The 72089-nt window shown below is 40.9% G+C and overlaps 2 protein-coding genes across 4 annotated transcripts in view; one reads left to right on the forward strand and one right to left on the reverse strand.

Moving 5' to 3' along the window:
- Positions 1-2407, forward strand: part of zmat5 (zinc finger, matrin-type 5) — a 4858-nt gene extending 2451 nt beyond the window's left edge. For 2 of the 3 annotated variants that reach the window (XM_014128412.3, XM_045719459.2), the window contains exons 3-6: positions 691-753; positions 844-924; positions 1242-1350; positions 1509-2261. In XM_014128412.3, the coding sequence (XP_013983887.1) occupies positions 691-753; positions 844-924; positions 1242-1350; positions 1509-1659 (404 nt within the window). In that variant the 3' untranslated portion in view covers positions 1660-2261. 3 annotated transcript variants of the gene reach the window in all.
- A 10571-nt stretch (positions 2408-12978) lies between these two features.
- cabp7b (calcium binding protein 7b) lies at positions 12979-43777 on the reverse strand. The gene is made up of 5 exons (XM_014130334.3): positions 42676-43777; positions 19439-19582; positions 19191-19303; positions 18337-18484; positions 12979-15452 (listed from the first exon to the last, which is right to left on the reverse strand). The coding sequence occupies exons 1-5, from the start codon at positions 42788-42790 to the stop codon at positions 15328-15330; spliced, it is 645 nt and encodes a 214-aa protein (XP_013985809.1). The 5' UTR covers positions 42791-43777; the 3' UTR covers positions 12979-15327.
- Between the last annotated feature and the right edge of the window lie 28312 nt (positions 43778-72089).

Raw genomic sequence — 72089 nt, forward strand, 5'->3', positions numbered from 1 at the left:
CTTGTGCTCTTAAAGAACGAATGCAGGCACGTCTTGATTTAAAAAGGCTTTATTTATTTGGAATTTCAATAGACATATTTAAAAATAGCAGGGCCAACATGTTTTGACTTCAGATCATCAGATCGGGGCTTAAAGGTTTGACACAGTAACCAATTAGAAGACATGTAACGTAATTAAACAAAATAACAGCATAAAGAGATGGTTGGGGTTCAATTCAGAATGATGTGATCAAATACATTTCAGTTCGAGTCCTTTTCTAAATGAAACTGCAGTCCATTGTTGTTATGACAGTTGCCAGAAGATACCAATCCTAGCCTTACGCTTGTTTACACTGAGCTGCACTGTGGTCAGAAAGCATACCTCAGTACAGGGATGGGGATATGCCACTGTACTCCAAATGTTTTACCGTTATCCACACTGCTCCATCGAGAAGATTGAAAAACTTACTGCCAGTTTTCCTGGAAAACTGCCCTTATCGTCTTCATGCTAGCTAGCAGTAGCCACAGCAGCCATTATTGAATGGCACATCACGTTGAACAACAATGGAGATAATTGGCTGACACTGCCATTCCAAAGTGGTTGCTGTGGCTACTGTATGTTTTCCGTTAGGGTTGGTATCTTCTGGCAACATCTGACAGATACTTGTCGTAACAGGCTGTAGACAATATGACACCTCTTTTCTCATCACAGATGCAGCAGCCATCCTGTATGATGAACAAACTAAGAAACCCTGCAGGAAATTTCTTCAGACAGGTAAAGACAACAAAGATATAATGAACATTTTAATGAAAGACCCTTACAACTATCGGTGTGTAATGCTTCTTTTTTTGTCCTTTGCATCAGGCCAGTGTGTGTTTGGCAACAACTGTAGGTTCTCTCACATGTCAGAGAGGGACATGGAGAACTTAAGAATGCAGATTGAAGGTAAGTTGTTTCCACAAGATGGCACTGTCTGCCATGGACATGGTCCTCATATTGAGAGTGTTAATTTATGAGCAATGCTGTCATTGTTGTCGCACCTTGCATGATGCTAACATTTTTAAGAAGTACAATTTTCCATCATTGTGGTGGCAAGTTACTCGGGTATTTCAATTATGAACACACAATGCCACTCTGTTAATTTAGGTGGTTCAATGAAATCTCTAACAGTAATCATCTTCACTAATTTCACTCAGAATTCAATGTTCCCATGGTGATTGTGTTAATGAAATCCATATTAAGAGGTGTAGTCTAATGTCTAGATGAAAGACGGAGCAGAGAGGACCCGGAGCACAGATCGTCCCCTGAGCGGAGCATAGAGGAGTGGCTCACCAGGAGAGAGAAGAAGAGAGCCGCCCTCAGCAGTGGAAGGTACAGTATGAATCAATGGTCAAAGGCTACAGTGCATGTACATGCAGTGCATGTTAGTGCTAAAATATGTTATTTACGCTTGCATGGAGTCAGATTTGATACAGTTAGTGTGAAAATATACTTTTCCCCTTTTTCTTAAAGTATTATACTCTCTACAGTGTTCTGAAAGAGGAAGATGAGGAGGATGAAGATAATCAACCAGAGAATGACATACCTCCACATTTCCTCACCATTCCTGACCTTCCTCCCTCCCTTCTGCCCCCTCCCCCTGGAGGATGGAAAGTCAAAGTCAGAACTGAATGGGGTTGAAGGGGCAGTGCAGTTAATGGCAGTCCCACACTGAGGTCAAAATAACATCCTGAAATTTGTTACATAAAAGGGGCATTATCACAATTGTAAGAGCTGTTTGGGGAAAAAAAAAAAAATAGAATTTCAACCTAAGGTGGATTTTTTTTGGCAAACTGATCTGATTATTCTGACCAATGACCAGTTATCTTTTATTTGCATATGTATCCTACTTTGAAGGGGTGAGCAGGGTAGGCTCAGTCTAGATGATCCTATCTGCCAATCAGGGTTGTGTATATTAATATATTTAAGTGTGTATCAACACGATCAGACTGAGCATTTCAATGGCAAAAGGAGCCCCAGGGAAATAAATATTTTCATGAAATAAAGACACAGTGATTTATTAGACATACAGTGATTTAAAAATGATTAAGACTGCATGGGAACTTTAAAGCTGGTTCATCATTTCTTGCTCAAAGTTTGATGTGGTGATGCAAGAACGGATCATTAATTGCTATTAGGGCTCAAGCTTTTACTTGATAGAAGTGAGTGAATTTGTAATCTTCACATTTTAATTGATTTTCTCCATCACAGACTACATTAAAATTGAGTTGCGTGCATGCAGAGATTTTGTTGAGTAGGTCCTTGTATTAAAGAAAATGTATTCTGAATTGGAAATGTACAGAATGTGAGGTTCTAATGCTTTTTAAATGATGGCCTCAGGAAAGCAGCAGAACAGGAGTGGCTACCGTGATATAAACTCAGCAAAAAAAAGAAACGTCCTCTCATTGTCAACTGCGTTTATTTTCAGCAAACTTAACGTGTAAATATTTGTATGACCATAAGATTCAACAACTGAGACATAAACAGAACAAGTACCACAGACGTGATTAACAGAAATGGAATAATGTGTCCCTGAACAAAGGAGTCAAAATCAAAAGTAACAGTCAGTATCTGGTGTGGCCACCAGCTGCAATAAGTACTGCAGTGCATCTCCTCCTCATGGACTGCACCAGATTTGCCCGTTCTTGCTGTGAGATGTTACCCCACTCTTCCACCAAGGCACCTGCAAGTTCCCGGACATTTCTGGGGGGGAATGGACCTAGCCCTCACCCTCCGATCCAACAGGTCCCAGACGTGCTCAATGGGATTGAAATCCGGGTTCTTCGCTGGCCATGGCAGAACACTGACATTCCTGTCTTGCAGGAAATCATGCACAGAATGAGCAGTATGGCTGGTGGCATTGTCAGGATGAGCCTGCAGGAAGGGTACCACATGAGTGAGGAGGATGTCTTCCCTGTAACGCAGTGTTGAGATTGCCTGCAATGACAACAAGCTCAATCCATTAATGCTGTGACACACTTCCCCAGACCATGATGGACCCTCCACCTCCAAATCGATCCCGCTCCAGTGTACAGGCCTCGGTGTAACGCTCATTCCTTCAACGATAAATGTGAATCCGGCCATCACCCCTGGTGAGACAAAACCGCAACTCGTCAGTGAAGAGCACTTTTTGCCAGTCCTGTCTGGTCCAGCGACGGTGGGTTTGTGCCCATGATGTCTGGTGAGGACCTGCCTTACAACAGGCCTACAAGCCCTCAGTTCAGCCTTTTGCGGACAGTCTGAGCACTGATGGAGGGATTGTGCGTTCCTGGTGTTACTCGGGCAGTTGTTGCCATCCTCTCCTGCAGGTGTGATGTTCGGATGTACCGATCCTGTGCAGGTATTGTTACACGTGGTCTGCCACTGCGAGGATGATCAGCTGTCCGTCCTCTCTCCCTGTAGCTCTGTCTTAGGCGTCTCACAGTACAGACATCGCAATTTATTGCCCTGGCCACATCTGCAGTCCTCATGCCTCGCAGCATGCCTAAGGCACGTTCACGCAGATGAGCAGAGACCCTGGGCATCTTTCTTTTGGTGTTTTTCAGAGTCAGTAGAAAGAACTCTTTAGTGTCCTAAGTTTTCATAACTGTGACCTTAATTGCCTACTGTCTGTAAGCTGCTAGTGTCTTAAAGACCGTTCCACCGGTGCATGTTCCATAATTGTTTATTGTTCATTGAACAAGCATGGGTAACAGTGTTTAAACCCTTTACAATGAAGATCTCTGAAGTTATTTGGATTTTGACAAATTCTCTTTGAAAGACCGGGTCCTGAAAAAGGGGCGTTTCTTTTTTTACTGAGTTTATTTAAAAAAAATACTTTTTGTATTTTGTGTTTTGGTTCCCTCCACATATTCTATGTGATGGGAAAGTGGTTTGTCCATGTTGGGATGATTTATTTCTAATGGATGGCATACTGTTTTACCACCGATTTAAGTTCAGGGACCGTATTAAGAGAACGAGGATCGGAACCGGAACAAAGAGCTCCACCCTCTCTCTGAGTTACAGGCAAGTCTATTGGCCGAATGTCCACTTCCCTTATGTTTTTCGAAAGAAGAGAAAATCGTGATTTGTCCAAAGCATCGGAACTAATGCTGCTCGTTATTAAACCTTCCCGTGTCATGACAGATCTACAATACCATTTATGTTTATGTAGTTTGTCCACGAGTGATTACCTCGCCAATGATGTTGGCCAAGGATGGCTGGCCACTTTTGTAACAAAATGGTTTTAAATTTCCTATCTTCTGGTAATAAAATAGTGTTTTAACTGGACGTATTGTTATTTCCCCTGTTTCACTTGCAAGAACAACTAGGGGATAACAGAAGAAGTGGTGTTCAGGACATTACTTCAGTGTGTTAATGGAGGACTGTCCGTATGTGCCACACAGCTGCGGTCCAGACCAGATCTTGGTAGGATGTCCCATCACCCTGTGACAGGGACCCTTTGCTGGCAGCATCTGCCTTTCCTGTGACAGTAACACAGATTGAAACCGAAACCGCTACACCCTAAAAGAACATTTTCAATTTGTTTCAGATAGTCTCCCTGAGGGAGATAACAGGACAGTTGGATCCTTCCCTGGTTGGTTGGCCGGCAGTGTGAATAATATTCTGATGAATATTATGACCATGCTGGCTGTCTCGCATCTCTGGGTTCTGTGATAAAAACTTGCAGGGCCAATATTGGAGCAGGACTACAGTTAATGACTTGTCTCAAAGCCTTAGTGTCTGCGTAACTGCCACCGAGAGCTTTGATATGTTTCACTGGCCATGAGATTCCCAGGCATACAATAACTTCACATAATTAAGTTGATAATTACCAAAAAGTTATTACATTTTACTGTGGATAACTTGCATGTACTCAAAACTATTCACCAACATGTACCCAAACACAATTCCAAGTACAAAAGTTTTTAGTCAATGTCATTAATATGCAGCTTGCATTGATTGCTTAATTGTCAGTTCACTCTGTGCCCTGCTCTCCTTTACCATCATAACTGCTCTTTAAGACCTTAACCTCCACAAATGAGAAGTTGCAGTACTGAATACTGAGTCAATTCCCTGCTGAAATGTGACACATCAACAAGCTCTCTCTCAACTCAGCAAGAGAGACTTACAAGCCGAGTCCCAATGGAGCTCTGTTGTACATAGAGGCTGTCTTCCTTGAATCCATGATGAAACAAGTTGCCTGTGTCTTGGAAATATCGCAGTAGGCTATTTTATAACAGGTTGATGTTGAGCGTTCTTGCGAGAGTGATTGCGTTTGACATAGGTGTTACTAAAAGCAGCTTGTGTTGTTTTGTTATTCTTCAGAAGTCCCTACAGATGTTCCGTTATTGACTTGTGCTCTAGGCACCAGGCAGTAGCAGAGGTCCGTTCGCTGTGACTGTGAGTCGATTTGTTTTTCACAATCCAGTCATTCAAGCATCGAATCTGAATATTATGGGCTTAAGGTTAAATGCAGAGTAAACACCAAATCAACACTAGCATTTTTTACTTTTGATTTGCAACACACAGTTGTAAAAGATGGCTCCCTAGCAGCAAGTCTTCAGCTTCTCTGTTGAAAGCATATGCACCAGGAACAGATGTGGATGTTGACTCAGTTGTTTGAGGAGCAGCACGTGCCAGCCAGGTCAAACCTCATTTCACAGATTGGTCATTAATCATTCATGTAATCTTTTTATCTTATATATCCCCCTAGTAGATAGCTTGGAATTAGGGTCAACACGTGGAATTATCATGGTAAGAATGTAGATCATTATGCAGTTCTAGAAAACGACAACATAAAACAATTGGAAATTAATATTTGGCTGATAAGTATCTAATAAACATTTCACTGCTTTGTTTGGAATCCAAAGGTTGATTGAAAATGAATGGAAAATAAAGTTTGATTAATGCATTCTGCCGCAATAATAGTTGGTAAAGACGAATTGGGATAATTGATCATATATTCATTACATTACATTACATTTAAGTCATTTAGCAGACGCTCTTATCCAGAGCGACTTACAAATTGGTGCATTCACCTTATGATATCCAGTGGAACAACCACTTTACAATAGTGCATCTAAATCTTTTAAGGGGGGGGGTTAGAAGGGTTACTTTATCCTATCCTAGGTATTCCTTAAAGAGGTGGGGTTTCAGGTGTCTCCGGAAGGTGGTGATTGACTCCGCTGTCCTGGCGTCGTGAGGGAGCTTGTTCCACCATTGGGGTGCCTGAGCAGCGAACAGTTTTGACTGGACTGAGCGGGAACTGTGCTTCCTCAGAGGTAGGGGGGCCAGCAGGCCAGAGGTGGATGAACGCAGTGCCCTTGTTTGGGTGTAGGGCCTGATCAGAGCCTGAAGGTATGGAGGTGCCGTTCCCTTCACAGCTCCGTAGGCAATCACCATGGTCTTGTAGCGGATGCGAGCTTCAACTGGAAGCCAGTGGAGAGAGCGGAGGAGCGGGGTGACGTGAGAGAACTTGGGAAGGTTGAACACCAGACGGGCTGCGGCGTTCTGGATGAGTTGTAGGGGTTTAATGGCACAGGCAGGGAGCCCAGCCAACAGCGAGTTGCAGTAATCCAGACGGGAGATGACAAGTGCCTGGATTAGGACCTGCGCCGCTTCCTGTATGAGGCAGGGTCGTACTCTGCAAATTTTGTAGAGCATGAACCTACAGGATCGGGTCACCGCCTTGATGTTAGTGGAGAACGACAGGGTGTTGTCCAGGATCACGCCAAGGTTCTTAGCACTCTGGGAGGAGGACACAAGGGAGTTGTCAACCGTGATGGCGAGATCATGGAACGGGCAGTCCTTCCCCGGGAGGAAGAGCAGCTCCGTCTTGCCGAGGTTCAGCTTGAGCTGGTGATCCGTCATCCACACTGATATGTCTGACAGACATGCAGAGATGCGATTCGCCGCCTGGTTATCAGAAGGGGGAAAGGAGAAGATTAATTGTGTGTCGTCTGCATAGCAATGATAGGAGAGACCATGTGAGGATATGACAGAGCCAAGTGACTTGGTGTATAGCGAGAATAGGAGAGGGCCTAGAACAGAGCCCCGGGGGACACCAGTGGTGAGAGCGCATGGTGCGGAGACAGATTCTCGCCACGCCACCTGGTAGGAGCGACCTGTCAGGTAGGACGCAATCCAAGCGTGGGCCGCGCCGGAGATGCCCAACTCGGAGAGGGTGGAGAGGAGGATCTGATGGTTCACAGTATCAAAGGCAGCAGATAGGTCTAGAAGGATGAGAGCAGAGGAGAGAGAGTTAGCTTTAGCAGTGCGGAGAGCCTCCGTGACACAGAGAAGAGCAGTCTCAGTTGAATGCCCAGTCTTGAAACCTGACTGATTAGGATCAAGAAGGTCATTCTGAGAGAGATAGCAGGAGAGCTGGCCAAGGACGGCACGTTCAAGAGTTTTGGAGAGAAAAGAAAGAAGGGATACTGGTCTGTAGTTGTTGACATCGGAGGGATCGAGTGTAGGTTTTTTCAGAAGGGGTGCAACTCTCGCTCTCTTGAAGACGGAAGGGACATAGCCAGCGGTCAAGGATGAGTTGATGAGCGAGGTGAGGAAGGGGAGAAGGTCTCCGGAAATGGTCTGGAGAAGAGAGGAGGGGATAGGGTCAAGTGGGCAGGTTGTTGGGCGGCCCGCCGTCACAAGACGCGAGATTTCATCTGGAGAGAGAGGGGAGAAAGAGGTCAAAGCACAGGGTAGGGCAGTGTGAGCAGGACCAGCGGTGTCGTTTGACTTAGCAAACGAGGATCGGATATCGTCAACCTTCTTTTCAAAATGGTTGACGAAGTCATCCGCAGAGAGGGAGGAGGGGGGGGGAGGGGGAGGAGGATTTAGGAGGGAGGAGAAGGTAGCAAAGAGCTTCCTAGGGTTAGAGGCAGATGCTTGGAATTTAGAGTGGTAGAAAGTGGCTTTAGCAGCAGAGACAGAAGAGGAGAATGTAGAGAGGAGGGAGTGAAAGGATGCCAGGTCCGCAGGGAGGTGGACATATATTCATAGTGTAGGCGGCTGCTTGGTTGGACCCATCATTGGTAGGCAGTCCGAGATGCATGAATTAATCATTATTGAGGCTGGGCACATTCTCCCCTTCCCGAGACAAGCACCAAAAGTCTAAACATTTAATTAAGAGACGAGCAGCCTTCTGCATCGCTTTTTGGGGAATGAGTCCAAGGCTTACCCCCAGTTGATCTCTTGCCTCTCAGTAATTCAGTACCTGCAGGCACTATTCCAAACATAGATCCTGTTTTAAAACCGTCCCACCATTTCATCTTTCTCTTCAGTGGATGCTCCTCAGAGGAGGAATGGGAGGACTATCCTCCTCAATGAATTTCATAAAAATTGAAATAGTGAAACAGAAAAAAATATATCCTTTTTAGATAAAACTATACTAAATACAGATTCACTTAACCAAATAACTGATTGAAACACAATGTTTTACAATGAAGGTCTACAGTAGCCTCAGCAGCACTCTGTAGGGTAGCACCATGTTTAGCCGGAGGACAGCAAGCTTCTGTCCTCCTCTGGGTACATTGAGTTCAATACAAAATCTAGGAGGCTCATGGTTCTCACCCCCTTCCATAGACTTACACAGTAATTATGACAACTTCCTGAGTATGTCCTCCAACCTATCAGAGCTCTTGCAGGATGAACTGACATGTTCTCCACCCAATCAAAGGATTAGAGAATGAATCTAGTACTGAAAGCATAAGTTACAGCTAGCTAGCACTGCAGTGCATAACATGTGGTGAGTAGTTGACTCAAAGAGAGAGAAAGACAATAGTTGAACAGTTTTGAACATTCATTTCTTCCAAAATTAAGGAGACGCAACACAGAGAGAGAGAGAGATTTGGTTGTGTTTTTTTACTTTCACATTTACTTAGCTAGCAAATTCAGTTAGATAGTTTAGCCTACTCAAACACCCACCTCGAACAGAGAGGGATGATTTGTTAGCTAGCTGGCTATGGCTATTCAATACTGGAACTTCCAAGTCAAGGTAAGCTTTTGGTTTTATGAATTTATTGCCACTGGGGCCCACCGGTGTAACGGCTAAACTGCTTATGCAGCTAGCTAGTTTAGCCTACTCAAACACCCGGCTCAAACAGATAGGCATGCTATGTTAGCTAGCTAGCTATAGCTATCCAACACCGGAACTCTTCCAAGTCAAGGTAAGCTTTTGGTTTTATTAATATATTGCAACCGGGGCTGTTGGTGTGGCTGCTTAACTGTTTTCTGACTCTACACTGTACTTCATGATTGTAACGTGTTTACTAAGTTCTAATAGTTCTAGTTGACTATGAAGTGACAATGATGTAGGCTGTGTGTAGCGGTTAGTGGTCATAATATGAAGGTTTGGCCTGGAAAGGTTTTTCCGCCTGGTCACAGACAGCTGACGTGTTGTGCACTGAAGTCCACAAGCAAAGGAAAAAGGAGAGAGGAGGCGAGCACATATATAGTTGCAAGAAGGAATTATATATACAATGAGCAAAGTGATCATGCTGTTTTTATGTGGCAGCTATGAAAGTGAGCTGTTTGTGTGTGATCAGGGGTGTATTCATTCCGTCGTTTCGTAAACGGAAGCAAACGGAATGAAACGGAGATAAACATACTTGTCCAATAGAAACTCAAATTTGCAACTGTTGGACTAATGATTACACCCTAGATCAGATAGATGCAGGCAAGAGTGTGCAAGGCGGTACTGAATGTGTCACTGTCTGTCACCTTGATTACTCAAAATTTTCTACCTGTGCACCTACATTGTAAACTTTAATTAATAGGCTAGGTTGTAGCAAACTCATGATCGGCACAGGACATTTTTGAGTATTTTATAGTAGCCTAAACCTATTGGTGTTACATTGATCTGGATGAATGGAATATGAATGACAGTCATCCAATATGCTGTAATAGAAATAAGCCCGTGCTCATAAAAAAACTAATCATCCTCCCTCATCTTAAACGGCACTGACCTCCACTGTTTCTCTTCGAACAAATATAAATACTTTAAACGGCTTGGCAAATCTCAGGAGAATAACATGTTGTATGAATCTTTAAAACAGAAGTGTTGAGTCTTACTCTATCCACAAAAATATGCTAAACTTAAAATGTGTCTCAGGAATTTATTTTTTCCATTGTCTGGAAAGTTGTCTAGATGTTTTCAAAGGGATGTCGATATTATTAGATTTTGTAGTCCCCTAGAATATAATTTATTTAGACTCTTCTCTTTTCTAAGATGGTATGTGTTACAGTCTATGAAGGGCGATAAGGAAACCGGATATGCAAAAGAAAAAAGATGGAAAAGGAATAAAGGCATAGATTACCATCATTCAATTTTAATTAGTTTCTGCATATCTGCACTGCTGAAAGAAAGCCATTATAAACAGCACTGTGGTGTATGGGCACCATTTCCTCTTTTAGATCCATTACATCATCATTTCAGTTTATTGTATTCTTTGGCTATTTACCAGCATTCAAAAGAATAAGTTCCTATGATCAAGTAAACAATTAATTTCTGTTCTTCTCCCAGGGGACCAAATATACAGTTGTCAATATGATCCAAAGTCTGTCTAAAAGTCTGAATTGTCCTGCCAGTCACATCCATCCCCTTCTGTCTCATCACTTCTGGAGCTCTCCCTTAGCGCCATTAGAGTCCTTTGAGAGATCTTTGGCCAGCTAAAGCCAGCAACTAGTGTCTGCCAAAGTCCCCTTAGGGGAATGTTATAGACAGTCTGCCAGACTCGTGTTGTGAGATGGAGGGCCTCGAGGGAGAAAGGGAGTGCTTTCCCTGTGTGTGAGTCATAGCCCTGTCACTGTCAGAGGGGTAAAGAGAAGGCATGCCTTGTTTGGGACTAAACTCAGAATTCAGTGAGAGCCTCCATGTTAGAGCCTCTCGGGTCATCAGCTTGTCAAGACACGATATCATCAAGTAGGATTCTGACACGTAAACAACCAGAGATTTGGGAACCCTTTGGGCAGTAACTGGTGAAATAACAATAAACAAAGTATCTGTGAAGAATACCTTGTAGGAATTTCAATATGTTTAGCTTAGTTGCTTGGTTTCATAGAAAATCGAGCCGCGTGATCAAATGACAGATTTAATTTGCAATGGGACAGTAACTTATTACTGTCAAATATGTTTCATCTGTTTCCAACGGAACCTTGCCTTTACTGTGGTGTATTGATTTTACACTATTAATATTGATTTTACCTTCATGGTGATATAATATTAATGCTAGGTTGGCTGTCAGGTTAATATGCCACCCATCCATCCCTTGAAAATATATTTCCATACAACAGCATAGCCATATGTTTTACTGCTGATTTATCTTCAGATAATGTCACTTTATCAATCACACTTGAGTATTCACTGTCTTTATAATTTGCATCATGTTAGGAAACAGGGCAGAAAGATGTTCCATTCTGTTGTTATCAGACCCTAGAGGCTGTGGGTGGGAATTTCATACAGGTTTCCTGGTATTTTGCCATATGAATAATTGATTAATAATTATAGTCACCTAAAACAGAACTTTCAATTCACTCTCCTCTCTGGTATGACTTCCCATGTGATTTAATAATGGTAGGCTGAAAAGAAGGTGAAATGGACCAAGAACATTGACATTCCAATTACAATCTGTCTCCTACCCAGTCTGTCTCCTTTTCCATCACTGTATGGTTTACTGAACATTGGGATGTGTCTTAACAGAAGTGGGCATTTTGCTGATGTAGTTTAATTCAACAAGTAGCCTATACTAGAGAAATGTGAAGTTTGAAATGAAATAAGTTTGCTACTATGGGTGATTGTTAATGGGACCCATACAACCATCAAACCAGTAGTAGTACTTTAAAGGATCTTTTTTTTAAACGGTGGTGCACATTGTTATAAACGTATCGTTCTATTTATTGTTATTGCATCAATTCAGGCAATTTATTGCGAAATGGATTTTGTCCATATCAACCAGCGATTTCTCTTAATGATGTCTGCCACTATTCAGTATAAAACTGAAAACTGTTGTCCTGTCTACACATGCTGGGGTTTGAGTCCCAGGGACCCAGAGCTCCTTACGTATGTCTGAAGGGAGGGCCACCATCTGTCCTGTTGGGATTAAACCGTATAGATACAGCCACAACACTAATGGTGTTGTCACAGAAAGCAGCTTGAAGATTCATATTCAAACTTCATTAGAAAGCAGCTACACAATTATGTATAATTTCCTAATTTCTGTCACATTCTAGTAACTTCCCTGAGTAGATTTTGAGACCATCTTATATGAATGTGTATATCACCTATTGGCTCACAACATAACACATGGTTTCCAAACTTTGGGGAGCTCCCGCTAGGGATGGCGCGGTGTCCCCCCCACACAAAAAATTACAATAATATATATATTTTTGTTTGTTTGTTCAGGAACTCAGTCCGGCTTTAAACGTACTCTTGAAAGTTGTAATAGTAGAATGCATAAGGTGCCATTTCAAAATTGGGTTGTGCATCATCAGTCCCTCTGTCATGTCAGTCATTACATACCTTAGAAAGCCATTTATAACTTGTCAGAAATGTCCAGATCAACTAGCCCATGTCAGCTAACGTTTTTTTATTTTGTTTTTTAGCCCATAGATATTGTTGTAATTTTTTTGTCACTCAAATAACACATGAAAACCTATTAGACACGGCAAAATGTATAGAATTGCAAGCAAATCTGCCTTAAAACGGCAAAGTTTTCTTTGCACCCCATGACAAAATATGTAGAATTTCAGGAAATAAGCTTTGAACCTGCAAAATTCTCTCCACCAACAAGAGGGGTGTGAACAGTTTGTGTCATAAACAGTGCTTGTGCCCATAGAAATAGATGTGGCGTGTGAACGCTTGCGCGGCGAGGGAGACTTGTACACACTAGAGCTTGAAACATTACAATACTCATGTCTGTTCCCTTAAAAGTTACAGTATCCGTACGATAGGTATAAAAACAACATTTGACAAGGCTATTACGTTTGTGTTTGTTTATTGGACAACATGCATCCAGACATCATGTTTATAAATGTATATTTGATGTGGTGACGGGTACATATGTGCAATTACAGTGCATAGGATGAGATTACTGATGCTGAAAGAATGCCATAGAAAGTTCAACCAAAGGCAACAACAGACAGTGCGAGGACACTTGAAGGTTCACATGAGAGGTCATTTCTATACACCATGTCCATACAGTATACAGTATATTGCGTTAGTTTTTATTTGCAAGACATTTATTTCTGATAAGAAATACATTTGTTTGCAAGTTATGTTTCTATCAAGAATATTCGATCCCTAAGACATGTTATTCTGAAATGATTGATATGTGCATTTTCCCCCGCGTTTGGCACAAAGTATCAGAGCTGCACTATGTTTGACTTGATGAAAATCACAGTCACATATAGAGAACAAAACTGCTTCATATGACAACACATTGAGGGATATGAAAAAACATCAGATCACGCTCAACAAACTGTACATTAACATATTCTCCTCATTATTGCAATGTAACATTGGTCATATACAATATCATTGCTTTACTATTTTTTTTATGTATTGTCTATTACACTGGCTATTTCACATTTGCACAAATGCATATAATGTCAAATAGTTATTTCTCATATATGAACAGATAACCGAGCAACATTTTGTCAACCTCATCAAGGTAGACTTTTGCAAGCCCTGTTCTTTTTCACTATTTGATATACTATTTTCTGGTATGATACAGACTTGATTCAGCTTGTGATAAAAAGAGCAAGAGAATATATATAGCATTTCATTACAATGATAGTTAAATTCTTCATATATGATAAAGAGAAAACAGATTTCTAAAAAAGTAATATGACAAAAGGGAAAAATGTAAAATTTTAAGTACATGGCCATTAACAGATTAGTAATTGTGTTAGAATGATATTTCAGTTTCAGTAAACCTGGGAATCATACATTAGAACCCTGATTTAAACAAAAAATGTATATATTTGCATTCTTGATATCTTGATCTTTGATATAAAGTATCTCTTCTTCCATTAAGAAAATAGAACCATGTAAAAATCTAAACAATAGCTTAATGTTGTTTTGGTGGACCATGTCAAAAGCCAAACAAAACATATGTTTAAATGTCCTTTGAAACTGTCTCCACATTCACAGAATATAAATATTTACAGAAAACGTTAATGTACGATGTACTTTTTTGCAATAACAACTATCATTTGCATAATCATTTTAATAAATACATCTGACTTTGGAGGTAAACACCACAGAGGAAGTACACAAATCATATAACTTGGTATTATTTACATGTACATGTGCTGTGTGTTTAGAAGGAGAATTGGGCTGAGCCAGCAATCGGAACAGTGACTCGAGAGATAGAGATTGGCAGAGATAGAGATTGGCAGATGCATCTCAGGTTTGCTGATGATAACTATTATTATCTGTGTCTACGAAATTCCCCAAATGATATCTCCACATTTCTAAATTCATTCTCTACAATAGGTAGGATACTATCTTTAGAAACTGCCGTTGGTACTGTAGATTTATGTTGTGTATGTACTGTACATGTTCTTTAAGTGCTGTTGAATAAAAATGTATGTAGAAAAAAATGCCGTTGGCTACGTGCTTTGCAAGGGCAGGCTGTAATGCCACATGATATACACTAGTAATGTCGATATGTTTCAGACAACATAGTTACCAACAGAGCACAGACACTACGGCTTTACTCATTTATCTCATAGGAAATAGAAGGCCAATAAATTACCTTATGAATGGTATAGGGTGACATTATGGTGAGTTACATTTACGTCATTTAGCAGACGCTCTTATCCAGAGCAACTTACAGTAGTGAATGCATACATTTCATACATTTTTTACTCCGTACTGGTCCCCTGTGGGAATCGAACCCACAACCCTGGCGTTGCAAACACCATGCTCTACCAACTGAGCCACACGGGACCTAGTTCAATCAAAGAGATTGTATAATTGCTTAGTATTTGTTCTTTCTTTTTGTGTATGATACAGTGTGTTTGGTGGTAACCTTCAGAACATCTGAAACTAATGGTGAAGGGTAAACAAGACATTTTGTTCCTCAGGTTCCTGGCCTATATCCATTTGTCCAGTTGACAGTTTTGGTATCAGGGTGTTCAGTCTGTGTTTTGGCTCTAAATGGATCTCAGGACAGAATGGTCATTAAATATATGTCTCTGAAAAAAATTACATGCTCTCTCGGTTCCTTTCTATCAGTTCGATTTGTCTATGCTTAGTCACTGGGTTGAGTGTGAAAGGATAAAAAAGGAAACAATCCTTCTGGTAGTAGAGGACAGGGTTTTCTACTTCATACCTCTACGAAGCATCTGGTTAGCTGCAATAAGCATTACGCTGATGATAAATGCAAAGGCGAAGGCACAAATCAGGCTCTTCCGCACACATGTGTGCTTCTGTTGTGTTGGGCTGGCTGTGAAGATAGAGAGAACGTCAGAGAGAGTTATATACTGTATATATAGATAGAGAGAAGGTCAGAGCAAGAAAACAACAGAGACAGATATGTACAGTTGAAGTCGGAAGTTTACATACACATTAGCCAAATACATTTAAACTCAGTTTTTTACAATTGCTGACATTTATTCCTAGTAAAAATTCCCTGTCTTAGGTCAGTTAGGATCACCACTTTATTTTAAGAATGTGAAATATCAGAATAATAGTAGAGAGAATGATTAATTCCAGCTTTTATTTCTTTCATCACATTCTCAGTGGGTCAGACGTTTACATACACTCAATTAGTATTTGGTAGCATTGCCTTTAAATTGTTTATCTTGGGTCAAACGATTCCGGTAGCCTTCTACAAGCTTTCCACAATAAGTTGGGTTAATATTGGCCCATTCCTTCTGACAGAGCTGGTGTAACTGAGTCAGGTTTGTAGGCCTCCTTGCTCGCACACACTTTTTCAAATCTGCCCACATATTTTCTATAGGATTGAAGTCAGGGCTTTGTGATGACAACTCCAATACCTTGACTTTGTTGTCCTTAAGCCACTTTGTCACAACTTTGGAAGTATGCTTGGGGTCATTGTCCATTTGGAAGACCCATTTGCGACCAAGCTTTAACTTCCTGACTGATGTCTTGAGATGTTGCTTCAATATATCCACATAATTTTGCATCCTCATGATGCCATCTATTTTGTGAAGTGCACCAGACCCTCCTGCAGCAAAGCACCCCCACAGCATGATGCTGCCATTCCTGTGCTTCACGGTTGGGATGGTGTTCTTCGGCTTGCAAGCGTCCCCCTTTTTCCTCCAAACATAACAATGGTCATTATGGCCAAACAGTTCTATTTTTGTTTCATCAGACCAGAGGACATTCCTCCAAAAAGTACATTTCTCAAAAAAGTACAATCTTTGTCCCCATGTGAAGTTGCAAACCGTAGTCTGGCATTTTTATGGCATTTAAAAAATATACACTGCTCAAAAAAATAAAGGGAACACTAAAATAACACATCCTAGATCTGAATGAATGAAATAATCTTATTAAATACTTTTTTCTTTACATAGTTGAATGTGCTGACAACAAAATCACACAAAAAGAATCAATGGAAATCCAATTTATCAACCCATGGAGCTCTGGATTTGGAGTCACACTCAAAATTAAAGTGGAAAACCACACTACAGGCTGATCCAACTTTGATGTAATGTCCTTAAAACAAGTCAAAATGAGGCTCAGTAGTGTGTGTGGCCTCCACGTGCCTGTATGACCTCCCTATAACGCCTGGGCATGCTCCTGATGAGGTGACGGATGGTCTCCTGAGGGATCTCCTCCCAGACCTGGACTAAAGCATCCGCCAACTCCTGGACAGTCTGTGGTGCAACGTGGCGTTGGTGGATGGAGCGAGACATGATGTCCCAGATGTGCTCAATTGGATTCAGGTCTGGGGAACGGGCGGGCCAGTCCATAGCATCAATGCCTTCCTCTTGCAGGAACTGCTGACACACTCCAGCCACATGAGGTCTAGCATTGTCTTGCATTAGGAGGAACCCAGGGCCAACCGCACCAGCATATGGTCTCACAAGGGGTCTGATGATCTCATCTCGGTACCTAATGGCAGTCAGGCTACCTCTGGCGAGCACATGGAGGGCTGTGTGGCCCCCCCAAAGAAATGCCACCCCACACCATGACTGACCCACCGCCAAACCGGTCATGCTGGAGGATGTTGCAGGCAGCAGAACGTTCTCCACAGCGTCCCCAGACTCTGTCACGCCTGTCACATGTGCTCAGTGTGAACCTGCTTTCATCTGTGAAGACCACAGGGCGCCAGTGGCGAATTTGCCAATCTTGGTGTTCTCTGGCAAATGCCAAACATCCTGCACGGTGTTGGGCTGTAAGCACAACCCCCACCTGTGGACGTCGGGCCCTCATACCACCCTCATGGAGTCTGTTTCTGACCGTTTGAGCAGACACATGCACATTTGTGGCCTGCTGGAGGTCATTTTGCAGGGCTCTGGCAGTGCTCCTCTTGCTCCTCCTTGCACAAAGGCGGAGGTAGCGGTCCTGCTGCTGGGTTGTTGCCCTCCTACGGCCTCCTCCACGTCTCCTGATGTACTGGCCTGTCTCCTGGTAGCGCCTCCATGCTCTGAACACTACGCTGACAGACACAGCAAACCTTCTTGCCACAGCTCGCATTGATGTGCCATCCTGGATGAGCTGCACTACCTGAGCCACTTGTGTGGGTTGTAGACTCCGTCTCATGCTACCACTAGAGTGAAAGCACCGCCAGCATTCAAAAGTGACCAAAACATCAGCCAGGAAGCATAGGAACTGAGAAGTGGTCTGTGGTCACCACCTGCAGAACCACTCCTTTATTGGGGGTGTCTTGCTAATTGCCTATAATTTCCACCTGTTGTCTATTCCATTTGCACAACAGCATGTGAAATTTATTGTCAATCAATGTTGCTTCCTAAGTGGACAGTTTGATTTCACAGAAGTGTGATTGACTTGGAGTTACATTGTGTTGTTTAAGTGTTCCCTTTATTTTTTGGATTATTATTCTGACATTTTACATTCTTGAAATATAGTGGTGATCCTAACTGACCTAAAACAGGGAATTTTTACTAGGATTAAATGTCAGGAATTGTGAAAACATTTATTTGGCTAAGGTGTATGTAAACTTCTGACTTCAACTGTAAGAGCAGCACAGCATTTATTTATGGAAGTTTGTCCTGTCATTATCAGAGAATAAAAGATCAACACTAACCCTGATCGTTTGGTCAACTGTAAGCCGATTAAAAACACAACGAAGGGAAAACTTACACTGGTCACACTTATTGATAGTGGTTGAAAACTCTTACTGTCAATGTCCACTTGGCACTCTTGACTGTCCAGGTGGCTCTCTTCAGTCATGATGATGTTCTCAATGTCTTTCATGGTTAGGTGGTCACAGAAGGTGTCATACAGTAGCCTCTTCAGCTCATCCACTGTCAGCTTCGACATGTCACACTGGGGGACAGTACCAGACACAAACACTTGAGCACAGGTGTCTGTCTGCATATCAATGTTTGAGCAAGGTTACACAGAGGAGCATTTCTATGTAAGACAATTAGAGGTGGTGCAAAGGTTTTTATCCCATCACCGACACAGTTGTGGTGAATACATTTCAAATAATGGATTATGTTATATCAGATTTCACATATTTCATTTAGAGAATCATCAATTTTGATTAGCCTGAGCTTTTTTAGATGTGAATTCTTTGTACTGCTACAACGTTTAAAATCATGAACATCCTCCTGACTATTATGACATCCAATGTAATGATTCATTCATCACAGTGATGAAGAATTTAAACGATAAAGCAACTAATAAAGTGTTTGTTTTAATTGTCTGAACATGGCTCTGGAATAGACTCTCTCTCATGAATAAATTGAATAGAAATTTGAATCTCTGGGGAACGCTTGCAACGGCAATTAGGAATATAATACGTGATGTCATAACCACAGTGGAATTGCCCTCTCTTTAATGATTATTTAGCTCCTATCATGTTTTTATGGAAATTTTAATTAGACTGACTGTGGTTTATAATCACAAAAGCTTTGAAAGCCCTCAGGAAAATTATCTCACTCCAATGAGGAAATATTAAGCCATAATTAGCTCTGATAAAGAAAGAGGAGAAGGAGGTAGATGAGGGGGCTGATAGCAGATACCTTACCTTCCAAAATACAGAGTCAAAGTCCGCCCCATGGAACTTATCAGGCATCCCAGCAGCAACAAGTTTAGGTCCAAGCAGTGCAACAAATTCCTCGAAGTCAACCTGGCCATCACCTGCAGGGATAGGAGTGTGGATATTTAGTCAACATGTTGGTCAGCCAGACACTTTTACACATGTAATGGAGCAAAGGCCTTATCTTGAATGATCTCAGTGAACAGCATTTAAAATTGTGTGTGTTTGTGATTCACCATCCATGTCCAGCCTTTGGATAATAATCTCCAGCTCCACCTCATTGGGCATGTATCCCAGCGACCGCATAGCCACCCCCAACTCCTGCTTTGAGATGTATCCGTTTCCATCTCGGTCAAACACCTTGAAGGCCTCACGGATCTCTGTGGAGAAATGAAGGAACAAAACTCAGATAGGAGAATTGAGACTTGTCTGACATTCTAATGCACTGATAATGGGAAGTTCAGATTTCCCCACCACACAACATAGCTGTCCTGACCTTTCAAACTACCCACAGATAACTGTTAATAATGCTCAAACTTAGTTAGTTGCAGCTAGTTGGCTGATATTTTTATTGCTCAGCTGAATTTGTAGAGCTTTAAATCTCTGAGTGTGTATTTGAATCAAACAGCAGAGAGACTGAAGTTTTGCATATTTGATGCCAACTGTACCTTTTTCACTTCAAACAGAATACTTTAGCACATGATGAGAGGCTACAAGCCTATTAGCAGTAGCTAGGGGGTTTGGAATAGTTTCCATACCAGATCTTGGAGGAAATAAACAAAATCCTCATCAAAATTGTAAAGGGCTTTGTAAGTTTGTTTAGATCAGGTGTGAAATATCCTTGACCTGGAGTTTACCTAGATACAGTACATCACTATTGAGAAATTTGTGCATAAGAAGATCCACAAAAAAAGGCTGAGCCTGGGCAGGACAGGGAAACACAACAGATAATAAGGTGAGGGCCTTCCAGAATCAGCAAGTACAAACTGAGCAAATAATTTTTTATTTTATTTTATTTCACCTTTATTTAACCAGGTAGGCCAGTTGAGAACAAGTTTTCATTTACAACTGCAACCTGGCCAAGATAAAGCAAAGCAGTATGACAAAAACAACAACACAGAGATACACATAAAAAATCGTACGGTCAATAACACAATAGAAAAATCTATGTACAGTGTGTGCAAATGTAGAAGAGTAGGGAGGTAGGCATTAAATAGACCAAAGAGGCAAAATAATTACAATTTAGCATTAACACTGGAGTGATAGATGTGCAGATGATGATGTGCAGGTAGAGATACTGGGGTGCAAAAGAGCAAGAGGGTAAGTAATAATATGTGGATGAGGTAGTTGGGTGTGCTATTTACAGATTGGCTGTGTACAGGTAGAGTGATCGCTAAGCTGCTGTGACAGCTGATGCTTCAAGTTAGAGAGGGAGATATAAGACTCCAGCTTCAGAGATCTTTGCAATTCATTCCAGTCATTGGCAACAGAGAACTGGAAGGAAAGGCGGCCAAAGGAAGTGTTAGCTTTGGGAATGACCAGTGAAATATACCTGCTGGAGCGCGTGCTACAGGTGGGTGTTGCTATGGTGACCAGTGAGCTGAGATAAGGCGGGGCTTTACCTAGCAGAGACTTATAGATGACCTGGAGCCAGTGTGTTGGTGACGAATATGTAGTGAGGGCCAGCCAATGAGAGCATACAGGTCACAGTGGTGGGTAGTATATGGGGCTTTGGTGACAAAACAGATGGCATTTTGAGAATGACGCAAATATTAATTTCCACAAAGTTTGCTGCTTCAGTGTCTTTAGATATTTTTGTCAGATGTTACTATGTAATACTGAAGTATAATTACAAGCATTTCATAAGTGTCAAAGGCTTTTATTGACAATTACATGAAGTTGATGCAAAGAGTCAATATTTGCAGTGTTGACCCTTCTTTTTCAAGACCTATGCAATCTGCCCTGGCATGCTCTCAATTAACTTCTGGGCCACATGCTGACTGATGGCAGCCCATTCTTGCATAATCAATGCTTGGAGTTTGTCAGAATTTGTGGGTTTTTGTTTGTCCACCACCCTCTTGAGGATTGACCACAAGTTCTCAATGGGATTAAGGTCTGGGGAGTTTCCTGGCCATGGACCCAAAATATCAATGTTTTGTTCCCCGAGCCACTTAGTTATCACTTTTGCCTTATGGCAAAGTTCTCCATCATGCTGGAAAAGGCATTGTTCATCACCAAACTGTTTCTGGATGGTTGGGAGAAGTTGCTAAACGGAGGATGTGTTGGTACCATTCTTTATTCATGGCTGTGTTCTTAGGCAAAATTGTGAGTGAGTCCACTCCCTTGGCTGAGAAGCAACCCCACACATGAATGGTCTCAGGATGCTTTACTGTTGGCATGACACAGGACTGATGGTAGCGCTCACCTTGTCTTCTCCGGACAAGCTTTTTTCCGGATGCCCCAAACAATCGGAAAGGGGATTCATCAGAGAAAATTACTTTACCCCAGTCCTCAGCAGTCCAATCCCTGTACCTTTTGTAGAATATCAGTCTGTCCCTGATGTTTTTCCTGGAGAGAAGTGGCTTCTTTGCTGCCCTTCTTGACACCAGGCCATCCTCCAAAAGTCTTCGCCTCAATGTGCATGCAGATGCACTCACACATGCCTGCTGCCATTCCTGAGCAAGCTCTCAACTGGTGGTGCCCCGATCCCGCAGCTGAATGAACTTTAGGAGATGGTCCTGGCTCTTGCTGGACTTTCTTGGGCGCCCTGAAGCCTTCTTCACAACAATTGAACCACCCTCCTTGAAGTTCTTGATGATCCGATAAATGGTTGATTTAGGTTGGAGGTTATTTTGTAAAGGACATCGCCGAAGTCAAGGATGGGTAGGATAGTCAGTTTTACGAGGGTATGTTTGGCAGCATGAGTGAAGGAGGCTTTGTTGCGAAATAGGAAGCCGATTCTAGATTTAATTTTGGATTGGAGATGCTTGATGTGACTCTAGAAGAAAAGTTTACAGTCTAACCAGACACCTAGGTATTTGTAGTTGTCCACATATTCTAAGTCAGAACCGTCCAGAGAAGTGATGCTAGTCGGGCAGGAGGGTGCGGGCAGCATTCAGTTGAAGAGCATGCACTTAGTTTTGCTAGCATTTAAAAGCAGTTGGAGGCCACAGAAGGAGTGTTGTATGGCGTTACTGTCTAAATAACCTGGATTATGCACTCAGCAGGGGAATATAGGAACCAGTTCCTCGAAACACATGCTCCACTTTGCAGTTTGTCGTTTTCAAACCCGTTGAGTCTTGTTAAAATTAAGTAACTGCAATATTTAAAACCTATTTTGCACTAGAAGGCTTATTTGCTGACAAATGTGGATTTAAATTGGCACAAGTTGAGGGAAAACAGCCTACGCACATTTGCATGGACTGTGTATAGGTTTAGTATAGCATTTTGATTTCATTTGTATACCTCATTTGAGCACAGTATTGTTGAAGTTTGGTGTGCTGAAATCTGATATGAATGTATGCTTCTACACCTTGTACACCGTGCTTCTAAATCAAATCAAATCAAATCAAATGTATTTATAAAGCCCTTCTTACATCAGCTGATATCTCAAAGTGCTGGACAGAAACCCAGCCTAAAACCCCAAACAGCAAGCAATGCAGGTGTATTGCTTGGCCGTGCTGCTGCTCCAGTTTCAACTGTTCTGCCTGCGGCTATGGAACCCTGACCTGTTCACCGGACATGCTACCTGTCCCAGACCTGCTGTTTTCAACTCTCTGGAGACAGCAGGAGCGGTAGAGATACTCTCAATGATCGGCTATGAAAAGCCAACTGACATTTACTCTTGAGGTGTTGACTTGTTGCACCCTCGACAACTACTGTGATTATTATTATTTGACCATGCTGGTCATTTATGAACATTTGAACATCTTAGCCATGTTCTGTTATAATCTCCACCCGGCACAGCCAGAAGAGGACTGGCCACCCCTCATAGCCTGGTTCCTCTCTAGATTTCTTCCTAGGTTTTGGCCTTTCTAGGGAGTTTTTCCTAGCCACCGTGCTTCTACACCTGCATTACTTGCTGTTTGGGGTTTTAGGCTGGGTTTCTGTCCAGCACTTTGAGATATCAGCTGATGTAAGAAGGGCTATATAAATACATTCGTTTTGATTTGATTTAGAAGCACGGTGTACAAGGTGTAAAAGCATACATTCATATCAGATTTCAGCACACCAAACTTAAACAATACTGTGCTCAAATGAGGTATACAAATTAAATCAAAACGCTATACTAAACCTGTACACAATCCATGCAAATGTGCATAGGTTGTTTTCCCTCAACTTGTGCCAATTTAAATCCACATTTGTTGGCAAATAAGCCTTCTAGTGCAAAATAGGTTTTAAATATTGCAGTTACTTAATTTTAACAAGACTCAACGGGTTTGAAAACGACAAACTGCAAAGTGGAGCATGTGTTTCGAGGAACTGGTTCCTATATTCCTCTGCTGAGTGCATAATCCAGGTTATTTAGACAGTAACACAATTGTATGTTTACTGTGAAACAATGAGCAACTGAGTGGCCATAGGCCATTTATATTTAGTGAGCTTAGACAAAGTCCGAAGGATTTGGCTAGTGGGATCTAGCATCACATACCTCCACAGCATCCACTATAAAACATGCATGGGGTCTGAATTACAATATAGTGAAGTAATTAGACACCACAAACTCAGTTCCATTTGACAGGAGAATGGAAATAGTAATAGTAATAGCATGCAAACGAATTAGTCGAGACTCCCATTACTTTACATTTACATTTTACATTTACGTCATTTAGCAGACGCTCTTATCCAGAGCGACTTACAAATTAGTGCATTCGCCTTATGATATCCAGTGGAACAACCACTTTACAATAGTACATCTATATCTTTTTTTTTGGGGGGGGGGGGGTTAGAAGGATTACTTTATCCTATCCCAGATATTCCTTAAAGAGGTGGGGTTTCAGGTGTCTCCGGAAGATGGTGATTGACTCCGCTGTCCTGGCGTCGTGAGGGAGCTTGTTCCACCATTGCGGTGCCAGAGCAGCGAACAGTTTTGACTGGGCTGAGCGGGAACTGTGCTTCCGCAAAGGTAGGGGGGCCAGCAGGCCAGAGGTGGATGAACGCAGTGCCTTTGTTTGGGTGTAGGGACTGATCAGAGCCTGAAGGTACGGAGGTGCAGTTCCCCTCACAGCTCCGTAGGCAAGCACCATGGTCTTGTAGCAGATGCGAGCTTCAACTGGAAGCCAGTGGAGTGTGCGAAGGAGCGGGGTGACGTGAGAGAACTTGGGAAGGTTGAACACCAGACGGGTTGCGGCGTTCTGGATGAGTTGTAGGGGTTTAATGGCACAGGCAGGGAGCCCAGCCAACAGCGAGTTGCAGTAATCCAGACGGGAGATGACAAATGCCTGGATTAGGACCTGCGCCGCTTCCTGTGTAAGGCAGGGTCGTACTCTGCGAATTTAGTTGTGATGAATACTTTGGGGCACTTGCATTCATGTGTTAACCTTCTGTTAAATGTTTGCAATTGATAAAAGGCAAATCGGAAACTCTTTTGTGTACTGAGGACTGAAACTAAATGTGTCTGTGTGTCCCTAACCATAGGCAGAGCGCCAACTATTCTGCGGCCAGGGTCAGCCTGACCTTACTGCTCTGGGACACAACAGCAGGATCAAGACAAATCACACGTTACAATTACAGTAAGTGCTTTTATAGCAAACTGTTATGCTTCCCAGAAAGCACATCAAAGGAAAACTATGATTAATGATTTCTATAACAGTCAAATCAATGAGTAAGTTGTTTTGATAGCTATTGTTCAGTCTTCACATCCTATGTATGATGGAGATGAATATGACATTGCCAAGGTTATCTTTTTCCGTACACTCTTAGAAAGAAAGGTGATATCTACAACCTAAAACGGTTCTTTGATTGTCCCCATAGAAGAACCCTTTGAAGAACACTTTTTGGTTCCAGGTGTAACCGGTGTGAAATGGCTAGCTAGTTAGTGGGGTGCGCGCTAATAGCGTTTCAATCGGTGACGTCACTCACTCTGAGGCCTAGTTGTTGTTTCCCTTGCTCTCCAAGGGCTGCGGATTTTGTGGAGCGATAGGTAACAATGCTTTGAGGGTGTCAGTTGGTGATGTTTTCTTTTCTTTTTTATGTTACCTTTGTTTAACCAGGTAGGCAATTTGAGAACAAGTTCTCATTTACAACTGCGACCTGGCCAAGATAAAGCAAAGCAGTTCGACACATACAACAACACAGAGTTACACATGGAGTAAAACAAACATACAGTCAATAATACAGTACAAAAACAAGTCTATATACAATGTTAGCAAATGAGGTGAGATAAGGGAGGTAAAGGCAATAAAAAGGCCACGGTGGCGAAGTAAATACAATATAGCAATTAAAAAACACTGGAATTGTAGATTTGCAGTAGGTGAATGTGCAAAGTAGAAATACTGGGGTGCAAGGGAGCAAAATAAATAAATAAATACAGTAGGGGATGAGGTAATTGTTTGGGCTATTTATAGATGGGCTATGTACAGGTACAGTGATCTGTGAGCTGCTCTGACAACTGGTGCTTAAAGCTGGTGAGGGAGATAAGTGTTTCCAGTTTCAGAGACTTTTGTAGTTCGTTCCAGTCATTGGCAGCAGAGAACTGGAAGGAGAGGCGGCCAAAGGAGGAATTGGCCCAGGGGGTGACCAGTGAAATACACCTGCTGGAGCGCGTGCTATAGGTGGGTGCTGCTATGGTGATCAGCGAGCTGAGATAAGGCGAGACTTTTCCTAGCAGGGTCTTGTAGATGACCTGGAACCAGTGGGTTTGGCGACGAGTATGAAGCGAGGGCCAGCCAACGAGAGCGTACAGGTCACAGTGGTGGGTAGTATATGGGGCTTTGGTGACAAAACGGATGGCACTGTGATAGACTGCATCCAATTTGTTGAGTAGGGTGTTGGTGGCTATTTTGTAAATGACATCACCGAAGTCGAGGATCGGTAGGATGGTCAGTTTTACAAGGGCATGTTTGGCAGCATGAGTGAAGGATGCTTTGTTGTGAAATAGGAAGCCAATTCTAGATTTAACTTTGGATTGGAGATGTTTGATGTGAGTCTGGAAGGAGAGTTTACAGTCTAACCAGACACCTAGGTGTTTGTAGTTGTCCAGATATTCTAAGTCAGAACCGTCCAGAGTAGTGATGCTGGGCGGGCGGGCAGGTGTAAGGCAGCGATCGGTTGAAGAGCATGCATTTAGTTTTACATGAATTTAGGAGCAGTTGGAGGCTACGGAAGGAGAGTTGTATTGAAGCTAGCATTGAAGCTCTTCTGGAGGGTAGTTAACACAGTGTCCAAAGAAGGGCCAGAAGTATACAGAATGGTGTCATCTGCGTAGAGGTGGATCAGAGACTCACCAGCAGCAAGAGCGACATCATTGATGTAAACAGAGAAAAGAGTTGGCCCAAGAATTGAACCCTGTGGTACCCCTATAGAGACTGCCAGAGGCCCAGACAACAGGCCCTCCGATTTGACACACTGAACTCTATTGGAAAAGTAGTTGGTGAACCAGGCGAGGCAATCATTTGAGAAACCGAGGCTGTTGAGTCTGCTGATGAGGATGTGGTGATTGACAGAGTCGAAAGCCTTGGCCAGGTCAATGAATACGGCTGCACAGTATTGTTTCTTATCGATGGCAGTTAAGATATCGTTTAGGACCTTGAGCGTGGCTGAGGTGCACCCATGACCAGCTCTGAAACCAGATTGCATAGTGGAGAAGGTACGGTGGGTTTCGAAATGGTCAGTAATCTGTTTGTTAACTTGGCTTTCGAAGACCTTAGAAAGGCAGGGTAGGATAGATATAGGTCTGTAGCAGTTTGGGTCAAGAGTGTCCCCCCCTTTGAAGAGGGGAATGACCGCAGCTGCTTTCCAATCTTAGGGAATCTCAGACAACACGAAAGAGAGGTTGAACAAGCTAGTAATAGGGGTTGCAACAATTTCGGCAGATAATTTTAGAAAGAAAGGGGCCAGATTGCAGAGGGTTCCTGGTTCGAGCCCAGGTAGTGGCGAGGAGAGGGACGGAAGCAAACTGTCTTTTGGGTTCCATGTAAAACCCTTTCCCAGAAAATTCTTCATGAAACCGAAAAGAGTTCTACCTGGAACCAAAAAGGGTTCTACCTGGAACCAAAAAGGATTCAGGCTCAGGTGGAACTATTTTTGGTTCCAGGTAGAACTATTTTTGATTCCATGTAAAACCCTTTCCACAAAAAATTCTTAATGAAACCCAAAAGAGTTCTACCTGGAACCAAAAAGGGTTCTACCTACCTGGAACCAAAAACAGTTCCACCTGAGCGTGAACCCTTTTTGGTTCCAGGTAGAACTCCTTTGGGTTCCATGTAAAACCCTTTCCACAGGAAATTCTACATGAAACCCAAAAGGGTTCTACCTGGAACCAAAAACAGTTCCACATAGAACCAAAAAGGGTTCTAACCGGAACCAAAAAGGGTTATTCTATGTGGACAGCCGAGTGTACCAAGTAGTTTTATGGATTTCTCTTCTCTTGGCTGTATAAGGAAGGTTGATACAAATACCAGGGCCTCATTATAATTAACAGTTTGTGATAATAATGAGGTTTTCACCACATACAATGACAGAGATAGGCAGTTAAAACAATAAAAGGAGTGGCTCAATAGCTTACGTTGACAGTCCTTTGCCAATAAAATCATTGTTTAGTGTGTCTTGGAAGCAGACAGCTAGGCTGATGTTTGTTTATTCTTCATCTCCCTCCTGCGTGGCTGTGTTTGTTGGCTCTGTTTGATCTGCTGTCAGGTTATCACCTTTGTCTTTCCTTCATCATCTCACTGAAAGAGAGATCCTCCTCCTCCTCCTCCATCACAAGTCTCACATAACCCTATTTGTGATTTCAAGTCTTTGCATCAGTCAGACGAACTTCCCATGAGCTCTAACAGAGAGATGGGGTCACGTCGCCCTGGCCATCAGACATCATTCAGCCCTGCTCAATGCCTCACAACAATAATAGCAACCAATGTCCTACTTCCACCTGACCAATGGGTGTGATTGAACAATTGTCTCATAGCTCATATAGTGCCAACTCTTGTTTTCTTTTACTGTTGAGATATGATGCCATCAGACTGACAAATGCAACACCCCTTGGAGTGTTGTAGCTGTAGAGACAGTCACCAGTGACTGACTGTTATGTGGGCAGCAATAAATCACTTATTTTAGTTTATACTTCTTTACTATTTCAGCACAGCCTCACTGATATACACATATCTTGATATGTTCATTGACAAATACTGAATATAAAGGTATAATTTTGCTAGCAAGTGACCTTGGCTCTTTGTCAGATATGATTATGAATGAGTTATTAATGAGTGAGAGAGGTTGAGGGTCATAGATTCTTGACTAGGACCACCTTCTTGGAAAATGAGTTTGTCTTAGTTCTTCATTAAATGTCAAGGGTATGGCCACCGCATTGGTCCTGTTCCAAGAAGAGTTACACTTGAACGCCTTTTACGTTCCTTGGCATATCCTGATTTCATTTTTCTTTCTCTGAACTTTGAAAGTCGGTCAAAACGTAATGTTTTCCACAGTTAGCTTAAGCTGTAGAGGTATTGAGTTAAAGTCATGGTCTGTTGCTTCAATAATGTTAAACGACAAAGTCTAGCTTGCTGCCTGCGCCTGTCAATTTTCTTCAAAGTCATTGCACAGCTGCAGATCATTGACTGGAGTTGAAGTCTCATGTCAACTATCATTATTAATGCTCACAGTACAAGTCTGATCTTTGGAATTGCTGACATTCCTGAGCAGTGACAGCACTATGAATACGCACCAAACCACATTCCATTATTGTAGAATTAATTTACATTCAAAGTCAATTCCTCCATTTCCACCTGGAAGTCACTTGAAAAAGATTCCAATCTAGATATGTAGATATCTAGATATGTATTAAAATCTCCTCGATCAATCTGCTCTTTATTGAATAGAGCAGAAATAAACCATTTCTGGTGTAGCAAGCCCAGAAAGGGGATCTCGACAGGGGTCTGTCTGTACCGTTCCCCTTGAAAAGGAACCCGAGCCGAGCTCTAGGACAGTTTTTTTCTGCTCATCTGTCTCACTCGGCTTGTAGCTCTTGTATGGGCGATATAGCTGCATTCTGCACTGTCCCTAATGCTTTCCCAACCGATGACTAACGACAATGAAACCAAAATGAAAAAGAAATTGCTAGACTGTGCGGAGCCAACTGACTGATAATGGGGTTTATATGGTCGGCAAATATTTAAAAGCCTCTTTGGTTGTGCATACATCTATCAAAGATTAAATTACTTTATTCACAGCCATCTCACTGTATTTGCTGAAGCTGGTGTCAGATATATATTTTTTTGAGACCTCCCACTGGGCACAAGCTGGTTGAATCAACATTTTTCAACATCATTTGTTAATGTATTGTGACGTGTAATCTACGTGAAAAATACATAGGATTTGTAAAAAGTAATCAATTGTTGTTTTTGAGGGTGAAATTTCATCATGGCAACCACATTTCAACACAGACATACTTTATATAGAATATGTTTGTCACGCATGATCTGTTTCAGTTGTCCTTGTGCTTGTCTCCACCCCCCTCCAGGTGTCGCCCATTTTCTCCAATATCCACTGGGTACTTATACCTGTGTTCTCTGTTTGTCTGTTGCCAGTTCGTTTTGTTTCGTCAAGACTACCAGTGTTTTTCCCTCTGTTCCTGTCTATTGATTGTTCCTGGTTATCCCGGTTTTGTCCTTTTCTGTCCGCCCTGACCCTGAGCTTGCCTGACGTCCTGTACCTTTGCCCCACTACTCTGGATTATCGACCCTGCCTGCCTTGACTTGTCGTTTGCCTGCCCCTGTTGCTGTAATAAACATTGTTACTTCAACACAGTCTGCATTTGGGTCTTACCTGAAACGTGATAATGTTAAATTATTTGTACCTTTAAAATAACATCAGATCTTCAACTTTAAATCCACATTTTTTTTTTTTTTAAATAGGCTGGGTGGGCAGCACCTTCTACTGGAGAATTAATCTACAGTGCCTTGCAAAAGTATTCACCCCCTGTCACACTTGTCGTACTTATAGGACCAAGGCGCAGGGGGAATGTGTATGCTCATCTTCTTTATTTAGAAGAAAACCAAAACAAACACTTTATCAAAAACAACAACGAGAAACAGTCCTGTGAGGCACACAGCTACACATATGGAACAACTACCCACAAAAACCCATGAAAAAACACCCCTACTAAATGGGACCTTCAATTAGAGGCAACGAGGATCAGCTGCCTCCAATTGAAGGTCAAACCAATAAACTAAACATAGAAATAGAAAAACTAGAATGAACATAGAAATATACTAACATAGAACATTAACCAAAAAAACCCGAAACACATAAAACAAACACCCCCTGCCACGTCCTGACCAAACTACAATAACAAATAACATCTTTACTGGTCAGGACATGACACCCCCCCTTGATATTTTTCCTATTTTGTTGCATTACAACCTGTAATTTAAATTTAGTTTTATTTGGATTTCATGTAATGGACATACACAAAATAGTCCAAATTGGTGAAGTGACATGAAAACAAAAAATAGTTAAAAAAAAATTAAAAGTGGTGCGTGCATATGTATTCACCTAATTTGCTATGAAGCCCCTAAATAAGATCTGGTGCAACCAATTACCTTCAAAAGTCATATAATTAGTTAAATAAAGACATGATCTCTCACATGATCTCAGTATATATACACCTGTTCTGAAAGGCCCCAGAGACTGCAACACCACTAAACAAGGGGCACCACCAAACAAGCAGCACCATGAAGACCAAGGAGCTCTCCAAACAGGGCAGGGACAAAGTTGTGGAGAAGTACAGATCAGGGTTGGGTTATAAAAAAATATCAGAAACTTTGAACATCCCACAGAGCACCATTATTAAAAAGAAATTAAAATATGGCACCACAACAAACCTGCCAAGAGAAGGCCGCCCACCAAAACTCACGGACCAGGCAAGAAGGGCATTAATCAGAGAGGCAACAAAGAGAGCAAAGATAACACTGAAGGAGCTGCAAAGCTCCACAGCTGAGATTGGAGTATCTGTCCATAGGACCACTTTAAGCCGTACACTCCACAGAGCTGGGCTTTATGGAAGAGTGGCCAGAAAAATAAAAAATAAGCAAACACGTTTGGTGTTCACCAAAAGGCATGTGGGAGTCTACCCAAACATATGGAAGAAGGTACTCTGGTAAGATGAGACTAAAATTGAGCTTTTTGGCCATCAAGGAAAACGCTATGTCTAGCGCAAACCCAACACCTCTCATCACCCCGAGAACATCGTCCCCAGAGTGAAGCATGGTGGTGGCAGCATCATGCTGTGGGGGTGTTTTTCATCGGCAAGGACTGGGAAACTGGTCAGAATTGAAGGAATGATGGATGGCGCTAAATACAGGGAAATTCTTGAGGGAAACCTGTTTCAGTCTTCAAGAGATTTGAGACTGGGACAGAGGTTCACCTTCCAGCAGGACAATGACCCTAAGCATACTGCTAAAACAACACTCGAGTGGTTTAAGGGGAAATATTTAAATGTCTTGGAATGGCCTAGTCAAAGCCCAGACCTCAATCCAATTGAGAATCTGTGGTATGACTTAAAGATTGCTGTACACCAGCGGAACTCATCCAACTTGAAGGAGCTGGAGCAGTTTTGCCTTGAAGAATGGGCAAAAATCCCAGTGGCTAGAAGTGCCAAGCTTATAGAGACATACCCCAAGAGACTTGCAGCTGTAATTGCTGCAAAGGGTGGCTCTACAAAGTATTCTTTGGGGGTTGAATAGTTATGCACACTCAAGTTTTCTGTTTTTTTTTGTCTTATTTCTTGTTTGTTTCACAATTAAAAAAGATTTGCTTCTTCAAAGTGGTAGGCATGTTGCATAAATCAAATGATACAATCCCCCCAAAAATCTATTTTAATTGCAGGTTGTAAGGCAACAAAACAGGAAAAATACCAAGGGGGTAAATACTTTCGCAAGCCACTGTATCTACAGCTACCATTTAGTCTCCCATCCAGGGTTTTATCCAAGAACAGCCTTGCTTATTTGTCACTGTCTATTACCAATGTGCTATTGTGAAAATAATTGTTGAGAGTTCTCCACTCCAACTAAATAGATTCACTGTTGCTATCAAAGTCATTCCAAAGGGTAGGTTCAACATAATAAATTAAATGTGACCAGCCATACTTTCTCACTCATACAGTATATCATCAATGATGCTATTTAGGCCTATATAGCAATTTCAGTCATCCACAACTATTCAGCTAGATTCAACCCAGAATTCAACAAAAAATAGACAATACAATAGGCCTAGGGTTTCAAGCTCTGGTTTATTTCAGATTAAAATAAAAGTTAAAGAATGGGATTAAGCCAGTGTCTCAGATGGAACTATCCAAGCAGTAGATACATCTCCTTTAATTGTTGATATTTGGTTGAGTTGTCAACCAAACACAATTCAATCTTACTTTTCTAATACAGTAAATAGCCTAAAGTTAAGGCTATCTTGCAAACTAATTTAACATTCAACCTGAAAATGAGTAACACATCCATGGCCACATTTTGAGGTTACTGTAACTTAAAATGTCTTATGTAATCTTGTAAATGTGAGTAAGGGTCTTAATACAGCTGTGTGCATGTTTAACCTGTTGAGTATAGGGGGCAGTATTTTCACGGCCGGATGAAAAACGTACCCAAATTAAACTGCCTACTACTCTGGCCCAGAAACTAGAATATGCATATTATTAGTAGATTTGGATAGAAAACACTTTGAAGTTTCTAAAACTGTTTGAAGGATGTCTGTGAGTATAACAGAACTCATATGGCAGGCAAAAACCTGAGAAGAATCCAACCAGGAAGTGGGAAATCTGAGAATTGTAGTTCTTCTTTTGAATCCCTATCGAAACTACAGTGTCTGTGGGGTCACGTTGCACTTCCTAAGGCTTCCATTGGCTGTCAACAGCCTTTAGAACGTTTTTTCATCCTTCTCCTGTTACTGGGCAGAGAATAGTAGCTCAGTCAATGAGTGGACTGCCTGAGGATAAAGGGCTTGGTGATGCGCGAGCCTGCGAGCGCGCCGTTCCTTATTTTTCTCCTGGAATGAATACGCTATTGTCCGGTTGGAATATTATCGTATTTTTACGTTAAAAATACCCTAAAGATTGATTGTAAACAAGATTTGACATGTTTCTACAAATGGTAATGGAACTATTTGACTTTTCGTCTCTGGTACTGCGCTCACGCGTTATGCCTTTGGATAGTGATCTGAACGCACGAACAAAACGGAGGTATTTGGACATAAATATGGAGTATTTTGAACAAAAAGAACATTTCTTGTGGAAGTACGAGTCCTCAGAGTGCATTCTGACAAAGATCAGCAAAGGTAAGAGAATATTTATAATACTAATTCAGAGTTTTGTTGATGCCAGAACTTGGCGGGTAGCTGTATAGCTTGCTTCGATGGCTGAGCTATGTACTCAGAATATTGAATAATGTGCTTTCTACGTAAAGTTATTTTGAAATCTGACAAAGCGGTTGCGTCAAGGAGTAGTGTATCTATAATTCTTTCAATAGCTGTTGTAAATTTTATCAACGTTTATGATGAGTATTTTTGTAAATTGATGTGCACATTCACCAGAGGTTTTGGTGGGAATACATTTTCTGAACATCACGCGCCAATGTAAAATGCTGTTTTTGGATATAAATATGAACTTTATCGAGCAAAACATACATGTATTGTATAACATGAAGTCCTTTGAGTGCCATCTGATGAAGATCATCAAAGGTTAGTGAATATTTTAGCTGTACTTTTGGTTTTTGTGATGCATGTCCTTGCTTGGAAAATGGCTGTGTAGTTTTTCTTGTGAAGTTTATGTCCTAACATAATCTAAATTTATGCTTTCGCCGTAAAGCCTTTTTGAAATCGGACAATGCGGTTAGATTAACGAGAGTCTTATCTTTAAAATGGTGTAAAATAGTTGATTGTTTGAGACAATGAAATTATGTTTTGTATTGCTGTTTTGTATTTCGCGCCATGCTATTTCACTGATTGTTGAATAGTGTGTCCCGCAGGTGGGACGCTAGCGTCCCACATAGCCCTGAGAAGTTTTAAGCTAGCATGCATTGGTCATCACAGCTCTGTGGAGATTTTCACAATTGCTGTAATAATCTGCGCAAAATCTTGAACGGCATTGATCACTTGGACCATGTAAACTTTTAATGTAATCTCAACTGCAATCCATGTCATTTGGTTCTGATATTAGATTAAGCACAGTGATAACAGAATCTGTTTTATAAATAAACAAAATAGCCGACATTGTTTTCCCATTTGAACTTTACTGTGCTTTTAATTTGTTGAAAGTGCAGTGATTGACGTTTGGGTTACAACTAAACTAAAAATCAGACATTGTTTTTCCATTGGAATTTGGTTGTGCTTTTAGATGGTTGAAAACATAGTGACAACACATTGGCAATTCAACAAACTTTTGGCTGTCTTTTTGAGTGGGTGAATATAGGTTGTAATCTCATTGAATAACGTCTCAACCAAATATTATCCAATTAACAACGTTGAAATGACGTGGTGTGCCCAGTGGGATGCTCATCCATTTCATGAGATTTCTCTATCTTTCAACAGGCATTTATTTTTACGATAATACAGCTGAACTCGCACTGTGACATTGGTTCTGCATTCAGTGAGGCTGCATCTAAGACAGAGAGAGAGAGAGAGAAAGAGAGAGAGATAGATAGAGAGAGAGAGAGAGAGAGAGAGAGAGAGAAGAGCCCTCCTCTTCAAATAGCTTACTGTAAGCCTAGAGCGCGCCAACAAATTATCACAATCTCCATTCCATCTTTGTTATGACTAATCCTGGGTTATCTCTTCAGGTTTACAGATACTACAAGAGACTAAGCTTCTTCTGATGTGCCATGGGAATTGCAGTACAAGCTGTCTGCTTAGATATAGCAGAGCTGGGCTCTTCACAATGGTGGTGAGATAAGGTGAGGAAACCACCTCATAGTTCACAGTATTCTGGGACCCTGCAAATGAGAGGAAAAGCCTCACTGGTACTAATTTAAACTGCTGGTGAGTCCATTGGGATGCCACTGCTTACCATATGTCAACATTTGGCATAGGATTCCCCATTCTGGGAATTTACCCACCTACATTCAGTAAGTGATCAGGGTAACAGTGTTTGATGAGAACAGCGCTATATACTACAGTGTTATAGTTTGTTCAAACAATGCCATGCCATTTTGTTCTATAGCACTTAGAAAAGCGTGTAAATCTTGCTCAATAAAATATAATGCTGATGATTCTTTCTATTACAGATGGAAGATCTTAATTTGATCACTCTTTTGTTGCTGAGAGTTTTCCTGCAGATGAGCTTCATTATTTACATAAATTCACTAACACATGGTTATATTAACAGTTTTCCACTTTTCATGTAGCCTCATTTTGACCAGCTAATAGTTTAACCACCGATCAAGCAACATTATGGACTAAACGTTAAAATCCTGTTGCTGCAGGATTATTTTGCTGCGACAATACTGGTCAAATTAAGATCCTACACCTGTATGTATGCACTCTATTATATCCAGATTAGAGTCCAGTGTGTGTTCAACTGTGTGTTTGGTACTATGTGGGAATCAGCTGATGGGGGACTAGAGGTTTGTGGGTCTCTGTCAAATGTTAACATTGTATCAAATATAATAGTAGATTCATTGATTTGCAGATTTACAGATAGTAGAGTCAGAAGCCTCCGTCTCCTTTATATGAGGTGCTTACTGCAACCTCTTCCCATTTGTAACCATGCATGAAGATAGCTTTTGCATATAAAGTGGAAAGTGATCTGAGCCCTACTCCAATGCCTGGTGTCTGGGGGATTCTCTGACATGCTGTGATCTATAAATAACGTTTGCAGGCTCCGTCAGTTGTGCGTTGACAAACAGGAAGAGGGGTGGGGAGCGACCGAGACCTGGGACCTCACTCTAAGGAAGTCAGTGCTGTGTAGGCGAACCACCAATCTTATCTAGCTCGGCAGACATGTTCAAGTGCCACAACTGGCAGTTAAAAACACTTTCCTGACTATGCAATAGTTGTCGAGGTACACTTGAATTAACTGTGCAGTCTGATTATTTTGAGGCGTTGACTCTTGTTTGTAAGGACTAGGGATTGGGAAGAATAATATAAAGTGCCATTCTCTTTAATCCCTATTCCCGTTTGTTTTCACTGATGATGACTATAGTAGCACCTTCCCACTACATATTTAAAAACGTATTTTCAATATAATTTTTAAACGCACTATTTTGGTAAATGTTTTTTGTCATATAACAACTATAATAATTGTAATTTTGGTGAGAAAATGTAAATGTCACAATTGTCATATTAACACATTGCAGTGTTATCTTCAAGGAGCACGCAGGTTTTCATATTGGAACTTGGACAGTGCAGTATTACAGTGTAATCAGTCACAGCAGCCAGCCAGCAACCCAGCCAAAAACACAAGCCAATTATTTCAGGAAAAAAAGACAATTGGCTCCTGTGCAAATTTTATCAAGCCTTTCCCCTCATAATCAACCTGTCCTTTTTCCACCCCCCTGTCTGAATTTGGACAGCTCACTGTGCCTGTTACATTGGATGATCCTCAATGAGTAAACAGCAGTCAAATGGCTTCCTCAATAAGTTAATGATTTGCTGCAGAGCTCTGCCTGCTGCACTGTCCTTTGGCTGGCACTCCACCTGCAACATATGGCATCTTGGGCATTTTTGTTTTGATCTAATTCTATGAGTTTGGCCCCGTCATGGTTGGTCTTTTGATAAGAGTCTCAGTCCCCCAACAGCTATTTTTTTCTCCATGCCAAATAAGTTGCTCAAAGCAATGATGGAATTTTAGGGCGAGACAGCTTGGCCAGATCTGGGGCCAGGGCGACCAACTAACAGCAGAAATAGAAATGTCATTATCCGTGTGAAAGACTCAGCCATATCTGATCTGACTGTCATCTCTATTTTTCTTCTTGTTGACTTTGCTCCAAAAACACTAGCCTTTAAACAGATTTTGATTAGGGTGTTACAACAACAAAATCTCCACTCTCAACTTTCACCAAATGTATGAAAACACATTCTATTTCATGCAGGGCCTCGTTTGTGCCCGAGGCCATCTCCCTGTTTAATAGGAACATTAAGGGAGTCTGATGGACTATTCTAGAGATAATTTAGCCCTACAATTAATTAAGAACTGCGAATACCATTAACTTTTAATTTCTTAAATTGCACTATGCACCCTGAACTGATGCCTTAATAAGTGATTCTATCTATTTTTTACACTGTCAGTGTGTGTTTGTCCTGTCTGAAGCACCATGTCAGCCCGGAAGGAATTGCCCCTTGGGGATTAATAAAGTTGTGTTGTATTGTATTGTATGTGTATCTCATCATTGCTGGAACCACCCAACTGCCCTTTCAGACAGGAAGAATGCTACTATATTCAGGCAGTGTTTTGTTTTTTACCCAATGCCAGATAGAGGATCTCTTCAATGATCCCTCTGCTGAGATGCAGCTGGACACCAAAAGCCAGGGAGATTTTGTTACTATGTGAACTTTAGAATCTGACTTTTTAAAATGAAAACATCCCCTATGAATTTAACTACACAGACCATTCTTCCTGGAGTAGTAAATTAATAATAGTCTCGAGTTGTGATATTTGGTTAATCTCGTAACCCAGGACCAAATCTACTGTGGAAAACTAGGTTCTATATTACCCAAACTCATAGGTTCTCTATGGTTTGCAACCTCTATCGACAAACTAATGTCAACTAGAACAATGATGCATCAATGTCAATCAATCCCTAACTAAAGATTTGTATTATACTGTTGATTGTTTTAATTTCTATGTATTTAGTTCACAAATCTCCACCATGAACCACTTGTTTTCAGAATTCACCATGTAGCTTTTTTCATTATCATCTGGTGCTTCTAGGTAGCATTCACTCCTCCCTGCCCCATGTCATATTCTGCTGTCAATCATCAATGACCTTCAGAAAAGCAGCCAATGTCATGAATATATTCCCTTTTTATTGGCTACTGTGAGTCACATTCGTCATTAGCAGTCATCACAGATTGTGAGTTCCAATGCCATACCATGCAACACAGTGCACACATATGGACTGAAAGGCACAATGTCCTCTACTTCAGGGTCACGTCACGCTGGATTGTACTCTAATGACTGTTCTTTCCTTATAGTGTGAAAAAGTGAATAATTGCCAAATGTTTTTTTCTTCCATTTGAATTGTAAGTACTTTGTTCTCTATGATTCAGATCTGGAAAAGACAGACATACACAGGTTATAATCTGGAGTGTCGGCCCGTCTTTGCTACTTTATGTTCTCTCAGGAAATGCCGTTGGAATTATTATTTTTTTTTTATCCTGCTACACAGTTACACTTGGTGATATCATCTGTCTCCTGATTTTTACTCTATATATCCCTTCCCTGCAGCACCAATGCATTAATTATAAGTCATAACTTTAATTGAATTACCTCAGAAAGGTTATTAGAGTAGGCAGATAGATACACTCTATGGATGCTGGGTGGCCTCCAAAGGAAATACTGTAACTTGGAGTGGGAAAAAGACAGGGGCTTCAATAAATAATGTATTTATCTGATTAATGGCGTTAATTGAGTGATTGCTGTTGAAATATATAATATCTGTAACATACACATGCTTACTCACAGTCTGAATCAACAATGTTTTGCAAGATACAGAAGATTGATACATCCTGAATATTGAGTGAGAGCTATTCCATTTACTGCTAGACATAACAAAGATTTGGAAGATGTAGGTCCAACAAGTTTTCTGTGAAACAGGAGTATATGGAGTCACTATAAGTATCATTATGTGGGTGTTCTTGAATTACGGTGGCATTTGGGTCCTTTGCCTTTGCAACCATGAAGAACACTTTAAAATGACAAATAGTTACACATCATTTAGGGTTGCAAAGGGTTGGGAACTTTCCTGTTAATTTCCAGAATTTTTCCGGAATTTATTCATGGGAAGTTAAGCCCGGGAATTTTTGGAATTTTGCTTAAATTCATCAAAAAAGTTAGCTTATAACAGTGAACCTTTTTTGTGGGATACACATAAGGTAATTCTAGGTCTTGTGGCATATTTTGTTAAACTATCCCCAATTCAATGGAATTGCAACTCTCTGCATCCACAGTACATTCTTCCATCACATGTGCAGTGCACTCCTCCATCACATGTAATCAGCTGTAGGTGAGAGACATTTCACTGCAGTGGACATTTCACTACAGTGGACATTTCGATGCAGCTAATGTAGAAGGAAAACCTGTGTACATTTGCAAATATTGTGCCAAATCATATGTGAAGAATGCAACAAAGATACAGAATCATCTGGCCAAGTGCATTATGTTCCCTCAGCGCTCACAACAAGCAACCTCTGACAAAAGTCCCTCTACTTCTATATGAGGTGAAAATGATGAATCAGACAACTTATCGATATCATCAGCTCATGGTCCTCCTGGAATCAGAGTTTTTTTTGACTCAATGGAGGAACGTAGTCAGAGAAATGCTGATGAATGTCTTGCTCGAACTGTGTATGCAACTGGTTCACCACTGATGCTCACAGGCAATGTGTATTGGAAGAGATTTCGGAATGTTCTTCGTCCAGCATACACCCCCAACCAGACATGCTTTATCTACTCATTTGCTGGATGCAGAGTTCAACAGAGTTCAAGTGAAGGTCAAGCAAATCATAGAGAAAGCAGACTGTATTGCAGTCATCTCTGATGGGTGGTCGAATGTTCGTGGGCAAGGAATAATTAACTACATCATCTCCACCCCTCAACTAGTATTCTACAAGGGCACAGACACAAGGGACAACAGACACACCGGTCTCTACATTGCAGATGAGCTGAAGGTATTCATCAATGACCTTGGACCATAGAAGGTATTTGTGCTGGTTACAGACAATGCTGCGAACATGAAGGCTGCTTGGTCTAAAGTGGAGGAGTCCTACCCTCACATCACACCCATTGGCTGTGCTGCTCATGCATTGAATATGCTCCTCAAAGACATCATGGCGCTGAAAACAATGGATACACTCTACAAGAGAGCCAATGAAATGGTTAGGTATCTGAATGGTCGTCAAGTTATAGCAACAATCTACCTCACCAAGCAAAGTGAGAAGAATAAGAGCACCACATTGAAGCTGCCCAGCAACACCTGTTTTGGGTGGTGTTGTCATCATGTTTGACAGTCTCCTGGAGGGGAAGGAGTCTCTCCAAGAAATGGCCATATCACAGTCTGCCGATATGGACAGCCCCATCAAGAGGATCCTCCAGGATGATGTATTTTGGGAGAGAGTGGTAAGCAGCCTGAAACTCCTGAAACTTATAGCAGTAGCCATTGCACTGTTTGAGGGAGACAATGCCATCCTGTCTGATGTTCAGACTCTGCTTGCAGATGTAAGAGAAGAAATCCCTACTGCCCTGCCCACTTCAATGTTGCTCCAAGCAGAGAAAACTGCAGTTCTGAAATACATCAAAAAGCGTGACGACTTCTGCCTGGAGCCCATACACGCCGCAGCAGACATGTTGGACCATGTATGCTGGCAAGAGCATCCTGTCTGGTGCAGAGATCAACAAGGCCTATGGTGTCATCACTACCGTTTCTCGCCACCTTGGCCTGGATGAGGGCAAGGTTCTTGGCAGTCTGGTGAAATACACTTCCAAGCAAGGGCTTTGGGATTTTTTACATTTCTATCAGAGGGATTTAATCATTTGCAATTATGTCTACTTATGATAAGGTAAAAGGTTTATGTTTCTGTCTCCGTATGATATGGTAAATATATCCAATGCAAAAAACATCTACATTTAAATGGTATTAATATTAATTTGATTATATTTCCGTTAATTCCCATATATTCCCGTTAATTCCCACAGAAAGTTTCCACCTCTGAATATTCCCCAAAATGTGCAACCCTACACATCATACATTCTTTTTTTATATTGAACAGTTTGTCAATGATAAAACATAATACAAGTTCTTTATATTGCAAAACATTATATTTATGCATTGTTTAAGGTACTTAGGCTAAGCTAATTGGCTTCTTCCAGTTGTGACATGTTTTGGGGGTTTAGAGATATCTATTATTTTAAATGCTAGAAAGTGAACAAAAGTATGTAATATATTGTGTAGATCAATAAAAACAAAGAAGGCTATTCAAAGTTGTATGTCATTGGTGTTAATGCCTTAAAATTCACTCATTACAAAGATATACAAGGACCATTCAAGCAACATTCAAACAAATATTGTCTAGCAATATTCAAGGCATACTTTTCCAAGCCTGTAAGCCTTGGAATAAATAATAGTTCATCATAGCACTCATTCAGATTGGCATGCCTACAGGAAAAGGGTTAGAGAGGGGTATTCTAAAGGGTTCTTCGGCTGTCCCCATTGGAGAACCCTTTTTTCTTCCAGGTAGAACTCTTTTGAGTTCCATGTAGGGATCTCCAAAATGGTTCTACCTGGAACCTAAAAGGGTTTTTCAAACGGTTTCTCCGACCTATGGGGACAGCCAAAGAACCGTTTTAGGTTCTAGGTAGAACCTTTTGTTTTATAAATTGTTTTATCATTTTTATTTAACCTTTATTTAACTAGGCAAGCCAGTTAAGAACAAATTCTTATTTACAATGACTGACTACTAACCCTAACCCGGACAACGCTGGGCCAACTGTGCTCCGCCCTATGGGACTCACAATTAAGGTCAATTGAGATAAAGCCTGGAAACGAACCAGGGTTTGTAGTGACACCTCTAGCACTAAGATGCAGTGCCTTAGACCGCTGTGCATACATTCTCTTTGGTTTTAATTACTTTGCAGATGGTAGAACTACCATCAAAACAGATTATTAAGAACAATTACAAAAATGTTGTGCTAACTGATGTCTACCAACCATAAGTAAAATGCATCCAAGCATGACTGTAAGTCGCTTTGGATAAAAACGTCTGGTAAATGGCATATGTTTATACCGCAATTTTAACAGCTGGGAACATACATGTTCGTTGTCTTCTGAACAAGTGAATGAGTCAAGACAAGTATGATAGAACATACTAGGGCAATCTGCGTGCATTTGAAGTTGTAATTGCTGCCCTTGTGTGAGACCATTGTGACGTGCTAACATTTAGCCCTGTAGCTGTGGGGCGCTCTCCACGGTGCTGAACGGCTGAGATCGAGTGACTCATTGCACCGTCAAGGCAAGGGTCATTTCCTTGACCTGGCTGTATCGATCCTCCACATGCAGAATGGATTTAGGCAAGACATGAAACAATAGATATAATAATCATGACTCACCTTCCACCTCATCCTCGGGCAGGTTAATGGGGGTCCGGTATGATAGGATATCTGGAATAGTGCAGTTTCCCTTGTACATGAACCTTGTGGTCCGCACTGGCATTCGCACTGGCATTTCTGCGAGGGAAAATCTGTATCGCGATCTTCATATAGCTCACTGTAGTTTGCTGACCGAAACTTTGCTATAGTCCACTTTGGAGAACAACATTTTGCAACCGGAAAAAAGATCTATGTTCAGGTTCTGTCACTTGACTGTTATTGTTTTTTGGTGTAGCCTGTTGAGAAAACAGTGGCGGAATCGAAGCTCGCGAAGTCCCGGACAAAGTGGCAGGTGTCTCTGCTATGTCTTCAATGCATGTAATGCCTATATATCAAGAGTGCTTGTGTAGCCTATATGTCACATCAACTTTGCATTACAATTACCGAAGGATATAAGTAGCCCTACTAGATATATTGCTGAAACTTTCTTTTTGGTCGTAATTCTATCTATTTTATTGTCTCAAATAAACCTAGCAAATATCTTTGTTACATCAAAACCAACTATTTTAATCCGCACATTGTAAGATATTTTATTCCGCATGTATTGGAATAAAATAATGATACAAAAATAGAAACTACAACTATATATATAAAAAAACGTGTCAACTACAAATCCAATTCGAGAGCAGTTTAAGTGTGCGCTGGCTTTGAAATGCATATCATTTCATATTTGTTAGACTGAAGACTTCTATTTTCTGTTTGATAGGATTAACATGAACAGAAGTCCTACAGGTCGTTGTTTTGTACAAGGTATGTATTGCCTTCCGTCTCCTCACACTTTCCTTTTCCGTTTCCTTTATCTTCACTTCTGAAGACCAGTCGATAAAACTGTAAGTAGCCTAACTAATAGCCCCCAAAAGCCTCTACCGGTAGCCTATTGAAGAGATTTTCGTCTGTAACGTTCTCCTTGAAAATAAAACAAGAAAAAAAAACGAAATAACATCAAAACTAAGAACTAGAGTTGTCAAAGTATTCAACTGTCAAGGGATTTCCTGGGCGACCCACTGCGTCTTCAGATGGATCCTTGAGGTTGATCCTCCTCGAGCCGTCTGCTCTGCACACTGCCGTCTCATTTTGTTTTTCTCAGTCCAAGCTCCCCAAGCTTTTCTCTCCCCTCCAGTGATGACACTTCCTCCACCTCCCCTTTCTAAGTAGACTCAATTATCTAATTGAACACAAAAGTGTCTCTCAAGGTTGACATTGATGACTGACTCGTTTTACTAGTGATGCTTGAACATGATGGTCATTGTATCTTGTATTTCGGCACGTAATGTTGAATGAATAGATGGACAGTGTAATAGCCTACCCATGGAGATAGAGACATGATGTCGTTTTATATAACAATATCGTTTTATTTCTAGAGATTTGTATATGATAATACAAATGTGCAAGGGCTGATCCCGAGTAGCAAGAGGTGAACTTCAGTTTGATTTTATTGGAGGACACCTGCTGTGGTAGGAAGGTCATAGCCGCGCATCGTAATTCAATTTCAGCACCAAGGATAGCGCATTCTAACGTTCATACACTTACCGCACTGCCTCTGCTGCATGTCAGTCTGAAATCGAAGAAACCAAATGCCCCTACCATTTCCTTTTGAAGTTCTTCAATATGTGTTTTCAATGAAGCATCATTTAATAAAGCATGCATCACTCAAATCTGTGGATGAAGCAAACCAGAATCACAATTTCTGAGCTGTGTAGAAATTATTCAGCATCGTGTGTGTGCATATATGTGTGTGTGTGTGCGTGCTTGTGTGTATATATCTTTATGCGCTGCTTGTTTGTTGGCTATGTGTCAGGATTCTTTACATAGTTGAATGAGAATCCTGTGGTGAGGGCTCTCTATGGTTTCTTTGGCTGTTTTAGTGCTGGTTTGGCTGACAGGTCTATTCCCCTCTGGATGCTGGGGGATTGTCTCTCTCTGCTGCACCTGCGCCCCTCCCTGAGCCTCTGTCTGGGCACTGCATGGGCTCTGACAGCAGCAGGCTTTATGAAAGCTGAATAACAGGCCCCTCTCATTCCAAACCCCTCCACAGTACAATGGATATATGATGGCTCAGACCCTGAGTCATCCTCTCAAACCAAGAAAGACAGGCACAGCTTTTTAGAAGAAGAACAAAACAGTAGGCTACTAGAAATGTCTATAGGAACCCACCTGTTGACCTTAACATCAACGTGCGTGCAGTTCATAAAGTGAACAACAGGTAGCTAGCATTTCTTTGCTGAGATCACCATTCCACGGTTAGCGAGACTCTGTTTTCCCCCACACTGCACAGTACGTGTCTTGTTTTCAAAAGCATCCTTGCATATATGGTGAATGAGTACGTCACCTTTAAATGTGTATTGATTTTCAATGTCCTACTAGCCCTGCTAGAATAACATATAAAATAACCTGTTGTTTCTTCACTGTGTGGGCACTGCACTGCATGAGTTTGTTTGTGTCTTTGTCTCTGTGCGTGTAAATGTGCACGTGTGAGAGAGCAGGTGTAGGGCAAAAGGTGCTCCTCAATAGTGTACACATTCTTTGTCCACAGGCGGTATTAGAAGGTCAGACATCCATACAGTGTTTGACGTCCAAACTGCTTTCAGCCAACAGCCATCATGGGTTCCTCTTTTGTTCTTGTCAAATCTTTAATGGTCTCAGACCATTTTCATAGACCCAGGGGTGACAGGGTCTGTCGATATTAACACGTTTCTTCCCTTTGTTTCTTTGCTTGTACTGCACAGGTGAAAAATAATGATTTGTCCCTCTTTGTAACAGTAAACCAATGAAGTAAGATCCCCTAACTTGTCAGTATCAATTTCATTAGTGTCATAACTTTTTCAATAGTGTGATGGAAGTCACAGTGAAATGATGTGGGAGTCACGTTAAAAAGACAGACAAAATCCCATTAAAACAAACCTCTATTGCTACTTGTTTGTTTTATGGTTGTTTCAGAGAGAACATATGTTATATAAATCATTCTCCACTGGGGGAAAACCTACATTAAGGGATTTCAGACTTTATGCCTCGGCAGGGCAAAATAAGTAGAAATGTTCTTAGTCGATCCACTAGACGAGGGATCGGATTTGATGGCTTGAAATGTTGTTTGTCTTTTGCCTAAAGCAATCAACCTCTCAGATGTCTGCACTCAGTGTTACAGACGCACTGTAGCTCCTCCTGGAAATGCAAGATAACACAGGGAAAAAGATTCCTCGTTCTCGACTAAAAAAGTTTGAACATGCGTTAAGATGTCTCAATTTTTACATAAGATCATACACAACACACAACAAAATTATAAGAATTCTTAGGTAGAATCTATTGGTTGTAAGTGTGTTATTTTACTGTTCAGCACACACACATTGTCGATGACAAGATTTATGTCAGTTGTTACCAACAAATGCTCTGTGTGGTGGCTAATTTCTGCATTAACAAATGAGGAGAGTTACAAACTTCACACACACAAGTCAGAGTTATACTTAAAACTACATCTTTAATAATTAAGATGCTTTTGCAAAAGCACTTGACCTTCAATGAACCATTGAAAAGTGATTACACCCAAAATCCACCCCCTCTCAACGTACATGACGAACAACAGATCTTAGGAACAGTTCACAAAGGTTAAGTTTTGTATGAAAGATATCTATAAAACATAGCAGACAGCAACTGCTGTATCAACAGTGTTCATTGTATAGACCAGTATCTGGTCCTCCTACCCCAAACTGGAACCGTCTCTCCCTGGTACGGTATAGAACAGACCCATTAGCTCATCCAATGGCATAAATCAATTGACAACTCTAGATACTCCCATCTCAAGTAAACCCCCTCTTGACTCCACTCCTGGACAAGCTCACTGAGGGGAGTGACTTGCGCACAGACATTGTGGAGACAAATAATTGGTTCCCCATTAATCATATCATCCCTTCACATGGTTTAACAGATAGATTCATATATGAATCTATGTTCCATTTTGTCCTCCCTGTCTGATATTCTGCATAGCAACAGAGATATGTCAAAGACAAGTCTGACCTCTCCCCTCTCTGGGCCCCAAGTGACTGAGCCCCAGCTAAGGGAACAGTGCAACTAAAAGACACCAGAGTCCAAAGGATACATTCTAATGACAAGTATCTCACATAAGCATATTATGCAAATAAAACATCTTAATTATCTATGTTACCCAACTAATTCTGATTCATCCACCACATCTGATGTGAATAACAATGGTCTACATCTATTTGAGAAATAAATAAATGTGTAAATCAGCCTCTGTTATTCTAGTAAATTGCCCATCGGTGGAGGTTGAAGAAATTCCTGTAAAATACCTTTTTGATGAGATGTTGTTGAAAACAGAAAATAAAACAATTATAATCTGTTAAACAAACAAACTAGAACAGATTTTCCCTCCATGAAAAATACAATCTGTAAAACTAACAGAGCAGAAAGAAGTCTCATCAATGGGACCTGCCTTGCTGCAGCTTACTATGGCCGATTCTATTGGCAATTTTGATTGCTTCTGTAATTGACTGGAGGACCCTCAATTCCAGAGTATACACTTCTCTGACAGCATGCATGTGATCAGAATGAAACCTTGCCCATTATCCAAGTAACACACTCTCAACTTCCAAGGCTTATCTATGGCAGTACTTGTAGTTGGCAGTAGTTGGTCTGCCAGTACTCTCACAACACTGTCATGGAAGTAACACGAATGACCACAGTACTCTAACAACACTGCCATAAAAGTAACACAAATGACCAAATACAGCTGTGTTTGATGTAATTTGTTGACTGGCAAAACTACCCATTTATGTTGTAACATAATCTTAATATCCAAGTGGTTTTAATTGAGAAGATTTAATGGGCCAATCAGCAGTTGAAACAATAACAAAGGGTTATTGAGGCTATACAGTGTTTGTTTACATTTACATTGTTTAGAAACATTGGAGTAAAACAAGTGTACATTTTGGGGTTCTGATGGAGTACAACAGTTAAAACTCTTAGATGTAAAGTCCCCTGTTTTGGGGACTTGCGTGATTCTGGTACTGTTTCTGACCAAAATTTGCACGTATAAATAGATCTGTGGACACAGTAGATCGAAATGGCTTGCATTAAGCGACGGCCCTGGTTCCCACAGATACAATAGTATATTGTCTGAGCCTGTGTGACGTAGGATGTGAAATCTGAAATCACTTGAAGCTGGGAGGTCCCTCCTACCATTTTATTCGATATTCCGACTGTCCGTCAACTCCTGGCTGAATCCTATGTCATAGCCTATTGACAAAGCACATGCCTGCAATCCTTACATCGTAGCGCAGCAGGAGAGAGTGGTTTCATCACTGTAGCACATTCAGAGATCAATTTCTAGGCATTCATCTACAAAAATGTATTGATTCTAAGCACAAAACACGTACTGATTAAAATTAGATGAAAGGCGAGTTCCTAACGAGTTCAAGAAGCCAAGCTAGAGCTCTGTGAGACGTTAACAGTGATGGGAGAAAACGTTTGATCAAGAGAGACCATTAGAAAATATGCACATTTTCTCTAACACTAAATATACAAATATGTACAGTATTTTCCAGTTATAAGGAAGGTGAAATCTTATACTTAGTAATTTTATAATTTGATTATACCATATTTAGAAAGGATATAAGTCATTTCAAGCCTTATTCATACATTGAATAGGAAATACATAATTTAAAATATTTCATATTTTTATCGGATTTGTGTCCTTGAGCTTGTGTCCTCAGAATAACTATTTTTATGGCCCTCTCATGATAAATAATACATACAGTACCAGTCAACAGTTTGGACACAACTACTCATTCTAGGGTTTTTCTTTATTTTGACTATTTTCTAGATTGTAGAATGATAGTGAAGACATCAAAACTATGAAATAACAAATATGGAATCATGCAGTAACCAAAAAAGTGTTAAACAAATCAAAATGTATTTTAGATTTTAGATTCTTCAAAGTAGCCACCCTTTGCCTTGATTACAGCTTTGCACACTCTTGGCATGCTCTCATCCAGCTTCACCTGGAATGCTTTTCCAACAGTCTTGAAGGAGTTCCCACATATGCTGAGCACGTGTTGGCTGCTTTTCCTTCACTCTGCGGTCCAACTCAACCCAAACCATCTCAATTGGGTTAAGGTTGGGTGATTGTGAAGGCCAGGTCATCTGATGCAGCACTCCATCACTCTCCTTCTTGGTAAAATAGCCCTTACACAGCCTGGAGGTGTGTTGGGTCATTGTTCTGTTGAAAAACAAATGATAGTCCTACTAAGTGCAAACCAGATGGGATGGTGTATCGCTGCAGAATACTGTGGTAGCCATGCTGGTTAAGTGTGCCTTGAATTTTAAATAAATCACAGACAGTGTCATCAGCAAAGCACTCCCACACCATCACACCTCCTCCTCCATGCTTCACGGTGGGAACCACACATGCAGAGATCATCCATTCACCTACTCTGCGTCTCACAGACACGGTGGTTGGAACCAAAAATCTCAAATTTGGACTCATCAGACCAAAGGACAGATTTCCACCGGTCTAATGCCCATTGCTCGTGTTTCTTGGCCCAATCAAGTCTCTTTTTCTTATTGGTGTCCTTTAGTAGTGGTTTATTTGCAGCAAGTCGACCATGAAGGCCTGATTCACGCAGTCTCCTCTGAACAGTTGATGTCGAGACGTGTCTGTTACTCAAACTCTGTGAAGCATTTATTTGGGCTACAATTTCTGAGGCTGGTAACTCTCATGAACTTATCCTCTGCAGCAGAGGTAACTTTGGGGCTTCATTTCCTGTGGCAGTCCTCATGAGAGCCAGTTTCATCATAGCGCTTGATGGTTTTTGCAACTGCACTTGAGGAAACTTTCAAAGTTTCCTCATTACTTTACGTCTTAAAGTAATGATGGACTGTCATTTCTCTTTGCTCATATGAGCTGTTCTTGCCATAATATGGACTTGGTATTTTACTAAATAGGGCTATCTTCTGTATACCACCCCGACCTTGTCACAACGCAACTGGCTCAAACGCATTAACTTTAACAAGGCACACCTGTTAATTAAAATGTTGTCCGGATTACTACCTCATGAAGCTGGTTGAGAGAATGCCAAAAGTTTGCAAACCTGTCTTTTTTGTTGTTGTTTTACCTTTATTTAACTTGGCAAGTCAAATTCTTATTTACAGTGACGACATACCATCAAGGCAAAGGGTGGCTACTTTGAATAATCTCAAATATAAAGTATATTTTGATTTGTTTATCACTTTTTTGGTTACTACATGATTCCATATGTGTTATTTTATTGTTTGGATGTCTTCACTATTTTTCTACAATGTAGAAAATAGTATAAATAAAGAAAAACCCCTGAATGAGTAGGTGTGTGCAAACTTTTGACTGGTACTGTGGATTACATTTTTGATTGCATTTAGTTACATTTAACTGGTTTTAAATTAAGCTCATGAGGCATTTATAAGTTATGTTCTTCAAAGATCAATGGGTACAATACCACAATTGATGTAGTAACTGCTGATTGCCCCATTAAGAGACTTTGGTATTTTGTTATTTTATTTGCTTTGGTTTTTATTTATCCCCCAGTCTGGAATAAACTATTAGGAACCTGAGAGCAGATCATCTGAATGGATGCTTCCAATATGAATTCCTGATCGTAAAATGTAATCGTAATGCACTTTCGCATATCAATGGGGCAATAATCGTAATATTGCGGTGGGGTTGACACTAATGAATTTCCTACTGATGATGAGTTGAACACATTTTCCTTAGATTGATGATAGCATTAAGCAGCAGAATTAACATTCTCTAAATGAAAAGCTATGATTTCCATTACTATTGTCCCGCTTTACACAGGGAATTCTCACTCACTGTTGTTGCCTGTGTGAATGTTGTGATCATCACCAGTTTAATCACCAGTTTAAGCGCCTAACCCACAGGATGTCTTGCTCTAACACTGCCAGGGAAGAATGCCAGGGGTGTTGAGTTACTTCTGCCATGGCACACAGTATTATATCTGCCTAACATCACCAAACAATAACATTTTGGAGTGACAAGGTGTTTCACCCGCAGTTATTGTCAAGTTGTTTGTTTTAAGTACAAAGACTTTTTGCCAGGAACATAGACCTCTCAATACTGCTTAATGTAGTTTGGGGACAACATCCTGTTGACTTCAATAACTCTGTGTTTGTATCAAGCTGACATCTGCAAAACAGTCATCCTACTTAATATTCTCTGTATGCTCTTGACTTGCCTAGAGTGCTTGAGAGTAATGAGGCACGATGATTTTTCGCATATAATTGTATATATTTTGGATTTTATTTATTTATACTTTGAAATCATTATCTTTTGTCCAACCTCCAAGTATACTATTACCAAACCTTTCTTTCTAAAAATAACTAATGATATTTACACAGCATATCAACGAGCCTCTTTGACAACTCAGATATGCACTGAAAATGAAATCCAGAGCTTTCAGCTCAATTCTCAAAACCAAAGAATCAACAGCAAGGGGGTTTTATGTATTTTTCTTGCACATTCAGTTTATGCTTTAGTATGGGAGAGTATGGAGAGAGGGACCAGTTGTCGCTGTGTAGGTTGTCACAGTGTTCATAAATAACAAATCTTGAGGGTGCTGTCAGCTTCAGAAAACTTTTGAGATAGGGACAACTTTCTGCTTTTCGTGACCAAGGAAATGTTTTTCATTGTTGTTGTTGTTGGTTATGTCATTACTGTTAAACTGTCATTAAATCACACAGGCAGTCAGTTTAAACTACTGTATCAATTCTCATGTAGAGCCATGAGTATAGAGAATCTTCAGAAATATTTTGCATAAGCATTAGCTGTACATCTCACAGAGACCATCAGTCAACTGCACAAAAGTTCCCCTGCTTTGACACCAAGATTACTCAGAATAAGCTAACGTGTTCATGAAGTGAAAGTAACATAAGTTCCTTATGTCTTCTTTGGAGAAGTTTTTCATGCGGAGTTCTGCACCAGTCAGCCAGTCAGGAGAAAAATGGGCCACATGACACGAGTTAAAAAAACAGATTATGTAAGAAAGGGCCTTGAGGTTTTTCTGTAGTTCTTTTAGATTGCTTCCCAGTTGAGGGATGCTCCTCTGAATAAAAATACTTCCTTTCCAAAGTTATTTTCCTATTCCCTTTTTCTGCAAAGTATTCGACATCCAAGCAGAAGAGTGGTACAAGGATGAGCCTGCGGTGGTTTAGCAGAGTGCTTCTTTTCCAGCGCAGATGTGACATGCCTCATCAGGCTCCAAGTTATAGAGCTGATTTGTAGGAGCTGAATCAATATTAGAGAGACGTTTTAACACCAACTCCCTTTCTTGACAATCTTCCACTTCTCAAAGAAGTTTCTCTTGGTAGAAAAAAAAATCATTAAAACACTCAAACAGACCCTCAGCTTGAATATAAGACAGTTCATCTTTCATCAAACGATGCTCTTCTTGAACACAACTTCAGCACAACTGCAGCCCTAAGCACAACGTAATGGGTGACATAAGCAATAATGACAGAGCAGTGTCACAGTTGGTGGTGATGAATGATGCAGCAGCAAAGCCTTGTGAGTCAGCCCCCAGATGAGCCTGTCATTGTTAGCTCGACTATGGTGGAATATTGACAGCATTATAGGCCTATAAACTCTAAACTATATTGCCCACTGTATGTCAACTTCCATGCTCTCCCTTTGACAGCATGAGGTGCGGTAGGCATATTGATGGACGGTTCCAATCAAATGAAAATGATGGATCAAACAAATTCATGTACATGTTGACTTCAGATTATGCACTTGAAGGCCCAATTAAAAACCAGTTTATTCAGAGGAGAGTTTGTCGGTGGGTAAAGGTGGAGAGCAGCCAACATGTTGATCCATCCTCTGCAGCTGTTCCCTTCACTTTAGAGAGGCACTCCAGATCACATATACCACTGAATAACAAATATTGTTTGCAGGGAATCATGTCAAGAAAGGATGAAAATAAACAGTCAAAGTGTTCTTTTCCAAACCCTGTTTACGTGAGTCTCTGTGGGAGATCTGAGTTATGCTTGCTATCTGTTGTTAAAGGATGTAAATGAACATTACAAGTTATGATGGTCTAACTGAGGCATTCTCAAGAGTCACCAAGTGAGTGAGTGGGCACTGTATATTACTGAAGGTGTGAGACTGACCTTATTTTCTTCCACAGCTATTGCCAGGGCCATACGGGACTCCAGCCAGGACAACTTTCTCTCTGATCTGATTACCCTGCATTAACTGTGACTGTAACTCAATCAGAACTTGGGCCCAATGTTTGCCTGGAATACATAAACCTTTTCTACCCCTTTAGTAAAGATTGCCATTGACATTAACGCATCTGTTGAGGCGGCTCTCACTGCAGGGAATAGTCTTCATTTTCATTTCCTCTCATTTACATGTGGATTTCAGCACCACAACCATGCTGAGATGTAAATGTAATTAGTGTGAAGGAAAACAAACAAATACTCATTGAGTAGTTAACCCAGAATGTTATTATTATTTACACTATTCAGCCATATGCTGCGTCAAGTGTGATCAACTGGATACTGGATTGTTGGAATAATTCGTTTGTTGATGGTTGATATTTTATTTTCTTAAAGAGAGAGAGGGAGTGAAGGCTTACTGCTGTTGCAGTTTTATCTAGGTGATTTGCAAGATTGAGTTGGACAACTAAAAAGTGGCCAACTTACATTCATGTCTCAACCTTAAGTCTGCTCTCACAGCCAACTGTTGTTCAATTACAAGTTGTCGATAGAAATTACTCCCTAAATCCATCAGTGTAGGAAGTATTAAAAACCAAATATTGCTTTTCTGTTCTCATAACAAATGAGACGGACCTCTCATTACATGTTTCATCTCTCAATATTGGCTTACATTTCTGTAGATCAACATATCATTGGATAGGTGTTCATTGAATTACAGTACAACAGTGAGATTACCTAAAAATACTGCATGTGTTTTTATTCTGTTTATGTATAAGCTGTGCCTTGACAATACACTTCCTGGACTGTGTCACTGTGTCTGATCACAGAGATTTATCTTTTCCTGCTATGCATAAACTCAGGGAGAGGGAGATGTGGAGAGAGGGAGAGAGAGTAAAGGAGAGAACACCATTGTAGTGCAGAAGAGCCAAGGTCATTCAGATTGAGACATTAAATCAGCCTCCAGAGACAGACTTACATTAAAGATGCACTATGCAGAACTTGCTCCGCCATTTCCTGGTTGCAAAAATTAGAATAGGTCGCCTTATTTCAGTTTACGTGATAAAATAAGCAAGTGTAGAAAATCATTGTACCATCTAAACTACTGTGAAATATATTTTCCATAAGCAAAAATATTATATATTCAGCTTTTTGAAGCTGGTGTACAAAATCAAAAGACGCAAAAACAAAACTTAAGAACGGGAATCATAAAAATAGTGCACATAGAACAGATCTTAGACTTGCATTCCATGAGAATGACAGATCTATAACATACATTTCTATGTGAATTTGGTCAGGTCACCCAAAGAGTTACATATTGCAGCCTTAAATAACAGTAAAGAATTTTCACTTGGCAGCTATGACTTATAGCTCTATTTGGCTGCTTGATTGCTGGATGAGGGAAATTAGTATTGCTTTAATATGGGGAAATAGGGCTCTCTATCACATACACACTGCTTACTGGACTTGTACAATACCAGGTAGTATATATTACTATATAATAATTTAATACTATTACTATATTATACTATATATAGTACCAGTCAAACGTATGGACACACCTACTCATTTCAGGGTTTTTCTTTATTTTTACTATTTTCTACATTGTAGAAAGTAGCCACCCTTTGCCTTGATGACAGCTTTGCACACTCTTGGCATTCTCTCAACCAGCTTCATGAGGTAGTCACCTGGAATGTATTTCAATTAACAGGTGTGCCTTGTTAAAAGTTATTGCTTGTTGTAACCATTGCTTTCCTTCTTAATGCGTTTGAGCCAATCAGTTGTGTTGTGACAAGCTAGGAGTTCTATACAGAAGATAGCACTATATTATTGCAAGAACAGCTCAAATAAGCAAAGAGAAATGACAGTCAATCATTACTTTAAGACATGAAGGTCAGTCAATGCTGCCGTGACTTGACTTTAACATCAATCTGAAGACTGTTATTTATCCAATGAACTAACTATGTTTAATTGTTACGCGATTAAATTAATAATGTAACAATTAACTCATAAGGATCTGGGGCACCACGAGAGCGGTTCTTTAAAGAGTTACCATCTCTAGAATTAAACTCAAAAAGGTCTTTACCTATCACATCTATAACAGTCAACTTATTAATCAAAACCTCCTATCATATCACCATTCTGAACAGTCGTAACCTCCTTGCATCTGAAAAAAACAGAGCCTGTCTTATGATTCAGTACTACACAAATTTGTTTAATTATTTATTTACTAGATAATTAAATGGGAACACAAGATAAACATACACACGCTGCACCGGTTATTGACTGTAATAAACTGAAAACAGGTCCCTAGCGGAATGACAACAGCATTGATGCTTGTTAAAGGAGAGATGGAGAGGGAGAGAGAGGTACAGAGACACTTAACATTGGTACATTCAGAAATGACTCTCATCTACAGTAACCATATACTTTGAACACGAACTGCTGCCCACTTTGAGTAAGAAATCATGAATGTATTTACGTGAAATGCCTGGGTTTCGCGGCACGCTTGTAAGGCTCTGATTGTCCGAAATGGTTACAACAAGTCTTCTACTGTTATCCTTCTTTGTAGTTGTCCGGTAGCCGGGGACTTGTCGTGTAGTCTTGAACAGAACTACAGAGTTGACTTTCCTTCCATTCACTGTTGAAGACGCTTCTTTGAAGATAGGCTAGCCTTGTGTTGAGATTCAAAATTCAAACCACTTTAAACGTGCAGCTGCAGCTTCACGCTTTTCTGGTCTAATGTGTTTTTTTTCTTAACCTATCATTTATATGCTCAAAAGGGGCTCTCTGGCCTCACTCCAGGTGGTAACTACTCACTGTGCAAAGTTAGGTAAAAAAAAATATTCTTATAGCTTCTCAAATCACATCTCTCTCGTAACAAAAACACTTTCATAATTCTTCATATTACATGCACAACACGAAGTATGGAAACTTCATATATGTAGTGTCTATACTTTCTAAGTTACAGTATTTCCTTTTTAACATTTTTAATAACATCACAAAATAACAAACAAAATTACATTCGTGTTCTATATATTGCCTCTGACCATTCCCCACGTTCTAAGTCATAAATATTGTGCCAGTTTTCACTTATGAACGAGTTAGAGTTTCAGCGGGAAAAGTTTGCTTTGGTGATATTGAGAGCGCAGATCTGAATCTTCTCCCTTGATTTATAATAGGGCTGTTGTTAACCCCCCTAGTTCTTTCCTTCCCGCTCTAGGGTGAGAGGGGGTCTGATTGAAGTTATACATTGCAAACCTGATTTGACCCATTTGTATACTCGTGGACAGTCAAGACAATGCGGAATATTTCAAGAACTTTTAAAGTTTCTTCAAGTGCAGTCGCAAAAACCATCAAGCGCTATGATGAAACAGGCTCTCATGCGAACCGCCACAGGAAAGGAAGACCCAGAGTTACCTCTTCTGCAGAGGATATGTTCATGAGAGTAACCAGCCTCAGAAATTGCAGGCTATACAAATGCTTCACATCTCAACATCAACTGTTCAGAGGAGACTGTGTGAATCAGTCCTTCGTGGTTGAATTGCTGCAAAGAAACCACTACTAAAGGACACCAATAATAAGAAGAGACTTTCTTGGGCAAAGAAACACAAGCAATGGGCATTAGACCGGTGGAAAACTGTCCTTTGGTCTGATGAGTCCAAATTTGAGATTTTTGGTTCCAACTGCCGTGTCTTTGTGAGACGCAGAGTAGGTAAACGGATGATCTCAGCATGTGTGGTTCCTACTGTGAAGCATGGAGGTGGAGTGATGGTGTGGAGGTGCTTTGCTGGTGACACTGTCTGTGATTTATTTAAAATTCAAGGCACACTTAACCAGCATGGCTACCACAGCATTTTTCAGCGATACACCATCCCATCTGGTTTGCGCTTAGTAGGACTATCATTTGTTTTTTAACAGGACAATGGCCCAACACACCTCCAGGCTATGTATGGGTTATTTTACCAAGAAGGAGAGTGATGGAGTGCTGCATCAGATGACCTGGCCTCCACAATCACCCAACCTCAACCAAATTGAGATGGTTTGGGACGAATTGGACCGCAAAGTGAAGGAAAAGCAGCCAACAAGTGCTCAGCATATGTGGGAACTCCTTCAAGACTGTTAAAAAGCATTCCAGGTGAAGCTGGTTGAGAGAATACAAAGCAGCCATCCAGGCGAAGGGTGGCTACTTTGAAGAATCTAAAATCTAAAATATATTTTGATTTGTTTAACACTTTTTTGGTTACTACATGATTCCATATGTGTTATCTCATAGTTTTGATGTCTTCACTACAATATACACTACCATTCAAAAATTTGGGGTCACTTTAAAATGTCCTTGTTTTTGAAAGAAAAGCTATTTTTTTTGTCCATTAAAAAAGTATCAAATTGATCAGAAATACAGTGCAGACATTGCAAATGTTGTAAATGACTATTGTTAGCATTTTAAAAGGCTAATTGATCATTAGAAAACCTTTTTGCAATTATGTTAGCACAGCTCAAAACTGTTGTTCTGATTAAAGAATCAATAAATCTGACCTTCTTTAGACTAATTGAGTGTCTGGAGCATCAGCATGTGTGTGTTCGATTTCAGGCTCAAAATGGCCAGAAACAAATAACTGTCTTCTGAAACTCGCCAGTCTATTCTTGTTCTGAGAAATGAAGGCTATTCCATGCGAGAAATTGTCAAGAAACTGAAGCTCTTGTACAACGCTGTGTCCTACTCCCTTCACAGAACAGTGCAAACTGGCTCTAATCAGAATAGAAAGAGGAGTGGGAGGCCCCAGTGCACAACTGAGCAGGAGGACAAGTACATTAGAGTGTCTAGTTTGAGAAACAGACTCCTCACAAGTCCTCAACTGGCAGCTTCATTACATTGTTCCCGCAAATACTCTGGGATGCTGGCCTTCTAGGCAGAGTTCCTCTGTCCAGTGTCTGTGTTCTTTTGCCCATCTTAATCTTTTCTTTTTATTGGCCAGTCTGAGATATGGCTTTTCTTTGCAACTCTGCCTAGAAGGCCATCGTCCTGGAGTCGCCTCTTCACTGTTGACGTTGAGACTGGTGTTTTGCAGGTACTATTTAATGAAGGTAACATAATTGCAAAAGGGTATTCTAATGATCAATTTGCATTTTAAAATGATGAACTTGGCTAACACAATGTGCCATTGGAACACAGGAATGATGGTTGCTGATAATGGGCCTCTGTACACCTATGTAGATATTCCATTAAAAACCAGCCGTTTCCAGCTACAATAGTCATTTACAACATTAACAATGTCTACACTGTATTTATGATCAATTTGATGTTATTTTAATATACAAAAATGTTGCTTTTCTTTCAAAAACAAGGACATTTCTAAGGACATTTCCAAACTTTTGAACGGTAGTGTATGTGTTTGATCTTTTGACTGGTACATATATATACGGGACAGTACCTGGCTGTATTGCAAAGTGTTGGTTTGTATTATTTAGATTATTAGCGACAGGAAGTTGATGTGTGATATTCCGAATGTTAGTGCACATAATGAGACTGGAATTACATGAATATTTAATCAACTAGGTGATGAAGGGAAGTATAGCATGAGTTGTGTGTCCAATGTCAAACAGATCGATACCTTGAATTTGGCAGAAGATATTTGTCTCACTGTCTGTGGCAGACAGGTATAAACACTGTAACCTAACCCCTAACCCAGGGTTCCTCAACTGGCGGATTGCGGGCTGTATTTGGCCCACAGGTGGTTTTATTTGCCCTCCCAAGTTTTATGAGCAAAAAAATAAACTTTTTGTATTTTTTATTGTTGGATATAAAAAAAAAAAAAAATTATTTAAGTAATCTGTTCTCAAGTATTCCAACGCATAATAGAGAGACATTTGATCGTATACAAACATAAGCAAGGTTTGAATTGATTATGTTTTAGTCAAACATTGTATCTGTTTGGGCACCATCGGTCAATTTGCAGTCGACAAATTATTTGTAAGTTTGTTCCAGCCCCCCGACCATCCACTCAAGAAAAAAATGGCCCGCGGCTCAATCTAGTTGATGATCCCCCCTAACCCTTCTCTTTTATTAGTGCAAAACATGACAAAATCTGATTTGTGTGCCTGTGCCTGTGTGGTTTTATATGTTGCTTAAAAAACTCCAAACATGCCTTCTCTATCTGTGTTCTACAGAGTAGAACATCTAGCAGTGTAGCCTGTTTTTCTGTTTGTGAAGGGCACACAGCCACTCTGTATCCAATTAGGTTACCTTCTGGAGCTTTCCAGTACGCTCACTGGGAAAGTCAAAACAGCATAGATACATAAATTACACAGTCCTTTTGTGCTGCGCTCCTGGCACTTGCCAGCAATGCACAGCCATCAGAAATGTCTTCAACAGTGCAATGGAGTGTTCAGTCTATTCAAAACAATGACCTTCTAGATTCAAAACACTAATACACTTGAATGTCAGCTAATAATTTCCGCCGTTTATTTGCAGGATGGACCAACATGAGTATAGTGGGCTACATTTTAAGCAATAGTATCACTACTGTTTTCGATTTTGGCATGATAACCTTCACAGACTAGTCTGGGATGAATTCAAATGATTATTAAAGTCTAGCATCAGTGGATGAAACTCAGGGTAAAATCCATTGACTGGTGCAGCCTGAAGACAAGCATATCTTGTTTGTGCTGTTTCAATGATCTAAGTATTTTGTCACAGATCTTAGACACAAGATAGTGTCTTTACCCTCAATGCAACTTAGATAATTAACAAAAATGTATCATCGATGAGGGGGTGTAGAATGCTCCATGTTAATGAGCAGGTTTGTAAATCTCTGAAGACAAACAGAAGACTTTCAATTGAGATTCCTGATGAAGACCAGTCATGAGGAGAAATGATAACTGAGGATAAGCAAGCAAAAGTTATTATTTTCACCACACTCTCATTTGGAGATTAAGGAAGGAAATTGTCAGTTCAAGATGACCTAGAAATGGTTAAAAAAGTTACATATGCTCAAAAATGTCATTATTGCATGTATGTTTGGACCTATTAGCATTATAATTCAAATACATTTCACACTTATCATGCGTAGTCATCATGAGTCTGTGAACAATATAGTAATTACCCATTCAGTTGTTTTACTTTTTGATGGTTAAATCTTGTGACAATGGCCCTTGATAATACCTTTAGCAAAGCCTGACAATCTGATTGAAATCTGAAAATTACCATGAGTAATAAACCAATGGGCAAAACTTGATTAATTCCAAATTATTCAGAAAGACAGTGGAGTGCCTCTGGTGAACAAGCCATCGTGAACTGAAATTGTCCAATGTAGGCTTATAGCAGGTGTTAAAATATTCATGTTTTTTTTAAAGGCAATCAAAAAGTGTTCCATTATTTCCTGAGGTGACGGGAGCTGCCACACTGAGAGGCATCTCTATTACTGTGACTGCTAATAGGGCAGTCTCCTCTTTGACATGCCAATGGGGCCATAGAATGACAAGCGTTGGCATTTGTGACAAAGAGGAAAAATTATTTTGGAGAGAAGCAAAAAGACAGGAAGGGAAGAATGAAAGAATGAAAACAGGACAGATGAAGATATGTCACTTCCTTCCAGTCTGACCGACATAAGGGAAAATGACACCTCAAGGGCATCCTTGTGGGTTTCTTTGTGAAAGTGCTGTTACTGTCAACAAATCTCATCCAAACAATTCTATTTCCACAGAATTGGTTTTCAAACGTTAGTCCCTTCTCTGCAGTCTCATGCAGTGACTCATACTTGGAAGATTCTATGATGACTTTAGTAGTAATTCCAGGTATAGGCTCTCAGTCAAGTCAGTGTTATAGTTCTATTATTAATGTACAGTTATTCAGTATAGTGTGTCTCCAGCTGTTTCTACTATTATTCATTCACTGGGGGAAGAAAGAGGACACTCCACTCTTCCACTCTATTGTGTTCTGACATGACTATTTTTCACCATCAGCAAGGATGACTGATGCAGAGTTGAATGTGTGTGGTATGTGTGTTAAGCTTGCAAGAAGATATCTCAGAGTGTTTGAGTTCCAACTTAAAATGGCCACCTTATCTGGTTTGACTCTTATCTGGTTTGATCCTGATATCCATTGTCTATCAAATGGATTTGCATGATTAACAGGCTTTTTCACCAGCTTATGTTTCAGCATAAGTATTGATTTTCATTCTGCAGAACCTCTGTGTGAAGAAAGAGATGATACGCCTGGTTTTACATTAGTTTGAGATGCACAATCTGTCACTGAGCATTATCCTAGGGTAGAGCATAATCCCAGGATAGCTGGCTACAGTGCCTTGCAAAAGTATTCACAATCTGTAATTTAAATGGGTTTTATTTGGTGTTGATGTAATGGACATACACAAAATAGTCCAAATTGGTGAAGTGAAATGAAAAAAATTACTTATTTAAAAAAATGTAAATAATAAAATAAAAAAGGAAAAGTTGTGCGTGCGTATATATTCCCCCCCCCCCTTTGCTATGAAGCCCCTTAATAAGATCTGGTGCACCCAATTACCTTCAGAAGTCACATAATTAGTTAAATAAATTCCACCTGTGTACAATCTAAGTGTCACATGATCTCAGTATATATACACCTGTTCTGAAAGGCCCCAGAGTCTGCAACACCACTAAGCAAGGGGCACCATGAAGACCAAGGAGCTCTCCAAACAGGTCAGGAACAAAGTTGTGGAGAAGTACCGATCAGGGTTGGGTTATTAAAAAATATCCAGAACTTTGAACATCCCCCAGAGCACCATTAAATCCATTATTAAAAAATGTAAAGAATATGGCACCACAACAAACCAGTCAAGAGAGGGCCGCCCACCAAAACTCACGGACCAGGCAAGGAGGGCATTAATCAGAGAGGCAACAAAGAGACCAAAGATAACACTGTAGGAGTGCAAAGCTCCACAGCTGAGATTGGAGTATCTGTCCATAGGACCACTTTAAGCCGTACACTCCACAGAGCTCAGCTTTGAGGAAGAGTGGCCAGAAAAAAAGCCATTGCTTAAAGAAAAAATTGAACATTTGTTTGGTGTTCGCCAAAAGGCGTGTGGGAGACTCCCAAAACATATGGAAGAAGGTACTCTGGTCAGATGAGACTAAAATGTAGCTTTTTGGCCATCAAGGAAAACGCTGTCTGGCGCAAAACCAACACCTCTCATCACCCCGAGAACACCATCACTGCAGTGAAGCATGGTGGTGGCAGCATCATGCTGTGGGGGTGTTTTTCATTGGCAGGGACTGGGAAACTGGTCAGAATTGAAGGAATGTTGGATGGCGCTAAATACAGGGATATTCTTGAGGGAAACCTGTTTCAGTCTTCAAGAGATTTGAGACTGGGACAGAGGTTCACCTTCCAGCAGGACAATGACCCTAATCATACTGCTAAAGCAACACTCAAGTGGTTTAAGGGGAAACATTTAAATGTCTTGGAATGGCCTAGTCAAAGCCCAGACCTCAATCCAATTGAGAATCTGTGGTATGACAAAGATTTCTGTACACCAGCGGAACCCATCCATCTTGAACGAGCTGGAGCAGTTTTGCCTTGAAGAATGGGCAAAAAATCCCAGTGGCTAGATGTCACGAGAATTTTCAATCCCAATAATGATAATTAAACAATCATTTAATGTTTGACCAATTTCCCGAGGTTTGTAAGACCCTGGATTCAATAATAATTGGGCAAAGTCTCAGATTTTAAGGATAGTCTATTTTTATTCATGAGAGCTCTAAAGTCAAGAATGAGGACCCAGTCCTTTTATAATACACACACACACTCCTATCTTTAGACCACTCCCTGCTCAAACAACCAGTACTTTTCCACTGACCATAAAGAACCATACATTTTATCACATCTTTCAACGCTTTCACCTCCCCTCCCCATTGGGGCCCTCTTGGTTTGAAAACTTCTAATGATTTTCTATTATCTACTCTACAACTTCACTCTGCTTACATCTCTACTAAAGAATATAATACCCTAGTATTAACATTCTAACAGATCTACTCACATCCTTGTTTTATCTTCTCATGATTCTCAAACATTTCACACTATCATACAATTTCAGAGTGGAACACTTTAGCCATTATTCTAAAACATACAAATTATTCTATCACAAGATTTGCCAAGCTTATAGAGACATACCCCAAGAGACTTGCTGCTGTAATTGCTGCAAAAGGTGCCTCTACAATGTATTGACTTTGGGGGGGTGAATATTTATGCACGGTCAAGTTTTCAGTTTTTTTGTCTTATTTCTTGTTTGTTTCACAATAAAAAATATTTTAGATCTTCAAAGTGGTAGGCATTGAGTATAAATCAAATGATACAAACACCCCAAAAAATCTATTTTAATTCCAGGTTGTAAGGCAACAAAATAGGAAAAATGCCAAGGGGGTGAATACTTTCGCAAGCCACTATATATCTAATCTGCCGTATTCCTGTTTTATTTCAACCTTACTTACATGCACTTCATCAACCCATGAATATGTATCCTCATGCCAGTACAATACTTGGAAAACATTCCTATTTTATCTCTTTTTATAAGCTCATTTTTTTGACAATTGCTTTTTCATTCTCATTGCATCCTAGATTACAAGCTGTTATCTTCATTGCTCTGTTTATCAGCTCAGAGTTGTGTTTTCAGTGGGTGGTAGATTTGTTTTTTTGTTATGATATTGTTATTCACGTCTAAGGAACTCTTGCAGTCCTTTCAACCTCGAAAGCTGGTTTACAGGTATTGACCAACTCTGGTTTACACACTGACCAACTCATCAACCATTACATCATTAGCCTGGGTTCCTGTCATGCACTGAAGGATTGTCCCTGTCCCTATAATATGTGTTAAGCCCTATTTAAACCACATGAATGATTTTATTAATTCTATCCTGACAAAAGAATGATAGTAATGTTTGACTGTAATCTCTTGGAAAAAAATAAGCTATTATCACAGACAAAACAGTCTGTCGTTAGGTCCCGTTGTCATTGAGCTCACAACTAGTCAATTTTGCTGTTTGCTCAAGGTGCGTAAATACAATCCGTCCTATCCATCAGCCAGCGGTCAAGTAATAGTGTCATCCTCTTGCATGTCCTTCATGTGTGGCATCTCACCACGTGAGAATCACCATTCACATTCATTTGCTGACAGTGAAGAGGCACATTTCCTACTAGCCCCTCTTACCAGAGGAGGACCAGGCTCAGGCAGAGTAACAGAATTACTGGAGACCCAGACTGCACTTCGCTTTGAGCGTGGGGCAAACAGCCCAGTCGCTGCCTGCGCTCTGCAGCACAAATTATACACAACAAAGATACATTGGCATAAAAGCAGATACACACACAGACAGGCATACACACATAGAGACACACATACAGTACAAATGCATACGAGCACACACACTCACATTCATGAATAATCTCTTTTGAACGGGCGCAGGGGAACTTCATAAAGGTTGAAGAGTTGGTGGCTTCAGCTGGGAATACTAAAAGAATACTAATAGGCCCCTTAGCTTACATAGTTTGAGAGCAACCTGAATAAGGGATTGGGGGGTCAGTAGCCATAGGAGAGGCCATAAAGGGAACTCCAAGAGCGTTTTGTGATGGCATTTGAATCATGTCACGCACCTCACTTCACACTCCCAATTGCAATTAGGTCTTATTCATTTACTATTCATTCAGTTCTCTCCTATATCTCCTCAGCATGCATTATTCAGAGGTCCGTAAAACTGTCTAATGGTGCCACAATAGCCTCCTCATGTACACATGGGACTGATGGGAAGCTATCTGCATTCCCATCATCAGCCACACTGACTGCTCTCTCATTGTCTTTAAATCTAAAAAGGAGCGTGGACCTCCTTTCAGTTAGGCAGATTACCTTGGACACAGTGTCATTGAACTATTCACACACATTGATTCCCACATGCTGTTAGCCTGGTTCAGTCTATGAAGTCAAGTGGGTGTATCAGCTATATGATTGCACATCTCTTCACATTCACAGATCATGCCAAGGCAACAGCATGGGTGGTGGTGAAACGTAACTCTTAAATGACCTGTTGCTGCAGCAGATGCCAGGCTTTGTCAGTAACATTAACACAGGGAAATAACATGGCTTCCGGATTAGACATTCAACATGGATGTTCATGACTAATGGCTGTGTCATTAATGTGTTCCTCCATCCTGTGAGGACAGATAAAAGGCCAACAGAGACAGATAGAGCTTCCAGTGTTAAAGTGGTGTATTTTTAACGCTTTAAAGTAAAACACAGGCACATCTGTATTTACCTCATTCTGGACATTATCTTCTTTCTTTTCATGAAATTGTCTTACCATCTCTTCTGTAAAGTGAGGTTTTTGAAACAGGAAATGAGAATAAATACATGGTTCTGGTTTCTCTAATGTGGTTGACAAGATGGTTTCACACATATTGTATGATGACATGTCAAGACATGGCTATGTGGATAACACTCAACTACTCTTCTCCTTCCCTCCTTTTGACACCCAGGTGGCAACATGCATCTCTGCATGCCTGGCAGATATCTCAGCTTGGATGTCAGCCCACCACCTCAAGCTCAACCTAGACAAGACAGAGCTGCTCTTACTACCAGGAAGGCCTGCCCGATCCAAGAGCTCTCCATCACGGTTGACAACTCCACAGTGTCCCCCTCCCAGAGTGCAAAGAAAATTGGCATGACCCTGGACAACACCCTGTCATTCTCTGCAAACATCAAAGCAGTGACCCGCTCCTGCAGGTTCATGTTCTACAACATCCATAGAGTACAACCCCAACTCACACAGGAAGTGGCGCAGGTTCTAATCCAGGCACTTGTCATCTCCCGTCTGGACTACTACAACTTGTTGTTGGCTTGTGCCATCAAACCCCTGCAACTTATCCATAACTCTGCTTCGCGCCTGGTGTTGAACCTTCCCAAATTTTTCAATGTCACGCTGCTCCTCCGCACATTCCACTGCATTCCATCGAAGCTTGCATCCACTACAATACCATGGTTCTTGTCTGTGGAGCAGCAAGAGAAACTGCCCATCCCTACCTTCAGGCTATGTTCAAACCCTACACCTCTAGTCTCTTGGCCCTCCCACCCCTACGGGAGGGCAGCTCCTGCTCAGCCCAGACTTAGCTTTTCTCTGTTCTGGCACCCCAATGGTGGAACCAGTTTCCCCCTGAAGCTAGAATAGCAGAGTCCCTGCCCATCTTCCGAAAACATCTGAAACCCTTTATAGAGTATCTTAAATAATCACACAGCACTCCCCCCCCCCCCCCCTTGCATCCCCTCTTCACCCCTCCCCCATCCCACCTGAAAAGTAAAAGCCTTTTGTGAACTAACACTCTCATTTGTCTTTTTTCCCCCTTACTGGCACTGACTTTGCTGATAGTTACTTTATTGAGGGAAAATGTACTTACTATCACTGAGATATGTGGTTGTCTAACCTAGCGATCTTAACTAACTTTAAGTTGCTCTGGATAAGAGTGGGGTCTCCGCCATCATGTTGTCTGCAAGGCCCACGCGGCAGTTGCGTACCGCAGTTTCACGGAGCCCCCGGTGACTGCCATGCTGGTCATGAAAGTGCACATGCTATCCCTCTGCTTTGTCTCTCCATCAAGAATGCATGCCTGGTACAGGCAGCCTGGACATGAAAACTTCCTGACAGGTGGAAAAGATCTCTAAGGGGACCCTTCATGTTCAATGGCCAGCCCCTCATGGAAGACTAGTCTCATAGGGGCACTTGGAGAGTCTGCCTGGAATGAGAAACATGTTCCTGCATCTCTACCATTCTCTCTCCCTCTATCTCCCTCAATCTCTCCGAGCATTTAACCCTCGAGCCTGACAGGCTTTATGGAATACATTCCACATTCAGAGACACACTCGTCTGGTGCTACCAGATTACCCTCAAGGTAACACAGTCCTGTTTCACATGGTATTTACCTGATATTTCACATAAATTACTTGGCAACCATGGTTACTTTGCCTTAAAAATATATACAATACATTGGAAACCATAGAATTAGGAATTCGAATAACTGAATAGGATATCTATGATGGTAACTACTTGGTAGGGAATTGAATGTAATGTTGCTTGTTTTAAAACAAAAGTGACATTATTACTGTAGGTAAGATTTATGTCATTACCATTTCGCTGTGTAATTGAACAACAAGTAAATAGTGATCTCAAAAAAAGGATCAGTCAAAATTGAGTAGGTTCTTTGAGGGAACTTTTTGGCAACCTGCCTCAATGTATAGACACCTCAAAGTTAAATTGTTAGTTTTCATTTGACAAGGGCTATGAGTGTTTTTTTCTCTAGCTCAGTTTGTTTTGTTTCTCTGAGCTAAAAACATATTGTTCAGAGGCCAACAGCTATGATGTAGCTTGTTTATCTCACTTTGTTGGTTGGTGTATGAACCCTACATTAAGTGTGTGTGTGTGTGCGTGCGTGCGTGCGTACGTGTTTCCGTCGTCTCTATCTAGCTGTAGCATATAAGCAGCTGTTTTCCCCTCTCTTCCTGCGACTGTGCAGCTCTTCCATCCCAGCCTTTCTCTCAGGTTATGTCAGTCGTAATGGAGGTGTAATGGAAAATCCCCACCTGTCATATACTTTCCACTGAAATTCCTCTTGTGACCTTCTCTGTGAATCCATGTGAAATCCATGGAAGGGAGGGGGGCATCACTCGGTGGTGAATCCCTGGAGGGAGAGAAGAGAGAGATGGGGGTCTCAACCAGAGGGGATTACGGAACAGGGCAGGCTCTAACAAATGCCCTGACAGATTTCTGTGTGACCCCTGCAGGTGATCTCCACAGCCTCGCCTCTCATCACTACCATGTCACACAGCTCACACTCAGTCTCATCAGGTTTGCATGGCAGCATGCTGGACATTAGGGCCTTGTGAAGTCTCTCAATGCCTCTCCTCCTCTTATGGATCGTGGCTGATGGGTGTGTAGGAGACTCCACGTGCTTTATGAAACTAAACGCAGCACATTCAATGAATAGAGGCATATTGATGCAACACAGACAGTGTCTATACTATGAGTTATTGACACATTCAGCAATATAAAGCCTCCAGTGCATTCCGGGAAGTGATTGTGTCAATAGCTGAGGCAACGAAACATTAACAGTCAGTGACCTTGACCAGTGTGTGTCACAAAGCGGCAGCATTAAGTTGCAGACGGCACACTCATCGTTAGGTCTCAGGATGCTCAGAAAGCACCAAGGCTTTTTCAGAACAAAAACTGTTTAATAAATCCTTATGTCTACTGCTGGGTCGTGTGGCACCGTGGAATCCCAGGGTACTTCAGGTTATATGACTGGAATACACTAAACATTATACAGATGTTTTTGACCGTGTGTCTCCATGGATGAACCATCGTCCCTTGTCACACAGGGAAAAAAATAGAACAATTTAAGTCACGAATGCACGATATGGGGGACATAATTTGCCCATTTGACACAGATATTAGAGACAACAAAACTGCCACAAGGATTTAAAGGATTTCTCTAGTACTCTGATCATTTTATGACAGTGTTTGTGTTAGTGTTTCCGTGGGGATGGTCATATGCAGCCAAGGGTCAGGCTGGACATTCAACTAGTATTACTGTCACATTCCTTGAGGGGGCCATTAACCACTGAGAGTGACACAGTGGTAGGCTGTCTCTGTCCAGCAACTGAACGCCTGTGTGTGACAATCAGTCATGGTAAGAGACACAGCAGACCGACAGATGCTTGATGGGTGCTGACACTAAATATGCTGTCATTGGGCCAGGAAAGAGACCGAAGCTCAATTAACCAGCCTCCCCAAAGAGTCAGAGCCAAGTTCACTTCTCCTTGGTTCCTGCTATACACCTCTTTGTTTTCTGATGGACTGCTCATTCCAATGACATAGACTGACCAGGTGAATTCAGGTGAAAGCTATGATCCCTTATTGATGTCACTTGTTAAATCCACTTCAATCAGTGTCGGTGAAGGGGAGGAGACAGGTTAGAAGAATGATTTTTAAGCTTTGAGACATTTAAGACATGGATTGTGTATGTGTGCTATTCCGAGGGTGAATGGGCAAGACAAAAGATTTCAGTGCCTTTGAACGGGGTATGGTAGTAGATGCCAGGCGCACCGGTTTATGTCAAGAACTGCAAAGCTACTAGGTTTTTCACGCTCAACAGTTTCCAACAGTGATTCAAGAATGGTCCACCACAACTGTGAGAAGGATTGGAGTCAACATGGGCCAACATCCCTGTTGATCCATGCTCTGACGAATTGAGACTGGGTGTTCCTAGTGTTTGGTATACTCACTGTAAATGCCTGGAGTGTTAGCTACTAACTAAATTGCCTCCAGTGTGTTATATTCCCTGTGTGTTATGTTGTTTATCACAACTTTTCACATTTTCAAGTGTTTTAATGAGTTAGAGAAGGAAAAGTTGTCACACCTTGAGGTGTTTGGTGAAGCACACTGAATAATTTAAAACAGAAACTCCTGCACACTGGCTGGCATCACTTCAAAACAATATTTTGGTCAGTAGACCTTCATAAGGGTTTACAAGTGTTAGCTTTTCAAGTTTAAGAGAACATACAGAACTGTGGGCCAAATTCAATTAATCCTGTAGTAGGCTATGTCCCGTATAAATCATTTTATGCTTGTTGCACATTTTGATGAATGTACTCACCAAAACAATGTCTACAAGGTGAAACAAATAAAGCATGAACAGCAAGTCAATATAAACTTGAATTCTCATAACACAGGGAGAACAGTCATTGACTTATAACGTTACAGGTTACAGTTTTTAATTGAAGAGGGCCCTGGGCTAGTGAGAGTGTTGGCCTCTTACAGATGCTACTCTACACAAGGTCATGTATAATGGCTTTACTTTTTTACCTTTTGGTCTGCATATTGGGACGTCTTGACATGAACATCCTCATAAGAATGTTGCTTCTTGCTCAAAAAAATTTGATATTGTGGATAAACCGTTAGCCCTTGGGGATCTTGTCTGCCACTAAAGTCAATTATGTAGCAGTAATGCAACATGTATGGTTGCATTCCCCAGGCAATCAGTCATTGTCCGCAAGAACCGGTTGCACTGTCGGCCTCATTCCACACATCTACCATCCCATTACATCCCAGCCTAGGTGGGGATATGCGTAGGGACCATCCCCGCTTCTCCGCTTCCTCCAAGGTGACCCTGTGGAGACGTATCCAAGGCGACAAGACAGTCCGGTGTTAATTTACGATTACACAACTCGATATTACTGAGGGAACCTGAGTCCAAGCACTCATGTGGGATTTCCTGAAACCAGCATACCTTCGCAGGGGTATAATTGTCTGCACGTGACCAACTCATGTAATCTCATGTCCTCAAATTAGCATTACAGTTGTTATGTTCTTCCTCAAGAATATCAGTTTGTTTCAATGGAAGAATATTAAATCATGCCATGTCTGCTGCTCCAACACCATCACGATAGCAGACAGGACATTCTGCTTCCGATATTTGAATTTCAGTGTTCATGCATTGCTCATGACTGAGTGGACTTGCACAATACCTTTCAAAGGAAAAGATTCCAACAGCGCAAAATATTTCAAATTGTTTTGTACAGGACAGTTGGGCTATGTGAGATCAATCCTAGATGAACGCAGACAGATATTCTAATAATGGCGCCGGAGAAGATGGCTGCCGTTTTACGGGCTCCTAACCAATTGTACTATTGTGTGTGTTTTTTCACGTTATTAGTAACTTATTTTGTACATAATGTTTCTATCACATCTCCTATGACCGAAAAGAGCTTCTGGATATCAGAACAGCGATTACTCACCGCGTGCTGGACGAAGATTTTTTCTTTAACAAGTCGGACGCAAAGGATTTACTTCAGACACCCGACAAGGCCCTCATCCCCATCATTCGCAGGAGAAAGAGACGGAGATATCGGGGATGTAGGTCGGGGTGCCTTGTAAGGATCCGACGGCTTATGGGTAATCTACCTCTACCATCAGTCCTATTAGCCAACGTACAATCGTTGGATAACAAACTAGACAAGCTATGATCACGAATAGCCTACCAAGGGAACATTAAAAACTGTAATATCTTATGTTTCACCGAGTCGTGGCTGAACGACAACACGGATAACATACAAATGGCGGGGTTTACGCTGCATTGGCAAGATAGAACAGCCGCCTCCAGTAAGACAAGGGGTGGCAGTCTGTGTATATTTGTAAACAACAGCTGGTGCAAGAAATCTAATATTAACCTCTCTGGGCTAGGTGGCACCAAATCGTCCCACCTACATAACAGCCAGTTGAATCCTGTGGCGCGATTTTCAAATACCTTAGAAATGCTATTACTTCAATTTCTCAAACATATGACTATTTTACAGCTATTTAAAGACAAGACTCTCGTTAATCTAACCACACTGTCCGATTTCAAAAAGGCTTTACAACGAAAGCAAAACATTAGATTATGTCAGCAGAGTACCCAGCCAGAAATAATCAGACACCCATTTTTCAAGCTAGCATATAATGTCACAAAAACCCAGAAGACAGCTAAATGCAGCACTAACCTTTGATGATCTTCATCAGATGACACACCTAGGACATTATGTTATACAATACATGCATGTTTTGTTCAATCAAGTTCATATTTATATCAAAAAACAGCTTTTTACATTAGCATGTGACGTTCAGAACTAGCATACCCCCCGCAAACTTCCGGGGAATTTACTAACAATTTACTAAATTACTCACGATAAACGTTCACAAAAAGTATAACAATTATTTTAAGAATTATAGATACAGAACTCCTCTATGCACTCGATATGTCCGATTTTAAAATAGCTTTTTGGTGAAAGCACATTTTGCAATATTCTAAGTACATAGCCCAGCCATCACGGGCTAGCTATTTAGACACCCAGCAAGTTTAGCCTTCACCAAAATCAGATTTACTATTACAAAAGTTTGATTACCTTTGATGTTCTTCGTCAGAATGCACTCCCAGGACTTCTACTTCAATAACAAATGTTGGTTTGGTCCCAAATAATCCATCGTTATATCCAAACAGCGGCGTTTTGTTCGTGCCTTCTAGACACTATCCGAAATGGTAAATCAGGGTTACGAGCATGGCGCATTTCGTGACAAAAAAAATTCTAAATATTCCATTACCGTACTTCGAA

Source organism: Salmo salar, chromosome 01 (assembly GCF_965601325.2).
Source record: "Salmo salar chromosome 01, fSalSal1, whole genome shotgun sequence".
In the NCBI taxonomy this organism is placed as follows: domain Eukaryota; kingdom Metazoa; phylum Chordata; class Actinopteri; order Salmoniformes; family Salmonidae; genus Salmo; species Salmo salar.

Bases quoted from the DNA above. Each gene is read 5' to 3' on its own strand.
- cabp7b (XM_014130334.3), bottom strand. From the start codon at position 42,790: ATGCCAGTGCGAATGCCAGTGCGGACCACAAGGTTCATGTACAAGGGA. The intron at 19,304-19,438 runs GTGAATCACAAA...CTATCCCTGCAG, and splicing joins CCAAAGGCTGGACATGGATG to GTGATGGCCAGGTTGACTTC. The intron at 15,453-18,336 runs GTAAGAGTTTTC...CTATCTTCACAG, and splicing joins GTGCCAAGTGGACATTGACA to CCAGCCCAACACAACAGAAG.